At 34.6% G+C, this 72089-nt stretch overlaps 3 protein-coding genes across 5 annotated transcripts; 1 reads left to right on the top strand and 2 right to left on the bottom strand.

Moving 5' to 3' along the window:
* Positions 1-15702: 15702 nt before the first annotated feature.
* LOC115955268 (homeobox-DDT domain protein RLT2-like) lies at positions 15703-36198 on the top strand. 3 transcript variants are annotated; one of them, XM_031073338.1, is made up of 18 exons: positions 15703-16248; positions 16350-16796; positions 17137-17222; positions 21453-21881; positions 21959-22048; positions 22131-22295; positions 22418-22640; positions 23476-23576; positions 24401-24487; positions 24596-24748; positions 24876-25031; positions 27103-27312; positions 27401-28093; positions 28177-28740; positions 29697-30320; positions 30505-30609; positions 33490-33750; positions 35210-36198. In XM_031073338.1, the coding sequence occupies exons 1-18, from the start codon at positions 16131-16133 to the stop codon at positions 36020-36022; spliced, it is 5325 nt and encodes a 1774-aa protein (XP_030929198.1). In that variant the 5' UTR covers positions 15703-16130; the 3' UTR covers positions 36023-36198. The 3 variants fall into 3 exon arrangements, with proteins under 3 accessions (XP_030929198.1, XP_030929197.1, XP_030929199.1); XM_031073337.1 differs by having other exon boundaries at positions 15704-16248; positions 35207-36198; XM_031073339.1 differs by lacking the exons at positions 15703-16248; positions 16350-16796; positions 17137-17222 and adding an exon at positions 19818-20593 and having other exon boundaries at positions 35207-36198.
* Positions 36199-36621: 423 nt separating this feature from the next.
* Positions 36622-39506, bottom strand: LOC115955269 (dnaJ homolog subfamily B member 1-like). The gene is made up of 3 exons (XM_031073341.1): positions 39074-39506; positions 38321-38781; positions 36622-37128 (listed from the first exon to the last, which is right to left on the bottom strand). The coding sequence occupies exons 1-3, from the start codon at positions 39236-39238 to the stop codon at positions 36690-36692; spliced, it is 1065 nt and encodes a 354-aa protein (XP_030929201.1). The 5' UTR covers positions 39239-39506; the 3' UTR covers positions 36622-36689.
* Positions 39507-47448: 7942 nt separating this feature from the next.
* LOC115955267 (signaling peptide TAXIMIN 2-like) lies at positions 47449-48854 on the bottom strand. The gene is made up of 2 exons (XM_031073336.1): positions 48441-48854; positions 47449-47844 (listed from the first exon to the last, which is right to left on the bottom strand). Exons 1-2 carry the CDS (start codon positions 48707-48709, stop codon positions 47721-47723), a joined length of 393 nt encoding a protein of 130 aa, XP_030929196.1. The 5' UTR covers positions 48710-48854; the 3' UTR covers positions 47449-47720.
* Positions 48855-72089: the final 23235 nt, after the last annotated feature.

Below are 72089 nucleotides of genomic sequence, written 5' to 3'. Positions count from 1 at the left end.
CACTATTGTTACAAAACAACGTGATTGGAACTTGATCCATTCTCATAACACCAATATCATAAATGAATTTCTCAAGCCAAATAGTTTCCTTAATTACTTCACAAGCAACAACATATTCAATTTTCAAGGTAGAGTTAACAATACAAGATTGCTTTACACTATTGCAACTAATGGCTCCACCGCCCAAGGCGAAAACATATCCGTGGACTTTTTGAAATCAATATCAGACTGGAAATCAGAATTTATTTAACTAGTAGCCATCAAACCCTGGCTATTGTAGACAAGCATATAATCCTTCATTCTCCTAAGATACTTGAGGATTTTATAGCCTTCTAATGTTTTGATCTTAATTGATATCTGCTGACATGCCAATTGCACAACATGAGAATTCTCACTACAAAATCATATTTAACCATCTTCTTCATCCTTTTTCTTCAATAGTTTTAGGACATTGGTCATTAGAAAAATAAACTCCATACTTGAAAGGGAGTAATCCTTTATTGGAGTTTTGCTTGCTAAACCTGGCTAGAATCTTATCTATATGCAACTTGGGTTAAGTCTAACATCCTATTCTTTCTATCTCGCCAAAGCTTAATCACTAGGATATAGCTTTCTTCACCTAAATCCTTCATATCAAATTAGTTTGACAACCAAATCTTTAACACATGACATTACCCTACATCATTCCCGATGAGTAAAATGTTATCCACATAAAGCACTAGGAAAGTTACCACTTTATCTTGATGTCTCTTGTGCACACGTGATTTATCAAGATTTTGTTCAAAACCAAATGATTTGATTGCTGGATCAAATTTGATGTTTCGTGATCTAGATGCTTGCTTTAGTCCATAAATGGACATATGCAACTTGCATACCATACGCTCTTTGTTTTTTTTTGTTATGATTCCATCTAGTTGTTTCATAAAAATTCTTCCTCTATATAGTCATTAAGAAAAAGCAATCTTGACATTCATTTGCCAAATCTCATAATCAAAACGAGCAACAATGGATAAGAAAATTATGATAGACACAATTATGGCTATTGGTGAAAAAGTCTCCTCATAATCAATCTCTTATTTCTAAGTAAACCTTTTTGCCTCTAGTTTTGCCTTCAAGATTTCAGCCTTTCCATCTACCCTTTTCTTTCTCTTTTAGGCCTATTTGCATCCAAAATGTTTAATTTTATTAGACGCCTCTACAAGTTCCCATAATTTATCAGAATACATAAATTCTAACTTAGCTTTCTATAGTGTAGACACTCAATTTCGCACACATAATTTAATCTTGGGAGAGGGCAAAATGGTCATTTTATGTACCCAAAAAATTATGGTGTCCTTTTAGTCACTAACTCATTCATCAAATATCATAAAAATGATCTTGAGGTTTCAACAATCACAACGATACATTCAGTTTCCTAATCGGACGGTCAAATCAAAAGATATCGCAAGATCAATTTTTAATTGCCTGCATACATTCATTTGGGTGAAACATGTCACGTGTGATTAATTTAAATCAATTTTGATTAGTTGATAGTTAAAATTAATTAAGTGAATTTTTGTGATTGGTTAAATATCTTTCTGAAAGTGTGATTTGTTACATGGGAATAAAATAAGAAAGTTGATAAACATTAGACTTGGATAGATAATCACATTTTTGGAGTAATTATTCTAAAAATAATTATTTTAAATGCCTAATTATCAATGTCGAATGAAGTTTATCATGAAAATAATTTTAGAACACGTCCAAACTCAGAAAAATGCTGAAACGAGTCCAAAACGTGCAGGAAATAAAACTCATCTAAATCCACTTTTTTTAGAGATAAACCCTAACTTATTTTGTGTCCCCTGACTTTTAAGTCAGATCTAACTTATTTTCTAAGAAATTAACATCTCTATAAATAGAGGGAAACACCCATCATTCAATACCTTTAACCCTTTTAACGTTAGAGAGACTTTTAAAGCTCTATTGTTATTTTGATCTTCATTAGACTAGAATTTCTATAGAAAGTTCTCTTCAAACTTTTCTCTATTATTATCGCTTCCTTTTTAGAGATTAGAGAGATCCTTTCTCACCAATTTCTAAAGAGATTCTTATGTAACATGCATGTTTGATTTTGAAATTTCTTGATAATATGTAGATATAAGTCTTTTGCATTATTTTCTTCTTTATATTATGATTCCCATAATTAGAATATGATGTTTTATTGATTCACATGCTTAAATGTGTAGATCTAGGGTTGTCCATAAATGTTAATCTTAGATTTGTGATTATTTGTAATTAAAGGTTTCAGATTACAAATATTTAATTAAAAACTCACTGTTTTACACATTTAAAATCAAATTTCTATTTTTCTCATTAAAAACTCATTGTTTTATACATTAAAAACCATATCTGTATTTTCTCATTATTTTTTACATTAAAAACTAGATCTAAAGCTTTCATTAAAAACTCATTGTTTTTCACATTAAAAACTAGATCTGTACTTTGTCATCAATTTTTTTTTTTTTCCGTAATAAATTCCAGATTTGATTATTTTTCACTCAAAGCATAGTTTTCTTGATAATAAATATCAGATATGAATATTTTTCATTCAAAATATTGTTTTTCACATTAAACATTAGATTTGATTATTTTTGTAAAAAAACGTCATTCTTTTGTATTAAAAGATCATATTTGAACTTTTTCATAAAAAAGTCATCTTTTCATTCATAATAAAATAGATCTGATAATTTATATAAAATTTAAATCCTTTGCATGGAGTAAGATGTAGATCTAAGATTTCTAAATAAAATTTAATCATAGATCTAGGGAAACTAACAAATTGCATGTTGCATCGCATAGTTGTCTGTATCATATGTCATTAATTACGGGTATATAAATGGTCATTCATAGTTTAGAAGACCGAACTCTGTTCAGGCAAAGTGGGTGCCTAGCAGGCTAGCACCTTCCCATTTTATAACCTAGCCTCGAACCTAAGATTTTTAGTTCAAGATTAGTGTTTTATTGTTTTCTTTGGTAGATTGTATTTAGGACCAAAACTTTGTATCTTTTTACTTAGATTGTAACTAGGACCAAAGCAATGTAAATTCTCTACTAATTGTAAATTTGATACATTCAATAAAATTCAGATTTAATTCATTTTTCTTATTTTTTGTGAATAAAAATAAGTGGCAACTCCACAATTAAACCTAAAGAGGTACCACATACACTTTTTTAAAAGCCCAACCAAATTCTGGTCTCTCACACATCATTCATTGCCTTTTTCATAAGTATAAAGATCATATTCAGGTCCTTCTAGGATAACTTCTTAAGTTTCTCCCAAAAGTGTGAATCTTACAGGTAGCTTGATAATCTTCCCATAACAACAAGGCTCCGGTGTACTAGTCATCTCATGAATGGTACCATATGGTGTATCTAATACAACCACATTATCCTTAAATTCATCAAATAGTTGTTCAATTATAGGTTATGACATTTCAACTAGCACAACTCTACTTTTAGGTGTAAAATTATTCATATAATCATTCCCCAAGATTTTGGCTTTTGTGCATACAAATAATTTGTTGTTAACAAGATTATAGAATGAATCATGCTTAGTTTCCTACAAATACCCTACAAACAAATATACTTTTGTCTTTGGTTCCAACTTGTCAGACTTTCCTTTCAATGTGTGTGCTAGACAACCTCAAATGTGGAGGTATATCATATGAGACTTATGCCTAAACCACAACTTAATATAAGGCTAATGGTACTAAATTTAGAAGATACATTGCAATTCTTGAGGCATATCCCCATAATGAAATGGGTAGAGTTGAGTAGCTTAACATGGATCTCATCATATCTTAAAGAGTCCTATTTATTCTTTATTTCTTTATGTCACACTATTTTGTTAAGGAGTCCTTGGTGCATTCAATTGGAATATAATTTCATTTGCAAATAGTCTAGTAAAGATATAAACATGGGTTAGTAATCTCATTACCACATGCTAAATTTCTTTGTGATACACTTCTTTGCTTTGTATAGAAGGTGGAGGTAAGTAACGGAAACTTCTCCTTTTGGTGTTTCTTGAGCATCTTTCCACCGAAAGTTACTCCTAAATTTGTCTAAGGTAATGCTTCTTTGATTTGCACATTAGTTTCACAATTCCATTACTTTTCTATTTACTTTATTTTTGTTATTATGTTTTTCTTTTGTTATTATTTTCTATTAATTATTCACATCTTCTTTGTTTAATTGTTGTTATTTTTATTTAATGATATCAATCTAACCATGATGTAGTTGTTTATTTATTTTCAATGTTTCCTTTATTTTTCTCTTTGATTTAAACTTGTGCATATATTTGATTCAATAAAAATGTGATTTTTCAGATTCTGTGCTAAAGGATGCATACACATCATTGAGTATGCGCACACATGATTTCGACCATGCGTACACACTCCAAACCCAGATTTCAACAAAGAGTTATGTTTTGTTTTAATTATTCATTTTCCATATGTTTTGTGATCTATTTGAATCTATTTTAGGTTAATTAATTAATATATTGTTTTTCATGTTTGTTTTAGTCTTTTTGCCATGTTAGGTTTATTTTGTAGTCTTTCCTTACATGTTTGATTTGATGCTATCTTTTCCTCTTTATAATAATCTGTTTGATTTGTTGTAATGTGTTTCCTTATATGTTGTGTTGCAATATTTAACATGTTGATTGTTTTTTTTTTTTTTTTGTAAGTGCATGACGTATGTTTAGGTTTAGGATTATGACTCTTTTAATAACTTCTTTATTTAAACAGGGCCTATCAATACATAATGGAGGCTGGCCCTCAAGTCAGGTGGTCTTAAGTGCCTAACACCTTCCTAAGCTGTACCCAAACTCTAAAACTATAATTTGATATGAAGAATTATGCATGTAATTAAATGGCCAAAAATGCCCAGTTGGGTTCCTGAACCTAAATAAGGTGGAGACTCCTAAATATTCGCCTCTGGTATATTCAGCTAAAGCGTACTCCTCATGTGGGGGATGAACCATGCATGAGTAGTGCTAGATGATGTGCTCACACATATCCCTAAAATGAAATAGTTAGAGTTAAGTAACTTAACATGGATATTACCATATCTTAAAGAGTCATATTCCTTATTTCTGCTACACTATTTTGTCGGAGAGTTCTTGGGGCAGTAAATTGAAATATAATCTCATTTTCAGATAGGCTAGTAAAGACATAAACATAGGCTAGTAAACCTACTTTATATATAATAATGACATGTTATAGAAACATAAACATATGTTCTATTAACAAAAAAAACATAGTTTTTAATTATGCATTTGGATAGGAGGATTTAGGTTATGTGTATTTGAATTTTAGTTCTTAAATCAAAATAACTTATTTGGGTATAAAAATTCTAAGAATACAAGGTTTGCAAACTTGTTTTTTATATTATAAATGCCTAAGTTCTTTTTCTTTATATGAATATTCTAAAATCGTCTAGGTTATTTATATTTATATATTTAGTAGGTACATAATTAATGGCTTTTGATACTTTGGATAAAAATCGTATGATACAGAACTACTAATTTATATCTTTAAACCCAACTAGATCAACATTACACGGCAGAAATATCCTTAACACTGTGAGATTTTGTTTTCTTAATTTGAATCCTTCTATTAATTTGTATTGGTGTAGTTTGGATCATGCGCAATTGCTCTTCTAAAAGTGAATCCTTCCATTAAATTGTAACCAACAATCCTGGATCTTGCATAGTTGACTTTTTTTTTTATTGTAGTTTATAGGTTCTGCTAGTTTCATTCATTTCAATGTCTTTATATATAATAATATGTATGTTGTTTCTTGGTTAAGTAACTTTTTTGTTTCTTCAAAGAAAACAACATGGCAAAGTTGTCTATAATGCAAAAGTATAAGGATCAGATTCAAGTTCTTCTGGGATAACTTCATAAGTTTCTCCTAAAAGTGTAAGGCTTAAGGTTGATTGATAATTCTACCACTATAAAAAGGTTTCAGTGTACTATTCATCTCATTAGCAGTATCTTGCGGTGTATTTGATACAATCGTATCACCCCTAAATTCATCAAATGATTATTTTATTATAGATTATGACATTTTAGCTAACACAATGCTACTTTTAGGTGTAAAATTATTCTAATAATTCTCCAAGAATTTGGAATTTGTGACAACAAACACTTTGTTATCAACATGATTATAAAAATAAACATATGTTGTTTATTAAAAAAAAATGTTCTTTCATACATAAACTTAAATTATAAATGGTGTGTTAGGATAGTATGATTTGGCTTGTGTTGAATTGAATTTTGGTGCTTAAATGTAATAGCTTGTTTAAGTACTTTAAATGTCAAATATTTGAATTTAGGGCAAATAAACCTACAACAACAATGGCAACAATTAATAATAAAACCAAAAAAAAAAAAAAAACTTAAAAGCTCTCAAATTATTACAATACCTTCAATTCTCTAAAATGTTCAAACTATCGCATAACCAAAAAAAATGACCAATATATATTTAGAAAGCTCCAAAATGACCTTAATAACCCTAAACCTCTAAATTACACTCCCCCCCCCCTCCTAAAAAAACCTAAAATGATCAAAATACCTCCACCAAAAATTCAAAATAATTAAAATACTCCTAAAACTTTAGAATGACCAATATACCTCTAAAACCAAAAAAAAAAAAAAATATATATATATATATATATATATATATACCTCTAAAATTGCCCCTTGAAAACTTCAAAATGATTGAAACTATAGTTAGACCTCTAAAATGACCAATATTAAGGTTGTGCAAAAAAGCAAAATGCTTAACTCACCAACCCATTCGACCTGACCCAATTCGTGTGGGTTCATTAAGTGAGGTGGGTCAAATTGGATGGGTTAGACATCTAATGTAGCATGCCAGGTTGAGATATTTCTAACCTAACCCACACACACACACTTTATCATGTTGCAAACTCTACCTCACTTATCCACCCACTCTATTTCTATAATCTCTTTTTCTTCCTTTTTATTTTTTCATTTTTACATTTGATTCCCTAATAAACTCTAGCTGTTGTTGGGTTTGTGCAGTTTCATAATTTATGAATTACTTTAAGGGTCATTTGAGTGGTTTTAGAGATATTTTAGTCATGAGTAAAACTTAGGTATAGTTTTGTTAAATGCAGTAAATTATAATTTTTTATCATTATTTAAAGTTAAACTCATAGATGCATTGAATTTAACAGTCCTTGAAGCATAACCTTATTTGTTTTTTATTAGTCAATGCAATCGTGTGTAATGCTCCAATTGTTTTGAAATAAAATAATTTTTTAGAAAATGTTTTCACATTTTCAAGTGTGTTTTTGCATGTAAAATGTGGTCAAACTTGTAAAATATTTTCCATTGACTGTAAGATCCTTTATAAAAGTTGTAAAACATTTTACCTTAATAAATTTGGTAAAATATTTTACAAAAATACATAGTAGCTTCCTCCTCATTCCATTTGCTGGCTAGGTCACTGGTCTAGTGGGTTGGGCGACCAATGCCCATAGTCTAGAGGCAAGAGTTGCCTCTCTAGTGAATGGTGTTGGTAGTCTTGTCACCATAGTGGTTGTTTTAATGACTGGTGCTGGCATTCTAGTGGCTAGAGTTACCGCTCTGTTAGGACATATATAAATCATGTTAGGAACATATGTCAATGTAGAATTGGCTAATCCTTTGACAAAACGCATTTTACTTATAATTTGGTAGATCTAGGATGTGTTTAATACTTCAAGGAACAAGAGTTCAAGTCCAAGTGTTAAAGCCAAGCAAATTTGTCCAAGAATTAAGTGAAGAAGTGTTGGATTTTAAAGCTCGATAGCTAGCTTGACAGATAGTATCTATCGAGGTTTAAAAGGTAGCTTTTGCCCGATGCTCGACAGCTGCTCGATAGATACCATTTCTATCAAGATTTAAGAAGATCAAATTTTCAGTTTTAATTTCACTCCAATCCATGTATACATGTTTAGGCTTTCTTTTCTCACAACCCTAAACATATATAAGGATTATTTTAAGGGCCGTCACAGCTGATGCAAGTGAGTGCAACTTGATGCAAAAGTTTTTCACAAGCATATTGTAACCGAAGAAAATTTGCCCTAGTTCATATTTTTCTTCAAGAAGCTACTGCGTTTGTACGTCATAGGGTTTTGTAATTAAGGAGATTCGTGATCTTCATCGTGTTAATGAACTGAAAAACTTTGCAGCTAACATCCTTCTCAAGTTGGTGGTTAGTCACATACTTAGATCTGTGCATCAATTGGTTAGTCACGTACTAGGAGTTGTGCATTAAAAGGAGAGATTGTCACTACAGAACAAGTCTAATTGGGTAATTGAGGTAAGGGTTCAACTGTAGGTTAATATAAGGTATTGAGATTCCTTTACTTGTAACCGCTTGTTGTGATAATAGTGTATTTTCAAAAGTGGTGACCTTAAAATCACTCGGTGGGATTTTTGCCTTGGAGGTTTTCCCAATTTGTAAACAAATCACCGTGTCAACTTTATTTTCCGTTGTATATTAACTTAGTTGGTGATTTGTTTGTGCTACCACGTGTATTACATGTTAAATTAACTTAATTTAGTTGGCTAATTAATTAGTTAATTTGTCACAAGGGGTCAATACATTCTTGGTCTATCACGCTCTAACAATTGGTGTTGGAGTTCCAGTCACTAGAGCCACTAATTCTTCACCAGAGACATCTTTCCAACGACTGGTGCCGAAAGTTCAATAATTGAAGTCATCATTTTGGCCATCGGTACTATCGGTCAGGTCACTAGTGTAGACATTGAATTTTGTACCCTTTATAACTCGGGTCCCCATTCCCCAATGATGCCCAAATTCCAAATTCCAAGACCCAAGGTTGGCTTATGACCCAATCAGATGTTAAATTGCCTTGAGAGGTGTTAAAATAGAAAATATAACTTTTAACGAGCAAAAATATATTTATGGAAAATAAAAGCCAAAGAAAACCCACGGCACAAACTTGCGTACGTAGGCCACACGCCGCGTATGTAGGCACAAGTTTGTGTACGCAGCTAGGGTTTCAGAGACATAAAAAAAAAAAAAAAAAAAAAAAAAAAAAAAAAAAAAAAAACCTTTTGCATTAAAGACTGAGATTTGGAATGAATCCCATATTGTTTGAGAGCCGTTCCAAACCCCTATTTTTCAACTATATAAAGCCTTATATAGTATATTTTTAAGGGACAGAAAATCCAACGGGAAAACCTAAAATTCACCAAAAATAGTGAATCAAAGAGGGAGTTTTTCACAAAACATCCTTAAGTCAATTTTATTTGATTGTGGCCTTTTTGGCCTTGATCCTTTGAGTTTAAGATTATTAATCACGTTTCTATTGATTTTGTGAATAGATAGGAACGGTCAAAATCAAGCTTGAAAGCTTTTTTTTTTTTTTAGGTATTCTTTTAAACTTTTCTTTTTCCATTTTTACCATTAATCTTTTCTTTAATCTGTTTCTTTGTTTAGTTTATGTTTATATATGTTTGTTTAGGTTAGTTTTTTGCTTTTTTTTGCTTTTTATTTTTATAATGTTTTTGAGCATGTTAGGATGTTAGATTTATCGTTTTGTGCTTTGCTCTGTTTTGCTGTATTGTTAAAGTTTCTGGGTTGGTTTCCATGTACGCATTATCCTTTCTGCGTATGCAAGTTTGTTCATGCATACACATGATCCTACCTAGAAACCCTAACTCTTCTGTTTTGTTCTTTATCTCGTATAATGTGCTTTTGTTTTAGATTCTTTTTCACATATTTATGGCCTTGAGTCTCTGTTTCACATGTTTGTTGTTTGTTTACCTTTTACATATTGGTTGTTTGTTTACATGTTTAAATTAGGGTTTTCTCTTCCTTTCTTGTCTTAATGCCATGTACATTCATTCACATGCCCATTCATTGATGCCATAGGTGCTGTGATGCAAGGAGGTAAGTTATGCATTCATATGTGCATGCATGTTTGTTTGATAACATGTTTTGATAATGAGCATGAATATGTTTGGTGATCTTTATGTTCCCAATGTGATCCTTTGATGTTTACATGTTGCTGCCTTGAATGAGATATGTAATACAATGCTAGATGAATGTTAGGTGGGTGTTGTATGCTTCTAACATGTTAGATTAGGGTTTTCTCTTTCTTTCTTTCTTGTCTAATTACCTTGAGCACGCATTCACATTTTCATGCATTGATGCGGTAAGGTAAGTGAATGTAAGTCATGTATTCATAAGAACATGCATATTGTTTGACAACATGGTTTGATGATGAGTATGAATATGTTTGGTTGGATAATATGTTCTTGATACTCCAATATAATCTTTTAATGTTGCCATGTTTATGTTGTTGCCTTAACATGATGTATGAATGCTTACAAGCCTTGGATGTGATATGATGACATGATGAATGCTAGGTTGATGAGATGCCATGATAGATGTACACTAGGGTTTATGATGAGATGCCATGATAGATGTATGCTAGGGTTTGTGATGAGATGTCATGATAGATTTATGCTAGGTTTTGAGATGAGATGATTACCATGATAGATGTATGTTAGGTTTGCTTGATGAGCATGATTAGATGTATGGTTAAGGTTTGGGATAAATGATGTCATGTTGTATGCTTAGATGTATGCTAGTGTGTGTGTGAGAGTTAGAATACAAGTATTGAACATGCTTTTAATAAGATTAAGATATTAGACACAATGAGAGGAGGCCAACCTTAAGGTTGGGCGGCTTTGGGTGCCTAACACCTTTCCAAAACCGTACTTAAACTCCGAACCCATACTCTAGTAGTAAGATCAATGGTCCTTCCTCGAAAGGACGCTATATTCATGGTTCTTAGACCATATAATTAGGTGGCGATTCTGACACTTTCCGTTGTGTCCACAACTAGAGACACTGTTGTCTGGTTAACGGAACTCCGGCAGTAACGGCTCCGGTGATTGAATCACCGGTTTTGGTAGTTTGCTTGAAAATTTGTATTTGTCATACCAAATACTTGAAAATATATTACGTTTGAAAATATTTCACTTCAAAATAAATGGAGAGTTAAATTCAATTGGGAACTAATGTATTACACCTAAGGTATTATACCTAAATTTTTCCATTTAGTAATATTGGATGTTATAGGGATATTTTGATCATTTTGGATGTTTTAAGGTATTAAAGGTATTTTGGTTATAAAAAAAATTCTAGAGATATTTTTGTCATTTAGGATTTTTTTTTTTTTTTTTTTTTAGATTTTTAACATTTAAAAAGGTTTTGAGAGTATTTGATTATTTTTGAGGTTCCAAAGTTATTTGGAAAATTTATAGTTTTTGAGGGTATTTTAGTTGTTTCAAAGATTGAAAAGTATTTTTTGTCATTTTGGACATTTTTGGGGTGTAATTTTGTCAATATAGAAGGTTCCAGTGTGTTTTGACAATTTTAAAGGTTTATGAGATTTTTTTGAAGGTTTTAAGAGTATTTTGGTCAATTTGAAAGAAAGAGGATATCAAATCCAAATTTATAGGTTATCAAAGCATCGAAACAATAGATTTAAAAACATTTACAACTTCAATTCCTCTTAGGTCTAATATGGATCAAAACTAAAGAATTATGAAATATATAGATCTGAAATGAAGGCATTCCAAACAATTAACAAAAATCAAATTCTATGTTCCAGAATCCAAACACAACTTACATTTCCATAGGGGAATAGTTATAATAAACAATTTTTTTTTCCTTAAAAAAATAATAAATAAAGAATCATAAGATATTAAGAGTATGTTTATGAGGAGGATTTTTGTGTTTGTTTTCAAAACAATATGAAAATAATTTTAAAAAAATTGAATTTGAAACTAGTTTTTAGATAATAATTTTTACGTTGTACGTGTTAAGCTCTCACTTTTGAGATTTTTTTTTTTTTTTTTAATTTACAAAAAGTAACATGTAAAGTTTGTAAATTACTTTTTTTTTTTTAAATGATAAGGGAATAGAGTTTATGTACCTTTTTTTTTTAAATGATAACTTCAAAATTTAAAGTGTGAGAATTTGTTTGTAATAAAGATAAGCTCCTTAATTTAATATATAAAAGAGTTTGGACAAATATTTGGGGTCCACTGTTTTCAATTTATTTACAATTATGCCATTAAAAATATTTTATGTATCTTGAAAATATCCTCTCATCCATTTTCAAAATTCTGTTATTAACAAGGAAAATATAATATAATTTTTTGAAAATTGTATTTAGAGAAATATTAACCAAACAATAGATTCAAGAACAAAAAACAATATTTAAATCCTCTTACCAAAAAAGCCATAAATAACTCAACTAAATAGATGAATTAGTGTAACATTCTAAAATAAGTTAGAAATAAAAATAAAAAAATCCATAAAAAATTGAACAAAGTTTCTCTCCAAACTAGTTTGGAGAGAAACTTTTCAAAATTTTCATATATCTCTTTTTTTTGTGTGAATTTTGAAAATCTAATTGTTGAATTTCATGTTCCTTATATTTTTAACATTCATATCAAATTTCATTTAAATTAGATGTTTGTTGATGCTCATTTTGGAAAAGCCTAATAGCAAGAAGAAACCTAACAATACGGGCAAAAAAGAGTTAGTAAATTAAGAGAAAAACCATTAAGACCGAATGGCAGGAATGATGGATCATAAGCCCATAAAATGATAAATGGGCCTTGAAGGAAGCAAGCGGGCCTAAAGGAGCCCAGAGAAAGTAATGGTAAACTCATGGGCAATAGAAAAGTAAGAATGGGCCAAAATAGGTCTGAAGTAATGAAGTAAGTGAGTAATGGGTTGATGGAAAGCCCATGAACCCCAAGTGTAAAGGATATGGTAATTGGGACAGAGAAACCCAAAAGAGTTAGCAAAAGCCCATGAGAATGTATAATTGAAATGGGTCAAGGATGTCCAAAGAAAGAAAATGGGCCAAGGATGCTTAAGGAGGAAGAAATGGGCTGAGGAAGCCTATAAGCAATGGAATGGGTCGAGGAAACCCAAGTAGCATGAATGCAGACCCAATAACAATGCTGGGTCACTGTAATCAAGTGAAAGAAAAGCATGCAACAGGCCCAAAAAAGGCCCAACAAGCATGGGTCAAATAATACCACAGCAGGAATAATAGAGTCGCATGGCAGGAATGTTAGCAATTTTATGGAAGGAGCAAATAGTGGGCTAAAGAGAGAAAAACCCACAATCAAGTAAGGCCCAGCCCTTAAAGGAAGCAAGCCATAAAGAATGGAAGATCATAAAGCAATTCACGCCATAAGAGGTTAAGGATGAGTGGTAAAATGCACAGATGAGCCTCTAGACCATGGCAAATGGATGAGCAACATACAAGCTTTGGATATATACGGAAGTGGAGTACGCGCAAGGCCCAGACACCACCAACTTGTATTCAGCCAATACAAGAGTGGTGGGTCATGGGTTAGGGGTAAGTGAGGATATGGTCTGACGGTGGGGAGAAGGGGGAGCCTATTTTGGGGTTCTCGCTTAAACTCTTTTGAGGGAAATGTCTTGCTATGATGACATACCACCCAAAAGAGGGAAGTGTGAGTTGGAACCATTAGGTGCATGTCATGAGGGATAGTGAGAGAGGATGCCCACCTTGTTCCAGATGAGAATGTCACGATGAATCGGCAAACATAATAGTTTTCTTTGTTTGGTAATGGGGAGTGACACGGCCAGCACAAGTAAATGATGGTGGCTGGGCAACTGACACACCAGTGGATGGTCTGGAAGGACACCCACACTCAGACAAAAGTGGTTAAAGGATGAAATGGTAAAAAACCAGCCACGACAGGCAGTATATAAGGAGCCTTCGTCGTGCACAGTAGGATAATCAATAGAGCAACAATCATAACAAGAGATTCACAACATTACAACAACAACAGTCACCACTATAACACATGAGTAAGAACTAGAAAGAAAAGAGTGGAAAAGTAGAGTAACAAAACGAAGAAAAAAGAAAGAGAAAGTCAGGAAGAAAAACAGAGAGAGAATGGAATGGCAAGCATGCACTAATAGACTAACCCCTTCTCTCCCTCTAAAAGCCTACCCTCTGTTAAGGATTAAGAATTTTCTGGAGCATAAGCCATTTAGGCCTGTCCTTTCAAATTCAGTAATTTCTATAGCAGGATCTTCCTATGAGGTTATTCACATTGAGGGAGTGGTTCCCTCCTTGATCTTAGTTCCGTAATGCAACCGAGCACGGCATATTAACCATTCCTTCTTTGTTTTATTGATTAAGTGCTAGTATTATTTCTCTTTTACTTTTGCCATTTCATTTATAATGTATTTCTTGGTGTTGTGCCGTCATTTTTTTTTTTTTTTTTTGATTGAGAATCCTTTACTTATTTTGTCTAATAGCAAGTATATTTCCTTTATTGTTGTCATATTTGCATGTCATAACTATTTTGTAATAGTCTCATCTGCCATGGGCATATGACCAAAAATTCAACAAAGGGGCTTTAGTTTGCGCACAAGTTGGTTTGAGGTGAATTGCAATTGGACTAGTCCTGACTCTCTTACCTAGAACCTTTGAGCCATAGTGTGGCAAGAGACAACCCGACCCACAATCTCTGAAAGGCCCACCACAATGTTATTTACTGGTTGATCAATAAATTTATTTTTTATACACAATTTTAGATAACAAAAATTTGAAACTTTAACATTTGTTTGATGACATAGCATTTGAATTTTACTCTTTTTGAAATTTTGCAAGTATAAAGGATATAATAAGAATATGCAATCTAGTGGTTAGATTTTAAAAATTTACACTCAATATAAAAATATATGAAGAGTTTTCACTAAATTTGTTTGAAGAAAAATGTTGTAAAAAAAAAAAAAAAAAAGGAGAAAAAAAAAAAAAAGGAAGTTTCAATTTATTTTAGTAAAATCGTTTTAATTTTCAAATCAAGCTTCAAGTGCAGCACGTGTAAAAGATGAGTGATGGAGTGAGAATAACTGTTCTGTACAGTACTGTAACTCTGTAAAAAAAAGACAATGGCACTCCCCAAAAAACACGTGTACATACACGCGCCATAATGCTGTTGGGAATCCACTTTCTCAAACGACTTTACATGATTTCAATCGTACCAAAAATTAAACACACGCCGCGAAAGAACCGCATAGATTTTGAGCTCAGAAAGCGATGGGACTACGAGTATATATATATATATATATATATATATAAAAACCCAAAACCCAAGAAGATCCACACCAAACCAAAGCCCAGCAACACCCAAAAACAAAAACAAAAAACCCAAAAAACAAAAAAAGAAAAAAAAAAAGAAAAACTCATCACACAAAACCACAAAACCTCATTCGTGAATCAATCAACACACTCCCAAAAATTTCAAAAGGCATCTGACAAAATACCAACCCCTTTTAAAATCTCAATTTATTATTCTCTTTCTTTTAAAAAAAAAAATTATTACTCACAAAAAAGAAAAAACAAAAACCCAAAAAAGAAAAAAGCAAAAATATGGATGGGATTAGAGAGAGAAAGACTGTTCGTTCGTTTGTTCGTAGTAGTTGTAGTGGTAATTGTTGTTGTTCATTTAATCAAAATCCCCAATCCTTTTTTCTTTTCGTCTTTTTATTATTATTATTATTATTTTCTTCTTTCAACTTTTTTTCTCAATCCTCTAATAAATTTTCTGCTTCTTCTTCTATTACTGCTACTATTATATTTATTATTAGTGGTAGTAGTATTATTATTTTTTGTTATTCCCCAAATCTCACCGCACATCTCAATCACGCTCTTCGATTCTTGATGATCTTAATCTCTAGAGAGAGAAATTGTGCCTCTTCACGGTTTTTAGAGAGAGAAACTAAAGAACTCGTTGAATTTATATTCGCTTTTCCCGTCAAACCCCAGAACTTGCAGCAGTACCTTGTTTTAGAGAGAGAAAACTCTGTTTCTAGAGCGAGAAACTGGAATTTTTTTTTCCTTTTTCTTTCAGCTCGGAGTTGAAGAGATATTTTGTATGTGTTTTTATGGAAATTATATAATTTCTTAGTTTTTGAGCTTCGGCGAGGTTCGATTTCTAGGGTTTTTTTGGTGGTGAGCTTGATCTTCGGCAATGGAGGTTGCTACTGGTTCTGAAGGAGAGAAGAAGAAGCCACTTGAGGTTGAGAACAAGACGAAGCGGAAAATGAAGACCGCTTCGCAGTTGGAGATTCTGGAAAAAACCTATGCTGGTTTGTTTGTTTGTTTTCCTGAGCTTATTTTAGCTGGTGATTGTTTTTTTTTTTTTTTTTTGAATTTTTGTTAATTTGAGTGGAATTTGGGCTTGATTCAGTGGAGGCGTACCCGTCGGAGGCATTGCGAGCTGAGCTTTCGGCGAAATTAGGGCTCTCTGATCGGCAATTGCAGATGTGGTTCTGTCATAGGAGGTTGAAAGACCGGAAAGGTCCATCGTCAGGGAAGCGGCAGCCGAAGGATTCTCCGGCCAGAGAGGAAATGGCGGTGGCAGAGGTGGGGAATGAGCTCGGTTCGGGTTCGGGCTCAGCATCAAGTCTGTTAGCAGAGTCACGACGAGTTGTTGGGCGGCCCGGGGTTGCGGTTGCGAGGATGGGAGGTGATGTGGCAGTAATGAGTAGGTACTACGAGCCGCAGCAGACGATAGCTGAGCTTCGGGCTATTGCTTTTGTGGAGGCACAGTTGGGGGAGCCACTGAGGGAGGATGGGCCCATTCTCGGGATGGAGTTTGATTCCTTGCCGCCTGATGCATTTGGAGCTCCGATAGGTAAAGTTTGTTAATTTGTTCGTGTTTTTTTTGGTTTATTGTTTTGTGATTGCACCTTTAATTGCCAGCATTGTTGGAAGAGCATGATAATGGTATTCATTTTTTGATTGGAGAAAAAATATGGTGTATTTTGCTTATTAGTAGTTTGTTGAACTAAGTTGATAATTAATTAAAAATTTTTCTGACAATGCAACATTGATGGGATTAGTCAGTTCTAGGTGGTGGGATTAGCTTTAGTTACTGGAGTAGCAATTCAACTTGCTTCAGTTTATACAGCTTTTAAGTACTAAAGGTACTTCTAAAGTTGTTGAACTCTTATAGCCTTTTGATGTCATGTTAGGAGCGGTGACAGTGGGGCAGCAGAAGCAGTCTGGGAGGCCATTTGAGCCAAAGTTATATGAGCGACACGATGCTAAACCGATCAAGGTTAGAAATTAGTCTTCATAATATGGCATGGCTATGGTTGATGCATTTGATGTTTACATCCTTGTCTACTTCTCTTTAGTGACTAATTGTTGGGTGTCCCAATGCAGTCTTGATGAATTATACAACTCATAAATCTTCTGATGTCGGACACTTCTTTTTTGATGATTTAGAATAGTTGTATTAAGTAAAAATTATGAGTCATTCATAGAAAAAATTACATCAGTCGTTCATCCGATATATGTATATATCCATAGACATACACGAGCGATGATAGTGGTTCAAGTATACTGGTAATTTACTCAATTGCTCCCATGAAAGATTCAACAATACAATGAATCTAAAATATCAGAAGCATTTGAGGATCTACATTCTCTTCTAGTGACATCAAGTAAATAAAGGACTGAAAAATGCAGATTTTATTCTCTCCATACAAGGCTTTTGCCCCAAAAAATTTCTCTTATTTCTGTCCTTCCAAATTTTCCATAGAATACACAAAAAACTTACTAAAAATAAAATGAAAATGCTAAAAGCAAAGCTACATTCCATACCCTAGTCTGGAATGAAGTTGGTTTTCTCCTCCAACATCAAAGTGAAGCAAACTGAACACCATTCTTGGCATCACCCATCTCACTCCAAAACCAAAGAAAAATAGTTCACAACTCCATAGAAATCAAAAATTGAATAAACAAATGCTCCACATTCTCACCATTGTGATTGCATATGCAACACTAGTCTACAGTCACTATTTTTGTTGTGATGGCAGCTGAAGTTTGAATTTATTAGATGCAGGTAATTTTTTATTTTATTTTTGGGTTGGGGGTGGGGGGGTGGTTTGGTGTGGGTTTTTTTGGGTTGGGTTGACTTTCTCTTTGAAGATGTGGTGTTGGGTGGGTTACAACGATGATGGTTTGTAAGGAATGGGTTACAGTGGTTTTGGCAATTTTTTTTGCACAGCCTTTTGTTTTATTTCAGTTCATGTTTTGTTTGTTTTTGTTCTAATTTTTTTTTTCATGGTTCTATCTTAATCAGCGGCGAAGCTTCAAAGTAACCGGATTTTAGTTTGATACGAAATTTGATGTAGGACAAACCAGAATGATGCAATAATAAAACTGAACAAGAAAATAAAGGATAGATGACCAGGGAGTGATGTGGACCAAGGGGAACAAAGCCAAGTCAGATTTAGAATTCTTGGGTCTGGTCTAGTGGTGCCTGGATTGGTTGGATTTTGAGGAAGTATTGATTAGGTTTTGGTGGGAAAAGGCTGGAAATATATATATATATATATATATATATATATTTTGATAAGTAGAAATAAGTATATTAAAAAAACTGCTTTATGCAAACTAGCACAAATCAAAACAGAAATTACAAAAAAGAAAAGAAAAGCAGAACCAGAAAGGAAAAACTAATTACAAAGACAAAGAGAGCTAAGGAACAAAGAGAGAGAATCACTAGCTAGACCAATCAAAAAGGGAACCAGTGAAAAGAGCAAGTAGCTGGTCACTCATTGGATCTAAGTCCTCAAAGGTCCGCTGATTACATTTCCTCCAAATACACCACATCAAAAACAACAGAACTAAATTCCAAATGCTAGATGAGTTCTTCCCCAACCAATTCCACCAACCAAAGAGGAAATCTGCCACCGATCGTGAGGGAACCACCGAATCCTAAAAGTTCTAAAGATAAAGCTCCACAACCGGTGAGCCTTGGCAGGAAATAATATGGAATAATATGGAAGGTCCAACCAAGTCATTTAAATATATATGATAGGTAATAGAACTTTTATTAATAAAATGGCACAATCTAGTGTGGAGAAGAGCATAAGTTCCTTTGTATACTTCTGGCATCCTAGGGTTACAACCTTTTGTCCAATAAAAAAAGTTGTACACCTTTTGCCCTTTTTAGTATTATTACTTATCAAAAAAAGGAAGTGCACAAGAAAGTCTGTTAAAAAATTACAAATCAACACACAACCCTTCCGAGCATGCTTCTTGGTTCTTCCCCATAGAAACAACCACTTTTTATGGAAATTTATTGTAAGAATTTAAGCAATCAAGAAAAAAAAAAAGAAGTGGATGAAAAATCACTATGACAAGCACACATCCAATCATACAGTTTAATCGACTTAAAGTTGCAAATATGTTGCATGTACTTTTAGAAATGTCCAATTTACATCCAATTCTTTTATTTATTTATATTTTAAATAGAAAATATACAGATTTCTAGAGTTACTCAATCTTACATGGCCTTTTATTGTTAAACTTCAAACAATCAGCCTCCCTTGATCTTGTTAGTCAAATTGATTCTAAAAGTGGAGGTTCTCACTAACTTTTCTAAGTTGATGTCCTCATGCACACATTTATATACATATACATATTTAGTCAAGAGCACTAGCATCAATTGTGCCAATCCAAATGCCATTTTAACACACCAAAACCTACTTTATTTATTTTAACACACCATTTTACAATACACCCTACATCACATCTTCTATTTTAAAATTCAATACCTTAATATAGTGTTACCAAATTATTAAAATATTATAAACATCCATTTTAGATTCATTCACCTCTCTCTCTCTATGAAGCTCTCTCTCTTCCTACCCCAATTCAACCTTTTCTTCTTCTCAAAACCCAAATCAAACTGACTCAGCACCACCGCCCACAACCTAATCGACTTTGCACCATCAAGCATTGCCCACAACCCAATCAACAGAGCACCATTGCCCATCAACCCAATTTCACCGCCCATAACCCACAACCCAACACCACCTCTCTCTCTCTCTCTCTCTCTCTCTATGAAGCTCTCTCTCTTCCTACCCCAATTCAACTTTTTCTTCTTCTCAAAACCCAAATCAAACTGACTCAGCACCACCGCCCACAATCTAATCGACTTTGCACCATCAAGCACCACCCACAACGCTATCAACCAAGCACCACTGCCCATCAACCCAGTTTCACCGCCCATAACCCACAACCCAACACCACCACTCTCTCTCTCTCCCATCGACCCAACAACCACTGGCAGTGCAAAAACCAACAACCTCCAATCTTAACTCCACCGAATGCAACCCACAACAACCACCATAACCCAAAACCAAAATGCCCTAATCCATAAACCCATTGAAAAATATTATTCTTATTACCTATTAACAAAAAAAAAAAAAAAAAACCCATTGAAAAATTACACAGACCCACCACCGTGAGTGACAAGATAGAGAGAGAATTTGGCTGAGAAAGCTAGAAAAGAGGGAGAAAGAGAAAGCGGTGTTGTTTTGTTGAGGGAATTTTTGAGAGGAAATTGGTTGAGAGAGAGCAATCCTTCTGTTGAAGAGAGACAGAGAAGAGGAAGAGCAGAGAATGAGAGGGAAGGTAAGATATTTTATTATAGAAAGAGAGAGAAAGTTAAATAAAATAATGCCCAAAAACTATAGCACATTTTTCCGTACCATGCTATTTGTAGAACTTCACTGTGGCACTGTGCTATTTTTTTTGGCATTTGGCACATCTCATGAAGCAAGGATTTTAGTGTTTGGTGTGCCAAATGCTAAAAATTTAGCATTTGGCACACCTGATGCCAATACTCTAAGCTATCATATTCTATTCTTATAAAAATAATTGGGTTTTGTCTCCCTCCCCCCCCCCCCCCCCCTTTATTGATCTCTCTCTCTCTCTCTCTCTCTCACACACACACACACATGCACACACGCACACACATTTAATGCACCTTGAAAAATCTTTCTTGGTACTATAGTTTCCCCTCCTAAAAAAACTGCAATTGATTCCTAGTTCCTCCACTGTGCTATTATATTTCCAATCTCTCTTATTGCATAATATATACTGTCATTAAATAATGATTTCTATGTGGCTTTTGTGAAGTTCCATGTGAAGTCTCAAAGTGTTGGTGTTGTGGTTCTGGCTGCATTGACTGCATCTTTTTGTTGTGGGGTCTTCTGCTTCCTTTTTTATTTACTCATTGTTTTCAATCCCTTTTCTATTTTTATTCATTTTGATCTGTCCTTAGTTTGCATATCTGAGGTTCTATCTTTCTTTGCCTAAAAAATACTTTCCAGCTCTACCATTGTTTTGCCTTGGCATGAGTCCTTTCAAAAGATTTTCCCCCCTCGGTGGATCATCCTTTTTGTTTGTTTATTTACTATATCTTTTTTACCAAAAAAGAAGAAGAAAGAAAATAAGGAAAGATTGATTTGTTTACTCGGTTCATCCTCAGGGTGCTGGCAGAGCTCTCCATGAATACCAATTTCTTCCGGAGCAACCAACTGTTAGAACTGATGCATATGAGAGAGTTGCTCCATCTTACCACTATGGTTCACCCGCAGATGGTCCAAATGCCAGAACTTCGTCAGTAATTTCTGGGCGCTCTTTCATGCATGGGAATGAACAAGTACCTTCTGGATATGGTTTTCAAGGTCAGGTGCCTGGTTTAAATCTTTTGCCTAACCAAGGCAGGCAGGGTCACCTCTTGCCCTCTGTTTCGGGAGAGTATGACACTGTTCCACGAAAGAATGCCTTTCCAAACATTGCCATGGATGCTCATTTTGCTGCTCACCCCATTACTCAATTGGAAAATCCTTTTCTGCCGTCTGACAGGAGGGTCGCCCATGATGAGGATGTTCCACGGATGGAGAGAAAACGCAAGGTATCTCACTGCACTATGAGGCATTTCATTTTTTCTAACTATTGATCAGCAGTTAACGCATGCTTTTTCTCTTGCAGAGTGAGGAAGCGAGAATAGCACGGGAAGTTGAAGCCCATGAGAAGAGGATTCGGAAAGAGCTTGAAAAACAAGATATTTTGAGGCGCAAGGTGCAGCTTTTTCTATTTATGTACTTTTTGGCAAACCTATTTTTTTGTTAACTAATAATATGTATTTATTTATTGCATCAAGAGGGAAGAGCAAATAAGGAAAGAGATGGAAAGGCATGATCGTGAAAGGCGGAAGGAAGAAGAAAGGCTATTGCGAGAAAAACAGCGAGAGGAGGAGAGATACCAAAGGGAACAAAGGCGTGAACTAGAGCGGAGGGAGAAGTTCTTGCAGAAGGAGTCACTAAGAGTAAGTTTGGGATTCTGACGTTTTAGCTGCTTCCTTACTATTTGATGTGATCGTAATTAATTATTCTGTTTTGTAACAGATTGGAAAAAAGAAGTTGTTAATGTGTTTGTTCATGTACTTAGGCTGAGAAGTTAAGACAAAAAGAGGAACTACGCAGAGAAAAGGAGGCAGCAAGGCTCAAAGCTGCTAATGAGAGAGCTATTGCTCGTAGAATTGCTAAAGAATCAATGGAACTAATTGAGGATGAACGCTTGGAACTCATGGAAATAGCCACATCCAGCAAGGGGTTGCCTTCAATTGTCTCTCTTGACTATGATACTTTGCAAAATCTCGAGTTATATCGAGGTGGGTTATGTTTTCCTGTTAAATTCTTTTGAGGACCATGATATTTTTATGGGATAAATCTGCAGAGCTGGACATTAAATTATACCACCGACTTAGCAAGAATTGTTTGAAGTTGAAATTTAAAACGTTATTACAGTTTACCAACACTGTAAAGTTTATAGATAATGTCCACGTGAAACATTTCATTTCTATTTTTATTTAGTTTGGGTTTTTTCCAGTAGGCCCAGTACATTTTCTTACAATTTTTCATGACCAAAAATTTGACTTGTACCATTTCTCCATTTGATAGAAATTACAATTTAATAAGAATGTTGGCATGTTGCTAATATTTTTGGACCAGATGGGTCTTCTTCCTTAAAAAGGGATGAAGAGTGAAGTCATGGGTTCAAATATCATGGTTTTAAAAACTGGAATGGTCAAAGAGCCAGAAAAGGATCTGGTTCCCTTTTCACAGTTTGAACCACCAGTTTTGGCCATTTTTACTGGACCGTTTAGGGTCCAGTTCCCAGTTGAACTAGCTGGTTCGATCTGGTTTTTAAAACCAAGCAAATATCGTAGGCGTCTTTTATTTACCTGTAGAAAAAAATTGGTCAGACCATAAAAGATTAATATAGTCAGAATAATAGTTGTACCATTGTATCTGATCATTTTGTCAACTTTCTTAGCTTGTAAATTTGTTTGTTTTGCATGCAGCACTGTACTGGCAAATTCTGTTATGCTATGAAGTTGCTTAACTTCAATATTGATGACCTGGATCTTGTATTTTTGGCTTAATACGTATAATTGAATTGTGATCTTTCAAGCTTCTAACATTGTCTATCATTCTATCTCTTAGATATGCTGGCTGTTTTCCCACCCAAATCTGTGTGTTTGAAAAGGCCTTTCACTATTCAACCTTGGACTGATTCAGAGGAAAACGTAGGGAATCTTCTTATGGTGAGTCTGAACTGTGTTTTTCTTATGTTTCTTCTACTCTGCTTTTCCTATTAAGATGAAATCTGGTGAGACTCAAATGCTTTGGGAGAAAGTGTCTGAATTAAAAGGCTACATATTTTCTCTTTACACCCTTGTGGAAGCAGGGACTTGACTTGATTGTAGGTGCTTGTTATCTCCTTATTTATTTAGTTTTTAAATTGCCATCATGCTATTCCCATAATCAAGGAAAAATAAATGTAAAATAAAGTTGAAGGAGAAATGTATGACCTGTACCCTTCTGAAAGCCCATTATGTTTTGTCAAGTCATGATCAATTTCAGAATTAACAGTTACCTTTTGATTCTCCATGGTTATAACTTATATGTCTTGCCATATGCATCTTAACTGAATATCTTGTCACTGGCATAGTAGTTTGCAAATGTTCAAGGATAAAACCAAACCTCCTTTGTTACGTAATTGAACTTTGAGTTATAGTTTTTTAATAATGTTCTTTTATTTATATTGCCCCTTATGCTTTACTTGAATAGCATATTTATATCATGTCAATGCATACAGTGGACATATCTGATCAAATTTCTTCTTACAAAAAAAGAGTACAGTGGAATATCTAGGGGTGAATTCTTGTGCTAAAATCCTAAATTTTAGTGGTTTGTTAGTCTAGTCTCTATATCCATGGTCATACAATTTTTGAGGACTGCTTGGGATTACACCTATGGACTCAATCCTCTCCTCATTCTTAGGGGAAAAAAAATCCATTGTTATACATTATTTATTTATTTTTATCTTCTATTCAAAAGTGTTGGGAACTGTGATGTATGCTTTTAGGTTTGGAGGTTCTTAATTACTTTTGCGGATGTTCTGGGACTCTGGCCATTTACTCTGGATGAGTTCATCCAAGCTTTCCATGACTATGTAAGATCGCTATCTCTTTCTCTCTGTTGAAATTTTGTTCAGGATAGGATTCTACCTGGTTTTGTTCTTAGTGGCAATCAAAGCATTCTCTGTTCTCTGGCATCCTAGGATCCAAGGTTGTTAGGTGAGATAAATATTGCTCTTCTGAGGTCCATCATAAAAGATATTGAAGATGTTGCTAGAACACCCTCTACTGGGCTGGGAACAAATCAATATAGTGCTGCTAACCCCGGAGGTGGGCATCCACAGATTGTTGAAGGGGTAAGCAATTGGGCAGTGGCTTCAAGTGATGCAATTTTGTTTTTGCCTTATAGTCTCTCTCTTAGTTTTCCATCAATTTTTCCCCTTCCTAATAGTGTTTGCCCCCCGTTTTGGGATTCTGTATCAGGCATATGCTTGGGGTTTTGATATACGTAACTGGCAAGGCCATTTAAATCCTTTGACATGGCCAGAAATTTTGCGGGAATTTGCTCTATCAGCAGGTTTTGGGCCACAATTGAAGAGAAAGAATATTGAACAGACCTATCTTCGTGATGACAATGAGGTGACATCTTATTCTTTTCAGCAATTGTTTCAATGTAAAATCTGGCTATTTTTTGTTATATTGTTTGTTCCAGCATTATTGATTAACTGTTCAATGCTTGTGTTACAATAGCTTGATCTTTATTCTAATAAGGTTGTCTGAGTTTGACAAAGATAAATTTATGTTATAGATAATTTAACCTGAGCTCTTTTGAATATGGTTACTTTTATTCATCCTAAAAAAATTCTGTGAGAATGCCATGCAGAAATTTGTGAATGGTCCAATTTTGCTATGATTTACTAGGAGATCAGCTTGTTTAGATCATACCCAGAAAAGACTTGATTCTCTTTGTCCAGTCTTTAATAGAGAAGGTTGCATTTAACATCAAACCCTGTTGGGGTTTGTTATGAGTTGGTAGAAAGTTTGCTTGATGATTAATTTAATTAGCCTCTTTAATTTTGATCATTTGTTTATTCTTTATTTATTTATTATTATTATTGTTGAATATCAAATATACATTACAATCAAGATTTATGCTACATATTTATGGGGATTAGGTCCATAGATTGGGCTGTTAATCTGAGGTATTAGCCAAGAACCTAGGTGAACTTAGGATGGTCTTGCCTTCTAGACTCTTGGGGATTGAGGTGCCAATAGAGTCACTGTTGATTGAATTAATGATGAGTGCATTTTATTGTAAGGTTGAACCAAATTATATTACCCTTGAGATATCATGAGGTAGAATAACTTGTATGCATCCATAAACATGCATGTATGGATCTGCTTTTGTGTCTAACAATCATTACCATCATATTCTTGAAGAAAGGTTGTATCCTTGTGTTTGGCGTGTATCAAAGTTTTAATTGTGATGGCAGTAAGGTAATCAAATAATGAAACTCAATCTTGAAGTTTGAAATTCTCACCCATAACAAATCAATTCTTGTCATGGAGTATTGAGAAGCAGTTGGTATGCTTCACAAATATGAGAATCACGAATTGAGGTTGGGATATGTTTTAGATAAATATCAGGAATTATCAAAGGAGGATTGATATGGCTCCTTATTAGTAGACCTCATACAAGTATGCTTTTATGTATCATTGTTTCTTTTTGGACTGGAGTGGTTCTTAATCTTTTTACATGTTTTTTTAAGATATGCATGATCTTTGTAATTTAAGAGCTTGATGTTCTACCACCCGTGTACAACTCTGGTGCACTTGGGATATTAGATTAATACAATTTCGTTAATTATAAGAAAAAAAAAATATTATTGTTTCATCTATCATTATGTGTAATTGTCCTGGTAGTGGTTGGGAATGGGGATGTTTGATTTTGTCAGGTTTGGAAAAAGGTTATTGTGTGTATTCTTAAATCTATTCAGCTTGTTGTAAATAACAGAGGGTACTGTGAAGATGTATGTGAATTTTCACTAAAGAGTGAGTAACAATTGTGGATCTTTGCTACAATGATAGCTGAAATTCAACTTTTGTGACTGCTTCTATGTTCGGAATCTTCTTGCCTAACTCTTATTGTACATGGACTGCTTATATTTTTATTGCTTTGTCTTAGGAAGTTCTTTTAGGCATTTATTCTGCTCTCTCTTGACCAATCTCTATTTGGTCGAACTTAAGCCTTGACTGATGGTAATACTATTTATTGACTTTTGTTGTTATTGTAACATCTGGATGCCGCATTTGAAAGTATTTTAAAGCCTTCTTTTTCCTGATTCATGTAAAATGCCAACCACTTGTTACATGGACATTATATTCTCACAAAGACATGTTTTTGGAATTTTGAGAAGATCAGGGACACTATGTCATTAACTATTAGATGTTATGAGAAATACAAGTTTACAGGCCTATAATTCTAGACACGTCTTTTCATCCTTAAAAAAAAGAAAAAAAGAAATACTTGCATGCATATATCAGCTTGGTTTTGAGTTTTTTATTTTTATTTTTCTTTGGCAGAAGTGAATAAAAAATAATGCTATTCTAGAATTAGCCTAATATGTTTGTTTAACTGTCTTTGAATTCTTCAAAATAAACAAAAACTACCTTTGCAGTTTTACAGTTCTTTTTCCCTGGTGCTATGCAGGGTAATGATGGTGAAGATGTAATATCTAATTTGCGCAATGGTGCAGCCGTTGAAAATGCTGTTGCTATAATGCAAGAAAGGGGTTTTTCTAATCCACGTAGATCTAGGCATCGTTTGACACCTGGAACTGTCAAATTTGCAGCATTTCATGTTCTCTCCCTCGAGGGAAGTAAGGGCCTTAATATATTAGAAGTTGCAGAAAAGATTCAGGTAACTTTAGGTTAGTTATCATGTGAGGTCTCTTTTTATGTGTATTTAACTATTTAAAAAAAAATTAATTAGTCTATTTTGCCCATAGAAATCTGGACTTCGGGATCTCACAACAAGCAAGACACCTGAAGCTTCTATTGCTGCTGCCTTATCTAGGGATTCAAAACTTTTTGAGAGGACAGCTCCTTCAACGTATTGTGTACGTTCTGCCTATAGGAAGGACCCCGCTGATGCTGAGGCAATACTTTCTATGGCCAGGGAAAGAATCCGGATATTTAAAAGTGGTATTGTGGATGGAGAAGATGCGGATGATGCTGAAAGAGATGGAGATTCTGAAAGTGATGGAGGTGAGGATCCTGAGGTTGATGATTTAGGTACTGAGACAAATTCAAATAAAGAGGATCTGAATTCCAAAGAGACAACCGAGTTCAGTGCTACTCCATTGGGAAATGGCAAGGGGAGTGATGATGTTTTGGAAACTCCACAAGTCAGTCTTGGCAATATAGATGAGGGTTTGTTTTCAATGCAGTCAGGAGGAAATGGGGATAAAGATTCTGGTTTGTTTGTTGCCCAGTCTGTTGATGTCTCTGGAATTGGTAATAATATGGTTGTTGGTAATCAAGAAGATGCAGATATTGATGAAAGCAATCCTGGTGAATCGTGGGTTCAGGGACTTATGGAAGGAGAGTATTCTGATCTTAGTGTTGAGGAGCGCCTGAGTGCGCTTGTTGCTTTAATTGGCATTGCAATTGAAGGAAACTCTATCCATGTTGTTCTTGAGGTACCTTTCCTTTTCTTGTGTGTTTTAAAAATTTGCTGGGCTGTGTTTCATTGCCTGCAATCTGAAATGAGAATATTTTTCAGGAACGTTTAGAAGCAGCAAATGCTCTGAAGAAGCAAATGTGGGCCGAGGCACAACTTGATAAACGCCGTATGAAAGAAGAGTTTGTGTTGAGGACAAATTATTCATCATTTGCAGGAAACAAGGCTGAACCTAATCTTCTTACAAATTCCTTGGCAGAGGATCGGCAAAGTCCACTTTGCACCATTAATGACAAAAACAAGGAGACGTCTGTGGCCCCTGCTGTTGAGCAAGAACAGTTAAATAATATACAGAATGACCAAAATTATCTTAACAGTTTGCCCTCTGAAGAGAACCTGCAAATCCATGATTACCCTGCTGGCCCAGATAATCTTCCATGTCAGCAACCAGGATATGTTGCTGAAAGGTCACGCTCACAGCTAAAATCTTACATTGGTCACAAGGCGGAAGAGATGTATGTATATCGATCACTGCCTCTTGGTCAGGATCGCAGACGTAATCGATACTGGCGGTTTATTACATCTGCTTCTCGAAATGATCCAGGCTGTGGCAGGATCTTTGTTGAGTTGCATGATGGTCATTGGAGGCTTATTGATTCTGAAGAGGTACTTTACTCTTTGATGAGCCATTACATGCTTTAGCAGTCTATATTGACGATCAAACTATAATGTGCATCTATTTTATATGAATTTTCTGTACTTAAAACTGTGTGTAGCAGCTGTTTTGAATTCTCCTTTCCCTAGAGCATTAGGTGGAAGCACAGGCAAGAGATATATGCTACTCAGGCATTTCTGCTATGTGCAGTATTTGTCTTGTTCTTTAGTGCTACTTATCCTGAAAGTCTGAGACATTGACTAGCTGAATTTTTCAAAGATTGCCTATGTCTATGTGAAATATCACTAATTCCAGAAGTTTAAGCTGTTAGGAAAGTGTGAATTTGATTATTTAACCATTATTCTAACACTCTGATGCAGGGAAGTGATGGGCTGTTTGTGTATGGTTTAGAAACAATGAAAGGGCTGAGTTACTTAGAACACATTGATAGGTGGATAAGTACCTCTGCAAGAACACTTAGTTCCAAATAGCACACAAAGGCTAACAATTCATTGTATTACCAAAACTGATTTACAAAGAGCTTACATTCTACTACTTATACTAGTTGTTTGGCATTGGCAGCCTCTAGATGGTTGACAGGTGTCTAAATCCTATTGGCTAATGCTTAAGAAATCATCTAATTAACTAACTAATTAATTAGTTATAAGAGGATTAGGATATAGCTACTTGAAATTGCCCTGCATCATGCTCCCCATTACATGTGAGCCAAAACTCCTAATAAGTGGGGTCCAACATGTGGAACTTTTAACTTTTAAATGAAAGGTAGAGTGGAAATTGGGTTCAAGCTCAGGACCACCTGCTCTAATGCCATGTTAAATTACCACTAATTTCAATAGCTTAAGCTGCTAAAAAGGCGTGAATTTAATCACTTAATTATTATTCTAATGGTAAACATACTCCATATTGCACATGTTGGTTCTCATCATTGTCTATCATCTTCATGCAGGGTTTTGATGCTTTGTTGTCATCTTTAGATGTACGTGGGGTAAGAGAATCTCATTTGCACACGATGTTGCAGAAGATTGAGATGTCCTTCAAGGAATCTGTTCAGATGAACATGCGTTCTGCTATGGGGAGACATGGTGGAGACTCTGTCAAAACAGAAGCCATTGAAATGGTTCCTGGCCCTGATTTCAGCGTAGGCACTGATAGCCCTAGAAGTACTGTGTGTGCTGATTCTGATACGTCAGAGACCTCAACATCTTTTACGATTGAGCTTGGAAACAATGAATGTGAAAAAAATGATGCCTTGAAGAGATATCAGGATTTTGAAAAATGGATGTGGAAAGATTGTGTTAATTCATCAGTAATATTTGCAATGAAGTATGGGAAGAAAAGGGATCTACAATTGCTGAGTACTTGTGATTACTGCCATGATGTCTATTCTTTTGAAGACAACCACTGTCCTTCCTGCCATAAGACATACAGTTCATCTCGGAACTTAAATTTTTCTGAACATGTGTCTCAATGTGAAGAAAAACCAAAGTTTGACACTCAAAATACTTGGCATGGTTCACTCTTAGCTCCTCTCCGGATAAGGTTGCTTAAAGTGCAATTAGCTTTGATTGAGGTAATGCCTTCAATTTATATGCTTGGATATGTTTTCGAAGTTATAAATTTTGTAATGAAAACATTATAATATGAATAGCAGCTTGACAATCTCTGATGATTCATTATTACTTTCTTTGTGTTGGGGTGAGAGGGTGGGTTTAAATGTTTATGCAGCTAATACTGTCTTTGTTCTGGCTTGGTAGGTTTCTATTCCACTGGAAGCTCTTCAACCTCTATGGACCAACAGTTATCGAAAATCATGGGGAATGAAATTGCACTCCTCATCATCAGCTGAAGATCTTCTTCAGGTTATAAGCTAGCCTTGCTTGAAGGGATGTGCATCAGAACTTTCAAACATCATTCTCATTATATTTGCTTGTGATTTTGAATGTCTACATTTTCTTGTCCAGAAATGGATGATGAGGCTTAGTGATACTCTGCATAATGATATGCACCTTTCATTGATAGATGGATAATAAACATTTGAGTCCCAAAATTTTGGGATTGGCTATAGTCAACAAACTAATTGGGGTTGATCACATGATTTTTTAAAATTTTTTCATTCTATCCTATCCAAAATCATACACTCTGTTCACCTGCTTTATCTACTCACCCTTTTTTATTACTTCTATCAATGTTATTTTTGGTCTTTCTCTACCTCTATGTTCCCCTGACTTGAATTAAATCACTTTTTTCTCATTGGTGCATTGATTGCTCACCTTTGCACATAAACAAACCATCTAAAAAAAACTTTTCCTCATATTTTCATCCAAATGAGCTATCCTTATCTTTAGACAATTTTCTTCATTTTGCATCATATCTTTCTTTGTATTTCTACATATTCATTATAACTACATTCGTTTTATGAACGTGTTACTTATTAATAAATAATAATCTAACAAAAATTATCATACAACATAACTGATCTATAGCAATCTTACAAAACCTTTCCTTTAACTTAATAGGTATTCTACAAGCACATGATACATTCAATGCACTTTTCTACTTCATCAACCCTACTCTTAACCTTTGATTCACATCCTTTTCAATCTCTACATCCTTTTGAGTTATTGATCACAGCCTTTTCAATCTCTATGTCCTTATGAGTTATTGATCACATCCTTTTCAATCTCTACATCCCTGAGTTATTGATCTAAGATATTGAAAGAACATACTCTTTTTTTTTTTTTTTGATAAGTACAAAACTTTATTAAAAAAGATATCCACTTTATGTTCAAAATGATAAACACAAAGTAATTAAAAAATTCAAACAGTTACAAAAGAGGTCCTAATGAATTTTGGAAATAAAAAATGGAATGAGAAGATATATAACCTCATGTCCTAGCTCAATCAAATGTACTCTTTTGGTATCTCTTGACCAGAAAGTTTTATAATCCACCAAGGGTGCCTCAACGGTAAGGGAGAGTGTCTAGACTAATTGTAAACCCAGAAATCTTTGGTTTGATTCCTAGCTAAGGCATTTTGCACTCTATATACTTTGTTTTAGTCCTTAACCAAAAAAAAAAAAAAACATTTCTCCAAATGTCCAACTTGGCGTTGACTCTACCGCTTGTTTCATCCACTTATATTAATATCATTTGCATGAACTTTAAGTATACACCAAGGGACTTCATCTTGAATCGACCTATTATGTCATCCATAACCAATGCAAAGAGATATGACCTTAAAGCTAATCCCTGATATAAACATATTTTCATAGAAAACTCATTCGTAATGCCTTCGCTTGTTCTCATAGAAATTAAAATTTCATTAAACATATCCTCAGACACCTTAGTATACTTAATAGGAACCCTTTTACTTTCAAATTTCACCACATAATCTGTCTAGATACTCATCATACACATTCTCTAGGCCAATAAAAAACATACAAACGTATCCTCAATCAAACCTTAGTATACTTAATAGGAACTCTTTTACTTTCAAAAATTGACTACATAATCTCTCTAGATACTTATCATACGCATTATCTAGGCCAATAAAAACTATATAAACACATCCTCAATCGCCTTAGTATACTTAATCAGAACTCTTTTACTTTCAAAATTCACCACATAATCTCTCTAGATGCTCTCATACACATTCTCTAGGCTAATGAAAACCCTATAAGGATCTTTACATGCTAAGTAAGAAAATGGCTTCCATGGTAGATCACCCTAGCATAGCACCAAATTGATTTATGATAGCTTTGTTTTGGTTTCTTAACCAATGTTCAATCACCCTTTCCCTAAGTTTCATAGTGTGACTCATAAGCTTTAATTCCACGGCAATTTGTACAGTTTTAAATAGGTCTGATTGGTAATGCGGTTTTAAAACGCACTATTTCATAGATTGCTTTTTAAAAACTTTACTTTTTTCTAGGTGTTGTCTTTTCAAACGACTTCATTTTCAAAAATTTGAAAAAATAACTTATACCAAATGGGCACAAAAATCTCCTTTGTTCTTTTACATCAGTAATAAATTGCTTTTGTTTACATACCAAGCATTTTGTTTACACAACATCTTATTAAAAATGCTTGTTAACCATCCTACACCTATCCAATACTTCCAAACTTTAATTGGGATTTCATTGGGTGCCAATGTAGTGTGTCGCATACCAAGAATGATGTAGCTAATCATTATTCACTTCTCATTACATTTGGGGTTCAATGCAGTGTGTTACTAGTACAAGATGCCATTTTGTTTCTCTCGCCTTCTACTTGCTTTGAAGTTGCCTCCCTCATGATTCTATGGGTCCGTTTAGATACAACTTATTTTTGCTAAAACTGAAAACTGAAAATACTGTAGTAAAATAATTTTTAAATGTGTGAATAGTGCTGTGGGACCGTGAACAGTGCACTTGTCGCCTGCACAGTGAATCCATGTGATTTTACTGTTCATACGCGCTAGGAAAAAAAAAAGCTGAAAACGTGAACGTGGATCCAAACACTCACTATGCATGATTTTTTAGTTATTTTATCTGGTTGAAGATAAACCAATTTGGATCCTGTGCTCATACTATTCTCATATTGTACTGCACTTGTTAATCATAACATCTACGTCTATGATATAACTGGCATGGTTTCTCTTATTTTCTTTCTCTGTTTTCTTTCATTTGTTTATTGAACTCTTTTAATTTTTCTTTTGGAGAAGCTATCAAGTCATAGAATGTGTTTTGTGTTCTTTTGTAGGCTTTGACATTGTTGGAAAGTGCCATAAAGAGGGACTATTTATCATCGAACTTTGAGAGCACCACTGAGCTGCTGGGATCCTCTAACCCTTCAGGAAGTGGTACGGATTATTCTTTTGGTCCTGAAACAGTTCTCATACTTCCATGGATACCACATACAACAGCGGCTGTGGCTCTGAGGCTCATGGAATTTGATGCGTCCATCTCCTATATGCTGAAGCAGAAAGTGGACTCTCAGAAGGATAAGGGACCTTGGGTTATTGTGAGTAGTATTTTTCTTATTACTGTTGAAATTATCTCAATCGGAGAAAATAAATAAATATTAAATAAAAAAGGGTTAAATGCCTTCATCAGTAGCGTTCACTTTGGACTAGGCTTGGTATAAGCAATAATTTTTATAGGCCCTAGAGGCTTTTGTCTCCCCTGCTTCAAGATTTATGGGTAAGGCATAGAGTAGGCGAGTTATGGAGGAAGAAAAGAAATAATCCTTAATTTCTAGTGTCTCATGTTAAAGATTTGCAAGGAAGAAAGGGTGAACATGTTGATTATATAATACAACTTGTTCTTTCAACTTGTAGTTCAAGCTAAATACAAAGTCAGCCTCAACATGAACTTAAGCGGTTTAAATTAGAATAATTTTGGGTGAAAAGGAAATAGCATGGATTTTATGTCTAAGGATGTATCTAGACTGTGTTTGTATTTATACATATGTTTGCTCATTCATTCTGCAGACACTTCTTCCTATTCCATCATTGCTTGAATCTCCTTTAACAGAAGACATAGAAGTTTGAGAAGGAATAACAATTAACTAGTTCACTCACCGTTTCAATACATACATATACATATGTTACGTGCTATGGTGTTACAGATGATAAATGGTGGATTTAGGGTAATAAATAATAATATTTTAAATTTTTATGTGGGCAATAAATAAAGTTTGATGGAGACTTCCCTGCATTGATTGCTGTTTTTTTTAACTCCCTCTTTCTTTATGACCCCCCAACCCCATGTGGGGGCAGGATGAAAATCTCCAGTCTTTTCTGTTAACATTTACTTATAGCACCTTTTGAATGGTGTTACAGATGATAAATGGTGGATTTAGGGTAATAAATAATAATATTTTAAATTTTTATGTGGGCAATAAATAAAGTTTGATGGAGACTTCCCTGCATTGATTGCTGTTTTTTTTAACTCCCTCTTTCTTTATGACCCCCCAACCCCATGTGGGGGCAGGATGAAAATCTCCAGGAACATTTACTTATAGGAACAGAAAAAAGTAGGAAATGAACTTTGAGTTTGTTGTTGAAAAAGGAGGTTCTGACTTATAGTGCCACAAAGCATGTTGAGTTGTGAGGCGTATGGTTCTAGTTGCCTTACAATTTGAGACATCTGTTGCCTTTCAATTTGAGACATCATCCCAGGGACATGATTCTATGGGCCATGCCTCAAAGGTGCAATCTTGGCACACTTTCCAAATCTGTCTTGGTCCTGACACCGTTTGTGCCCTTTTTGCCCTTACAATGGAAGTACCTAGACTTGGCTTTCAGGTTGGAGCTTTCGGGCTGTATTCCCAGGCCAAGCAGGTTTCAGATTTGCAGGGCAACAAATGGCCCATAGTTCTGCGTCCCCAACACTGACTGCTCTTTTTGATTAAATTTGTGTGTTGATTGAATAATATACTGTTTAACCAATACAATCCTGACATTTTCCTTTCTCAGAAGCTTCCATCAAAATATGCCACTGTCAAGAATTCAAAAGATGATGATACAGGTCATATACCTTATCAGGCTGAACATCTTAAAGAAGAGAAATGGGTTGATTCAGGTAGTGGACTTGCTAGCTCTGGTCGTGGACGAGGGGGCCGTGGAAGAGGCCGTGGTCGTATTCGTGGCAGAAGCTCACAAGGAAGGGTCATTAGTTCCAGAGCTGAATCTGGTAAGAGAACTTCCTCCACAAAGAGTGACAGATTGGGGCAGGCATTGGGATGGAGAGGACGACCACGTGGACGAGGAGGGCGTAGACGAGGTCGTCGGAGCATTAGAAGCAGGCAGAGACCTGCAAAGGTGGTTGTGGTTGGTGGAGACAGAGATAACTCCAAAGATATCATCCTTGATAAATCGCCAAGTGGCTTGGAGTGGAATGGAGATGAAAGCATGCGGCTGCCAGGGGAGGATGCTGGGAGTACTAGCAGTTCAGAAAGATCAGATTATGATTATGAAAATGGTCAGGCAACTGGAGATGAATATGATGATATGGTGGTGGATGACTTTGCTGCGGGATATCCTGGCAGGTCTGATGACTTGCTACAGGGGACCTATTATAACGTAGATGTAGAGGAAGAAGATGAAGAAGAAGAAGAAGATGAAGATGATGTTGATGACAATGAAGGAGATGCAGAAGATGAGCAAGGGGATCTTGATATTGATGAATATATAAATGGGGACTCGGATGAGGAGGGAAACGGGGGTGGGGACAGAGAGCAGAACCTTGATCAAGATCAAGGTACATATACATCCTCGGACTACAGCGAGTAATGCAATCTGTGACATTGTTATTGTATGAGAGATGTTACATCATTGTATTGCACTCTTTGTTTTCCTCGATGCATCCGAACCATCCTTGTAAGCCAATAGTATTTATAAAGGTTACTGTAACCGTGCAAAGCATGTTAACTGATATTAAATGTGAATGAATATCCCATTTTGTTCAATTGGCCTCATCTCGAATAGCAAAACTATCACTTGTTAGTAATAGTCCTTGTATCGCTTCACATAATACTTTGTAGAAGTTGAGTTGCCTGAGCAGTTATGCTTTAATGGTAGTGTTTACTATATATGGCATTGAACTTTTATTCTTTTATTCCGAACCTTTTCTGGACCGCCTTATTGATTCGTGCTAATCAAACAAGAATAGTCATGAATGTGAATCTGTTCTATTAGATTACAGATGTGATTCTCAGAAAAGAGAAAGGATGGCACTAACCTTTATTATTGATAGCATCAATTCGTTAAATCTCAACTCTAAAACAAGAATAGTCATCAAAGATTCAAAACTTATGTAGTACAATTACAAATGTATAAAAAAAAAAAAAAACCAACCGAAAAGTTCTGAAAACCCCATTCCCATTCTGGGATTGTAAATCATAGAGACCCCAGATATATATATTCACATAAGTGCTACATTTCTCCGAGTATTACATGCTCATGGACCCAAAAGTTTCTTGATTCCAGCCTTCTGCTCTGAAGTAAGCCTTGTAGGGAACTTGATGTTGAATTTGATACGTAAGTTGCCTTTTTTTGTTGGGTCCTTTTGGATTGGCATTCCTTCCCTTGGAACAACCTCCTCATAGTTTGGATTAATCACATTATTGATTGGGATATTTAAAGTTCTGCCATCCAGAGTAGTCAGGTGGACAGTGTAGCCCGTCAAGGCATCCGCCAAGGATATTTTCTGGGTGACAATTAAGTCGTTTCCATCTCGAGTGAAAACACTGTGGGGTTTCTCATCAACGATAAATACAAGATCAGCAGGTATAACATTTGGCTGCTCATTCCCTTTCTCTGGGAAGGTTATCTTTGTGCCCTTCTTCCAACCAGGCTTTATGTCGATAGTAAGGATCTCTTCCACTTGAATGGTTTTGCTGCAAAACAGAATGAATGATATCAGAAATTATGCAGGACATTGCAACATTACCAGAATCACAAGGCAATAAGTATCTGAAGATTGTATAACTCCATATATTTTCACCATTCACTAGTATTATTTTGCCTACAGAACATCCCTTGAAAATCATAACTCTTGTACACAAATCCACACTTATAGAACTGAATCTGCTAAACTAGATTGTCAGCAACAGTCATGAAAATGATCAATGTGCAGTGTTCATGATCCTAGAGAATGTCAAGAGGCGAGTTTGAGATAAATTATCTGAATTTAAGAGGAGAACTCAATATCATAATGTAACACCATGCATCTTATTTGCAGCCCGAAAGCAGTTACGTGTTTAGATTACATTACCACAAAAAAGAACAATTCTCAATAATTTCACAAACATTAGCAGCTCAAGTGGCAGTTTTGAGATTAAGGTTTTGTGACGCAAATATCCACTTCATGAAGAAAGCATTACTACAACATCATGCCATTTCCACACCAAGAACAGGAAACCAACTTGTATTTCTACTGCACTTTGAAAAACAAACTTTTGTTTTTTGTCAGTCCAGGTACTAATTGAATATTTTCTTTACTTCTAAGTGAAGTTCTACAATCTGACAAGACAAGACTTATAGGCAAACAATTTATAAACTAAAATAACATAACCTTGCAAGTTTTGAATTCATTTTAGAGCCTGAACCGTTCATCTTATAGATTATTAATGTAACAGAAGAGTAAACATTGTCATAAGACAAACTACATCTACACAAGCAATTTAACAAGGATGTTACTAAATTTTTATCTAGTGTAAAATCCTAGATTTACCCTTCCCCTGGTTTTAGAAGTTCCAAAATTGGGTAATGGTCTTTTTACCGTCCTAATGGACTATTGCCTAATTACAGATACAACAACTAGTTCTTAATATGAACAAATTTAGATAACCACCAATTGCGCAAATCCACTTTTGAAATTCAAAGAAGTGATCTCTCTAATGGCAGAATAAGTCATATGCTAATCTGTAACCAACAAATTCTGATGAAACCAGCAAAAAACTAATAAAACTAGAGCAACACAATCATTACTTTGATCAAACAGTAGCACTCACCAATCAAATTCACAAACTTAAGTGAAGGAACCAAAATTTGACAAATGAAAATAAGCATTGAAGCAAAGCTACCTACCCACTAATGTCAGCAATTTCTCTAGAGATCTTCATCTTCTTGGAAGCTCCCTTGTATAACTCTTCAAGGCTGCAAGGCAACCTGCTCTCTATTGGAGGAGCTTTCCTAGGAGCACCTTGGTGCATAAACCCTCCTCCTCCTCCTCCTTCTCCAAAAGATGCAAACCCATCATCACCAAAAAACCCACTTGAGAACCTTGACCCTCTCATGCCTCCACCACCACCACCACCTCCCATCCCTCCCATGCCTCCAAACGGGCCGGAGAACCCGAAAAACTCGGCAAAAATGTCGTCTGCGTTTCGAGGATTAAATCGAAACGTTGTCGGTCCATTACCTGTGGAAAAGAAGGAAGCTCCACCAGGTCCACCGGGTCCACCAGCATCAGGCGGTGGCACTTGACCCTTTAGGCCTTCTTCTCCGTATTGATCATACACTGCTCTCTTCTGGGGATCACTCAGAACCTGCAAGAATTCCCATCAACAAGTTAATTAATTAAATAAAACCCATAAATTTTTTAATCGATTCTGATAATGGGTGATCATAAAAAGCAAAACTTGAGGGAAAAAATCAAGTTAAAAGAAGAAAATTGCACAGAGAAGCAGAGATTTCCACAACAACAATACCTTAAATATACAAACATGAAAAGCAAAGCTAAAACCATGAAATTCCAGGAAACTCAACAGGATGAACAATCTTAAATTGAAACCACATAGAAGATTTCACATAAGAATAGAAGGAGAAGCATAAACATACCTCGTAGGCTTCAGATATTTGTTTGAACTTGGCTTCAGCTTCTTTCTTGTTGTTGGGGTTCTTATCAGGGTGCCATTTCATTGCGAGCTTCCTATAAGCCTTCTTCAAGTCATCATCTTTGGCACTCCTATCAACCTGAAGTATCTTGTAATAGTCCACTCCCATCTTTAATTTCTTCTTCTTCTTCTTCTTGATTCTAAGCTCAAAAGGCCAAAGCTTTTAATTGCTTTCGGTTTTGTGTAGTGGTTGTTGATGTTTACTAGTTGATGAATTTGATGAAGGAATCAATCAGTGATAGTGCATTATTGGTGTTGTGTCATGCGTGAATGGTTGAGTAGGAATTGTTACTAGAAATAATAGGGATAGTTTGATGGTTTGAGAATTGTGTAGAAAGTTCCAGAAATTACTATACAGTTCTTTTTGAGTCGGCTGGTATTACAGGTTGGTTTTGATTCATTTTGTCACAGCCAATGGATTCATTCAACTTGGTTGGCCCCACCACTCCACCTGGCAAATTATAAACGACCCATCGTTCAAACTTCAAATCTAAGCGATTCTGCAATGGAAAAATGCTCCGCATTCTGTAGTTTATAATGAAAGGATCCATTGTTCGTAGTACCCTCATCGATTTTGCAATAAGAAATATCATGGTTAACTTTCTGTACCTCATGATGAAAATGATCCATCATTCAAACCTCATCAATTCTTCAATAAAAATGCTTAGTTATTAGAAGAAATTAAGAGAATTTTTAAATTTAATTTTTTTATAAGAAGTTGTATTATTTATCATAGATATTTTAATCATCTAATCAAAATTAGGTCTTACACGAGATGATTCCATCACATAACTTAAGACAACTTTTTAAAACTACTTATATAATATTCAATATTTTCCGTAATATTTGAGACTTTTAATTGATTCAATATTAATAGATGTTAAGAGTGTTATGTCTTAGTAGTATCGTTCAATCCTTTCATATATGAGAATTTGAATTCAAATATTTGCATCCCCCAATTATTATAAGGAAGAAAAAAAAAAAAAAAAAACAAAAGATATAAGGCACGAATTTCAATAAAAAAATTATTCCATAAATTACATGGGTTCACAATTAATTATTTAATTTATACATAAATTTAAGTTGTATCCTAGTTATTAAGGACAAAACTTAGGTGCCAACAAGGGCTTGGTTCAGCTGGTAAGATTCGTTCGCTCCGCCTAACCAGCCCAAGTTTGATTCCTGTTGCCAGCGGGCTCTTGTTGGTAGGTTGCTGTGTGAGGGATTTAAGGGGAACACAGGTTCGAGCCTTGGCGGGTACCTCGGTGGTCCTTGTGGGTCTTGTCCCTCATATGATCTATACTAACCTGGGTGGCATAATACAACCATAAAGGCCCCCATTTCCGTTTAGCAAAAAAAAAAGGGACAAAACTTAGGTACAATACTTTAGGTATTATTCCTTAGATTCTTTATTTACGATTGAGTTATGTGGTTATTTAACAAAAAAATACATTTTCATCTCATGAGAAAAAATCCACATGACAAAATTTTAAGAGGGGAATCTAAGGAACAACACCTAAGTACTATACATAAATTTTGTCCTTTTATCAATATCCTTTTAAAGTTTTTAGAAGAAAACTAATACTATATAACCATTATTATTATTATTATTATTATTATAAATATGTAAATGATTGACGTGGGAGTGAAGTGGCAAATTATGTGACAGCCATATAGGCGACATGTGTCATCTATGTTATATGTTTAGATGTCTTTATTATTTCTAATCAAAGTAATCTCTAGAGTCTTTTTATTTTATTTTTTATTTTTTATATATAAGATAGAAATTCTACTCTAGCCTAATCTAAGTATATATGTGTGTGAAACTCCCTCCTGAAGACTTGAACCCCAGCCTTTGTCTCCCACACCTCACAAAACACTTATACTTGTGGAGTGACTATCACACTAAAGGTGCGTGGTAGTATTTCTAGAGTCTTGTTGGTAGTTGTTTCAAGTTTCAGCCATTATAGTCTAGCAACCAAAGGAAACAAATCATTTATATTGTTTCTAGTTTTCATGAGTCAAAGGCTTGAAAATGTAAAGATTTAAATGTTGTTTTTATTCTCCTATGCTGAGAGAGTTGTTGTAAGCAATATATATAGCTGGTTGGCTTGGCTAACATAAATGAATCAAATTAGAAAGAGTGATAATTATTCAAAAAAAAATACTTGTTTTATATTTTGTATCTCTTTGGATGTATTAAATTTAGTGGTAAGAGTATTCAACCATGCATCTTTGGTAATTTCCTTTAGGTGGTGAGCTTCTTATACATGTGTGTGAGAGTTTTATTTTTATTTTTTCTTCCACCCCTTTTCCGGTATCAATGATGCTTAAAATTTAGGGACATATTGAAAGTAAATTATCAAAATTTTACATTCTCTCTTATCCACATTTCTTTTTTTGGTAAATGAGGCTTGGAAATAAAAACTACTGAACAACAAGTTTGTTACAACAAACAAAGCCAGCTTTCTCTCTAGCCAGCAGATCAACCACCACATCCGGTAGGTTATACAAAAATTGGAAATCAGAAATAAGCTCTGCTCCCATTCGAGCTAATCGGTCAGCACAGGTATTAACTTCCCTAAACACATGCGCCGCTGAGTAATTAGGGAAAGTCTTTATTAGGTTCCTGCAATCAGTTAAGAGAGGTTCAAGCATTAGATTGACAATTGAAGGACTTGAAACAAGATGAACAATAAACTCAGCATCCATTTCAATACAAATATTCTCAATTCCCAACTGCTTGGCCATGGTGAGCCCATCCTTTAGAGCTCATAGTTCTGCTATAGTACTTGTAATGTTCCCGAGCTTTTTGGCAAACCCAGCTATCCAATCTCCACTGCTGCACCTCAAGATACCACCCCCGCTTGCCTTGATCGGGTCCCCAAACACAAACCCATATGTATTGAGTTTCACCCATCCCCTAGGAGGTTTGATTCATCTCACTTGGACTTGAACTCTACTTGGTTTGTTTAGGCCATTGGGGACTATGGCATAAAACTCCACTCCCTTTTTCAGACTTCAACTCTCCCAGTTTGGAAGATTGCCTTGTTCCTATGCAGCCATATAGTCCAGATCGCTTGAGGAAATAAGATTTTCCATGGCATACGGGGTCTTGGGAACATGATAGAAGTTCCACAATTCTTTTCCGGCCAAGCTTCTAGATTCAAACCAAAGAAATCTTGATTAGCTTCCTTGATTCCCAAGTCCCTCCACACGGATTTAGCCACCTTGCAATTTCTAAGGGTGTGAAGAATAGATTTAGGACCCTCACCGCACACGGGGTCTTGCAATCTCTTATCCACTTTTCAAAGCGACTCTAATTATTTAGTCCAAGTTGATTTTTCCAAAAACAGAAGGCAAAAGAATTTATTTTGACATATGTTAAAAAAAAATATATATAAGATGTAAAAAATAGCAAAATTTGAGGAAAAAAAATCTCTTAAATGCGTTGTTGTATTCCGGGAAGAAATATAGAAAAAAATAAGTAAAACATATTATATGTATTTTCATTTTTGCGAATTATGCCCAAATGCCTTGTCAAAAGGCTGCGGTCGTTTTGATCGTGTATTTAGCATATCCACAAGTACTAAACTTTTTCACTGTTTTGATAGATCCACAAGTGCTAGATTCTTCTTGGCAGTATACCTATTTTTAGTTATGACGTGATGACGTCTCTATTTATGCTATTTACGTGGCAGTCAGCGGCTACAAAAATTCTTTTTAGGGTGGTTATTAAAAACATTTAAATTAAAAAAAAATTAATAATAATAAAATTTGAATATATTAACATCACAAAATAAAAACATACACAAATGTATAAAGTTTTAAAATTTTATTTCACAAGTTTCATACTTTGAAATCATTGTATGATATGATAGGTTTACTATTAATTTATTAATTACATCTTTTTCAATGTATAAAACTAAACAATTATTAAATTACTGATCTCTCATTCAATTACTAACATATTGCCTAAATAAGTACTAATATTAACAAAATGTATTATCTTTTTGAAAAAATATATCATATAAATCCAACAAATTCGACAAAAAACTAAAGTAAGTACTAATAGACTAACTATTTAAAAAGTGTGCATTTTTTATATATAAAAAAACAGCGATTTTAAAATATGTCATTTGAAAACACAATTTAAGAAACCACAATTAAACATTTGGTTTGAGATTTTAGGCTAATTTGTTTGTTTGGGCAATTTTTGAGAAGTGCTATGTCCACAAAATTTTTGTAACACTTTCACAACAAAACCTAAGTGATAAGTTTTTACTGGTTCTAATTTGAACTTACTATTGAAATTATTTTTTTGTTTACCAGTAACAACTTGCTATTTAGGATTTGTTACAAAAGTATTGTGAAAATATTGTAAACATTGCATTTCTTGCAATTTTTTTGTTCAACATTTAATGGACCAAAATTTTGGAGAGGTTGAATTTTATTTTTAGTGGGCTCAATTGTTATTAAGGGTATTCAAGTCTTTTTTTAGGGTGGTCAAATTTTTTTTTTCTAGGGTGGTCAAACAACTCATATTAATTTAAAACTCAAATTTTTTTTAAGGTATATTAAAAAAAAAAAAAAAAAATTCAAGGACCACCCTTATTAGTACCTAGCACGGCCCTTGGTGGCAGTTAATCAGGCTTACAATAAAGAATGTCATTCAGCATTAAAATATTGGACTACTTATTAGAAATTTTTAGAGTACCGCAATGTGGTGTCCCACTCTCTCATGTTCACTAGGGGTGTCCACTTGTCAAGTTTGTACCTAACTCATAATTGACCCAATCGAATTGGGTGAAGAATCCGCACGCTGATCGGTAAGGGATATAAGTTGGATGAATTGGGCAAGTTTTGGGTGGTGGTCGGTTTTGAGTGAAACCGAAAACAATGAAAAAAGGAGCAATGATGGAGATCTCGTCAGATTTGATGGATCTCCATTGGATCTAGTTGTGTTGGTTGTCGATCTCCGCCATATCTCATTGGAAACGTTGGAAATCGCAGGATTTTATGGTATTTATGGTCGGGTCGGGTTGCTTGAGTTTTGGAGGTGGAGACTTGCACTCAAGCTTCTGCTAATTGCTAGAGTTATTGGATTAGGTGGCAAACGATTTTGGTTCGGTCGGGTTGGTGGGTGGGTTGGGGTTCACAGTGAACTTTCTAATTATATTTATAGTGGAGTATACCACGAATATATGCTCATTTTTAAGTTATATATACCTATTATTTGTACCTTCTAAATTTGGATCTATTACAATTTCTTTTATAGATATGATAAAATTTAAACCTATGACTTTAATTCCATAGGTGTCACTTGATTGAGTTACAAGGATTTTGACGGATCAATTACCATTTTCGTATTTAATATTTTAGTTTTGTCAATTTCATCTTCTAAGGTCATGATATATTTTCTTCATTGTTGTTGAGGGGTGGGCAAAGATTCAAAAGAATCGACCTACCTGCTCAACTAAGTTCAATTTGATGCATCAATGGTGGTTTTAATCAAACAAGAAGTTCTAAAAACTCAATCATTAGGGTCTTGGGTTTTATAAAGAAATCCCTTAAGAATTTTCCCCAGTTTTGTAAAGAAATCCCTTGAGAATACATATATTAATTTTTTCTTTTACCGCTTAACCCCTCTCTCTCTCTCTCTCATTTAAATAATACATATATTTTTGTTTTTACCATATAGTAAAGTGCCATTATGTTTTAAAATTTTTTGACTTTTGACACCATTGATGTAGTGGGTTTTTAAGGTTTTAGGTACTAAAATACAATTTTAGCTACTTTAGCACATTTGATGTGAATGCTCTAAGAGCATCCGCAGCCGGAAATTCCATCCTATCCTATTTTACCATCCCAAAAAGTAATTTTATCAATTATACCATACAATTTTATAACATACCCAACATCCCTACTTTTATTTTCCTATTCTATTCTTTAAAATAATATATCTACCCAATAAAATAACATTCCCCAAATCCGTATCTATTCTCTCTCATCTCTCTCCTCTCTCTGATTTTTAACTCTCTTCCACTGAAACCACCACCGCCAACTTTTTATTTTCCTATTTTACCATAATATTTCTCTTTTTCTCTTCCTTTTCCTCTCTTCTCCCTCAACTTCAAGCACTAGCCTCAACCTCTAGCAAACCCATACCCAGCAAAATCACAACAAAAAATCACCCAAATCAAACAAGCACGAGAAATCCACCTGCCACCGCAGCAAAATCATAACAAATCTAAACATGTCGCAACCCAGAAGAACAAATCTAAAAATCACAACAAATCACAAAAAATCACAGCAAAATCCACCTCTTCCTTAAGCCGTCGGTCACAAAAAAAAAAAAAAAAAACACACACACACACACACACAGAGAACCCAGATCGCAACCCAGAAGAACCAGATCGCAACCCACTTCGGCGGCGCTTTTTGACACCAGACTCTCTACTTCGGCGGCGCAACCCACTTCAGCGGCGCTTTTTGACCCGGATCGAGTCGGAGCTCTCCAACATCTGACACCAGACTCTCTACTTCGGCGGCGCAACCCACTTCAGCGGCGCTTTTTGACCCGGATCGAGTCGGAGCTCTCCAACATCTGCGACGAAATCCTCAAGCTCCTTGACACCAGACTCATTCCTTCTGCCGCCACCGGTGACTCCAAGGAGACGAAATATCAGCAAGAATTTCACCATGAAAACCATTAAAGGGCAGTGACAAAATCCTAAGCTCAGTAAGCTGAGCAATCACAAGCAACAGCTTCCCAACCAATTTTCCACTACTAGTCCAACAGTCCCTCCTAGTCGCAAACCCATAAAGCGGAAATTGAGCAAAGTTGGAACAAGAATTACCTTTGTGCTCATTCCCAGTAATGTTCAGTGAAACTTACACGGGAATTATATTCACAGGAGAGACCAAACCACGAGCAGTAATCATCAGTCCTAAGTAGAGAGCAAAGCTGATGGGTCAGAGACCGAGTCCTTCAACTGGAGGAGCACAAAGAGAGAGAGATGAGAGAAGTCAGAGATACAGAGGGAGACGAAATACTCAGAGATGCTACAGTGACACAGAGGAGAGAGAAAAATAAAAGGATTAAAATATATTATTTTGGTTTGGCATAACGCTACAGTGCCATCTTATATGTAAGATGGCACTGTAGTGCCATGCCAAAAAATTTTGGCATTTCTCAGTTTTAACCTTCCAGTTGCTAGCATGTTTTTGGGTCTAAATGCTAAATTTACCTTACATTTGACATTTAGAATGCCCAATGCTAATTGGTTAGTCTGACAACAACTAGCATTTTCTAGCTTTGGTAACCATCTCCTTCAAGAAGACGGACTACCAGGGGGAATCCAAGGGCTACTAGTATTGGCAAAGCCCCCTCCTTTTCTACCCAAAACTCTACTTTCATACAGCTTGAAAGCAAGGCTTGTGTTGCAATCATTGAAAGAAATTTTCAAGGTGAGCCCAAATTGGGTAGCCCTTGGGCTTGCAGACGGGAGGGGTTTTCCCCCCTAAATTGTAAGAGATCCTTTCGTCATTGGGCGGTTGGGCCTTCCTAAGATGGTTTTAAATGCCCTTAAAGAGGAATAAGGCCCCCTTGTGTGTAAGTTTTGTTTTCTTCTGTAGCATTTTTGCCCAGGAAAAAAACAAGAACAAGCAAACAAGTTGCGTAGGACAAGAAGTGTTGTTTACCAACCAAAAAAAAAAAAAAAAAGTTGAAGTGTTCTTACCTGGTTAGGATTATATAGCTAAAGATGAAAGAATAGATGTAGAAATTGAGTCCAGAAAGGACTAGAGTAAACTTGGATGAAAGTAAGAGATGGCTAGTACTGGACCAAGGCTCACATAAGAAAAGACTAGGAGAAAGCTCTCAGGTACCCAATCCGAGAGTGAAAAGTCACTTATAGCAATTAAAATTGATTAGATCTTGTCTTTATAATACTCCGGACCTAGTGCATTTTTGTTGTTGTTGGTAATTCAATAGTTACAATGAGGAAAGAAATTTGAATTACGAGTATCATGAAACTATTAGGGATGTTAATCAATTAAGTCTTAAGACTCCACACTTCAGACCTAGTAAGTAGTTGCACGATTAAGGTCAATGCTTGACCCCTTCTAAAAATTTCTTTTGGGCCAAGCAGAAATTTTAAACCCAACCCCAAACTCAAGTATAAACAAATCAATAAATCCGTCCCCGATTACTCGATTAGTGGCACACTTGGATTCATTTAACCATTGTCAACTTGTCATTATTGAAGGAATTATGAAGTCAATAGTTTACAGTATTTATTAGAACAAGAGGAAAAATCAAGGAGAAGAAGTCCAATATACTCCATCAAATAACTTTTTTTTTTCTTCTTTACAAAAATTTCCTGCTTAGCAACCCAAAAAAAAAAAAAAAAAATACAACTAATCACACGGCATCTGAAATTTGACCAAATATCAGGGAATAACAAATATTGTATCGCCTAAAACACCCCCTCCACCAAAACAGACACACAAATACTAATCCAGCAATGAATGTCTGAGTACCCATTTAAGAAAAAAAAAAAAAAAAAAACAGAATGAATGAATTAGTGCTAACAAGGAATCTTTTCAATGAACCATCTAAGTAGTTTCACAGGAAGCTTCACAATACCCATCGCCATATTCGCAAGTCCAGCAAAACATATGCAACACGGGCACAAACAACTCAGCACAGTCCTGTCATTCAATTAATTTCATGGAGAAAAAAAAAAATAATCAACACACACACATATATAGAGGACATCTAACAATGACCACAAAATCCATAAAAACAATGATCACAACAATAACAATAATTCTTGAAAAGAGTATGTTTTTATAATCTTGATTGACCTTGATTCATTACCAATATCAATGTAAAAGGTGTTATCAGAAAAAAAAAATATAAATATATATATATATATATATATATGTATATATCAATATAAAAGGCCTTTTTTAAGATAAATTTTCACAATGTTATCTATGTAAATAAACAAAAATGCATACATTTAAGCACATTACAATTACATGGAAATTGTAACACTCAAAGAAAGGTATATATATAGGGCAATGTAAGAATTCAGATGATGGGACAGTTTCTTCTATGGTTTAGGCTTAATTAAGGAATCAAGATCGCAAAGAAATTGTAATGAATGGGAAGAAAAAAAAAATGGAGAAACATACCAAAAGCATATATATATATATATATATATATATTTTTTTTTTAAAAAAAAAAAAAAAAAAAACAAAAAAAGGAGAAGAAGAAGAAGAAAGAGAGAAAGAAAACTAACCCAATAACCCAGATAACCGCACCCACAAGAGATAACACCAATGCCACCAATGCAAAAGGCAATCCCAGCAAGAAACCCAATGGCCTGCAATCTCCCATTCTCTCAAAATCAAAAGTCTCTTTGTTTCTCTGTAGACTTTCTTTTTGCTTTGGTGTTTTGGGGTTTTGAATTCGAAGAGGAGGAGAAGTGGATTTTATCAAATAAATACATACAGGTTTCAAAATAAAGACTTCGACAGCGACGCATACGCGGTCTATAACTACCGGCATTTTCAAGTTGTTGAATTGGCGGAAATACCCTTGTGAAAGATTCCAATTGTCATTTGGTATAGAGAGACATTGCTGGGTACTTTAGGGAAATTGGCCTCTCCGAAGCTTCGCCAGGGTTTCTTTTGGGTCACAAAATCCGAATGAAACTGCGTGCGAAGACTTGTCACTTGTACATGTTTTTCATTTTCTACACGATTTATATCCCCCTTTCCCAGCCGTCTAAAATAAGGTACCTGTCAAAATTGAAGAATTCAATTCTGAGTTAATAAGTGGCAAGGAAAATGGTACTACATTGTTGACTTTCTCTGTAATAAAGGGTCGTCCTTTCCTTCCTCTTTATTTATTTATTTACTAGTATTATTTTCGTGTGGATGATGGATGTAAACTCAAAAGTTTAGAAATTTTAAAATAATTAAAACTAAAATATTGAATATATATATATATATAGTAATAATAAATGGGCAAAATTTAAGTAAAGTATTTAGGTGTTATTCTTTAGATTTTCCTCTTAAAATTCTGTCATATGGCTTTTTTTTAATGAAACGTAAGTGTATTTTTTAGTTAAGTAATTATATGACTGAATTTTAAAAGGGAAATTTAGGGAACAACACATAGTTTTGTCCATAATAAATTATAAAATAAGTAAATAATTTTAACTAAAAAAAATTTATTTTAAGTTCTAATTGTTTAGAGTTTAGACTTTATAAGTGTTTATCTATTTTTATATTTTAAAATTCTCTTTGTGCTTTGTGTTAATTTCTTAATATGAGATATGAAATGAGCTTAATCATTTCTACTTGGGTTATGTTTAATCTATGCCCTAGCCAATACAAACAATAATAAACAAAATAGTTCTTCAATACCGATTTTTTCCTAGTGATAGTCTAATTGAAAAAATCAACACATTCACAAATAAACAATAACCAAAACTGAAAATCAAAACATACACAAAAGAGTTCAAAAATTGAGAACATAAAAAAAAAAAAAAAAAATCAACAAAAACTTACATAAGAGAACCAATAACTTAAATGGGTGTCCATTGTTTTGCTTTTTTATAGTAAACTTCCTTTGACATAATGTCCTGCATGCAAATTTAGAAGTAAAGAACAAATAAATAATAACCAAAACTGAAAAATCAAAACATACACAAAAGAGTATTGAAAATATTAAAAAAAAATCAATAAAAACTTACATAAGAGAACCAAGAACTTAAATGGGTATCCATTATTTTGCTTCTTTATAGTAAACTTTCTTTCGTATAATATCTTGCATGCAAATTCAAAAGCAAAGAACAATAAATAAGATGAATTTATTAAATTAAAATATAAGTGTAAGCTCTATTTTCACGAAAAAAAAAAAAAAACAAAAACAACAACAACAACAACAATGTAGGTGTATTGTGTGAGATTTAGTTATGGGGATGACTTCTTGGTTAATAGGAATTTGTGTCGAAAAGCCATGAGTGACTATAAGTTCTAAAAATTTTTCTAAAACTTTATCTAAATTAAATTATTGTTAAATCTTATCCCTTAAGGCCTGTTTGGGATCCACTTATTTTGCTGAAACTGAAAACTTTTTGTTGAAGGTACTGTAGATAAAGGTAAAAGTTAGGTGAAATAGTACAGTGAGACTCATGAATAGTATCAAAAACTGCAATAAGACCTGTAAGGACTCAATTTGTAACAACCCCAAATTGATTTATTGGGCTCGAGCATTAAAGGCCCAAACAATAAATTTGTAAAGAGTGGGCTGAAAGACTAGGCCTTAGTCATCGGACAGTGGTTGGTCGTGGTATTCATGGTGGACGCACAGAGGTGAACCATGTTTGTCCAAGAAGTCTTTCTCCTCGGCACGGCTTGGGAGGCTCTAGTTCTTGGTCTTTTTTCCCAGCCCTTTTTCTGGATTACTCCCCTCTCCTTTTTATACTAGCCTTTATCCTTTATCCAACATCCACGTGTAGGTTCAGCTTTTTAGGGCTGATACTTGTCCTATTAGCCCATACCCAAAGTGGTTGGGAGTGGTTGTAAAAATTGAAAAGTATTGCTCTATCAGGCACAGAGTACTTAATTGCAGTAATGATAGTCTTTCCCTTGTCCTTTATTGCCACACTGTTCAGGGGTCCTTTCCCCATCAATGCGGAGGTGTTCAGCTTTTCCATGCACCGTTTCTATACCGTACTCGCCCTTTCTTTTAGGAGTGCTTTGGGATGCTGATGACAGAATCGTCATCGACTATATCTCTAGGTCATTTGGACTTTCGTTGTATGTCCTCGGCAATGTCCCTCCTCGGCTCGGGCCTTGGGCCCTAACGTAAAGTATGCCAGGGTCATAAGTTCTCTGGCCCCACAAGACCCATGAATAGTAGTAAAAATAAAATGAATAGTAAAATAAGTTAGCTTTTTAAGCCCGAGCCAAACGCACACTTAGTCAAGAGATTTGTAGCTTAATATCCTAATAAAATATTAATTTAATAAGATGTAATTAACTTGAGCAAAAAAAAAAAAAAAAGTAGGAGTTGTGTGGGATTTAAGTTTAGAAATTTTTTATAATAGACTTTTAGTTTGAAAAGAATTTAAATTTGTGGGGTCCAATAATTTGTGGCCCTGGCCCATTTTTACATTGGGGCCCAAGGCCTGAGTCGAGGAAGGTTATAGCCGATGATAGGTAATGAAAGTCCAAATAGTTCTGAGACACAGCGACCATGGAAGGGCAAAAACGGTATAAGAACAGTTTGGGAAAAAATCTAAAATATCTAGGTCAATAGATAAGGGTACGCTGGATAGTATAGCGACCAAGGACAAAGGGAAAGCCGCCCTTACTGCCATTTAATACTCTGCATTCTTCAGTTTTTTCAACCACCCCCACCCACTCTGGGTATGGGCTGATGGGACAAGTATCAGTCTTGGAAAATCAAACCCACACGTGGACGTTGGATAAGGGATACAGGCTAGTATAAAAGGAAAAGTAAGCACTCTGGGGAAAAGGGTTGGGAAAAATGGCCAAAAACCAGAGCCTCCCAACCCGCCTCTGGATAAAAACTCCTAGAACGAACACAAATTAACTATGTATGAATACCGCGAAAAAACCACCGTCTGGTGTCTAAGGCCTAGCCTTTCAAACCCACGCTCTACAAATGATATTGTTTGGGCCTTTATTACGTGCGAACCCAATATTATTATGGATCGTCACCAATCGTGTCCTTACAATTGGCGTCGTCTGTGGGAAAGGTTTGTGTGTCGGCACAGGCGGTGGGTTGAGACAATCACTCACATCATTTCAAACAGCCGGGTGTAGTGTTTTAGCATAGAGTCCCACAAGGGGCTACGTTTCTTCACTAGGGGCTGCGCTTCGTAGCGTCAGCAGCACGGTGGTTCTAGGGGCTTGGCCGAGGAGCTAATTCCCCTTAAACCAAGGTCCCATGCCATAACCGAGGGGTTAATTCCCCCAACTACTTATTAAAATCAAGTTTTGGACAGAACCAAGGTATTACATGGTCCTCAGACTCAAATCTATGGGGAAACCAACTACTTATCAAAATCAAGTTTTGGACAGAACCAAGGTATTGCATGGTCCTCGGACTCAAACCTATGGAGAAACCAACTACTTAAAAATCAAGTTTTGGACAGAACCAAGGTATTGCATGGTCCTCGGACTCAAACCTATGGGGAAACCAACTACTTATCAAAATCAAGTTTTGGACAGAACCAAGGTATTGCATGGTCCTCGGACTCAAACCTATGGAGAAACCAACTACTTAAAAATCAAGTTTTGGACAGAACCAAGGTATTGTATGGTCCTCGGACTTAGACCTTTGGGAAAGTCAGCTATTCAAGAAGAATTCTAAGTCACCCAGTCCTCGGACCAAATACCAGAAAAGGTTAAGGCTAGGAAAGTTATTAGGAAGGTGGCGAAATGCCTTATTATTCAACGACCTGCAGGGGCTGTTCATTTTTTGTTATATATCCTCGGATGATTGTTTCCTGCACCACACCGAGCATTCAGCTGTCATCTCGGTTATTTTGGGGTATGTATCATTTTCTCAGATCGGCATTATTGTGCCAAGCAACTCTATTAAGTCCATAATAATATCTTTTTCTTAGCAAGGGTTTCGACCCTAAGTATCATTTGTTCAAGTTGGCATTATTGTGCCGAACAGCTCTTATAAGTTCATAATAACGTCTTTTTTCTTGGTAAGGGATTTCGGCCCTAAGTATTGTTTTCTCAGGTCGGCGTCATTATGCCAGACAGCTCTAATAAGCTCATCATAAATATCTTTTTTTGTTTTTCTTAGTAAGGATTTCCGCACAAGGTATCATTTGTTCAAATCGGCATTATTATGCCGGATAGTTTCAATAAGCACAGAGCAAGGTCTTTTTATTAGCTGGGATCTCGGCCCTAAGTATCGTTCAAAATATAAAAATAAAAAAGAAGTCATAGGATAGTACGTCTATTCACGGCATAACTATTTCAAAAAGAAGAGATAGAATGTACGAAGTAAAGCAATGATGACTTTTATTAATATAAAGAGGTGTTACAGCGTATAATGAAGGGCTTAAACAAGCCTATATAGTAAACGAGTTACAAAAACAATATTTAAAAAAAAAAAAAAACAGAGCCAGAAATCTTTTTAAGCTCTGCTCCAAAGTCTTTTCAAATTCTGCCCCAGTAGCACCCATATTGAGAGAAGGACCTTCCTAGGTGGAAGAGGAGAAGAAGAGGAAGAAGGAAAAGCACCAGGATGGATCTGGTGATGGGAAAGAAAAAGAAGGGGAGGCAAAAGAAGACACCAGTGAAGGAAGAGAGGAAGAAGCAGGGATACTTAGTCCCTGCGTCGGCCCTGACTCCTAACGCGCTGGTGCCATATTAGCTATGCTCATAAGAGAGCGGCTGGTACTAATAATGGGTGACCCCAGCTCAATCGTACCAAAATTTTGGCACGATGAGCCCCTGCTTCGGATTTTGGTTGAAAGGAGGATGAGAAGTATCTTTAGTCTCTGCCATCCCTGCCCTGACCTAGTCATTTTGAGTTTCACAAGAACGTAGCATTTCTAGGAAAGGTATAGTCTCTTCATTTCCGCTCCTATCGTGGACGAATCACAATTCAAAGTGTAAGCGAGCGGATAAGGGAAACTCTGGGAGAGGTAAGGGGTTTTCAGACTTTAAAAGGATTGAAAGGTCTCTGTGTAAGGAAGATAACCTCTTGCTTTTCTTCTTATATGAAGGGCAAAACGGGAGACATTTAATCCGTCCAAATTTCCAAGAAAATCGGTAAATGAGAATATACCCATTCCACTTCCCCACGCCGTCAATAACCGTTGAATTTAAATGGTCTCGTAAAAGGAAATCATTAAAGGCGCGTTTCGGATAATGAAGCGGCAGGAACGCATCATGAATGAGTTCAAAGGAATGTTTCGTAGTTCGGTATGTTTCCTAGATAGATGAAGAGACACCCACATTGATGAGGGGCAGATCTAAGCGGACCACAATAAAAGCATGGTATTACCAAAACCCTCCTCTCCGACCAAGAGGTCGGACAGCAGGATTTCGAGGGGCTATTGTGGGGTCCAATAATTTGTGGCCCTGACCCATTTTTACATTGGGGCCCAAGGCCCAAGCCGAGGAAGGTTATAGCCGAGGATAGGTAATGAAAGTCCAAATAGTTCTGAGATACAGCCGAGGACGATTTTGTCCTCGGCATATCCGAGGTCTCCCCGGAAGGAAGGGCAAAAATGGTATAGGAACAGTTTGGGAAAAAATCTAAAATATCTAGGTCAATAGATAAGGGTACGCTGGATAGTATAGCGACAAAGGACAAAGGGAAACCCGCCCTTACTGCCATTTAATACTCTGCACCTGACAGAATCATACTCTTCAGCTTATTCAACCACCCCCACCCACTCTGGGTATGGGCTGATGGGACAAGTATCAGTCCTAGAAAATCAAATCCACACGTGGACGTTGGATAAGGGATACAGGCTAGTATAAAAGGAAAAGTAAGCACTCTGGGGAAAAGGGCTGGGAAAAATGGCTAAAAATCAGAGCCTCCCAGCTCGCCTCCTAGATAAAAACTACTAGAGCGAACACGAATTAACTATGTATGAACACCGCGAAAAAACCACCGTCTAATGTTCAAGGCCTAGCCTTTCAAACCCACGCTCTACAAATGATATTGTTTGGGCCTTTATTACGTGCGAACCCAATATTATTATGGGTCGTCACCAATCATGTCCTTACAAAATTATTGTTAAATCATGCAACTTGAGGAAAAATACAAACACAAAAACATGGGTTGTGTAGAATTTAAGTTTAGAAATTTTTAACAATAGACTTTTAGTTTGAATAGAATTTAAATTTCTTTTAAATTATTGTTAAATCTTATCCCTTAGTCAAAATCTAGGTTTATTTTTTTATTTTTTTATTTTTTTTAATTTTTTTTAAGAAAGAAAATATAGGTTGTTGTGTGTGGAATTTAAGTTTAGAAAATTTTTATAATAAACTGTGGGGACCGGCCCAAAATAACAGGCTGGTTGGGCCCTAGGCCTGTCCGAGGACTCAGTCCGTCCGAGGAGTCAGCGTGGCCCAAGCAATCCTTATTTAGGCCCATTGGGGTAAAGAGAACATGTCCGAGGAGTAATTTCTCCTCGGATACTGTCAAACCCAGAGTAAAAGTACATCCAAGCCACTATAGTCCATATTCCAAATACATAAAAAGGAAGGAAACTCGAAATATCTCAGAAAAGGCTGCCACCACCACATTAAATACCTTACAACTGCTCTCCTGGCCGCATTAATAAGGAGAAGACCCCTGAACAGTATTACCTTGGCTACCGCAACTCATAGAGAATTGAGGAGGGTGTCTGATGGGACGGGTGCTTAAGTGGGGGTTTGGATGATCAACAAGTGTAAAGCCCAGATGATTGGAAATGACCTATATAATATGTAAAGGTCCCCCAAGAGAGGGGACGGAGAAAAAGGAGGAGAGAGTACGGTAGAGAAGTCTTACTGCATTAATTTGTGTCCATTAATCAAGTTTCGAGACTTATTATTTGTAAGGGACCTCTCTTCACGAGAGCATTTTTGTTCTTATTTTTGTATTCCCTTATCCCATGCGACAAACCAATTAAACTAACTGATACAGAGTTCTTTAGCCCATACTTTACAAAAAAATTCATTGTGTGAGACTTTTTGGGCCAAGACTTGACCGACAAGGATTGGGCCACTAAAATTGTGCCCCTACATAAGCTTTTAGTTTGAATAGAATTTAAATTTTTTAAAATTTAAATGATAAATTTTTACCTAAATAAAATAGTTGTTAAATATTATCCCTTAATTGAGGAAATATATTCTAACAAAAAAATATAATTAATTTACTAATTAGTGATAGTAGCCACTTGGCGCAACCATAGCTTCTAAGCCCAACTTTTATTATATAGTATATGATATATGATTTATGATTTAATAATAATAATAATATTATTATTATTATTATTATTATTATTATTATTTTGAGATTTTCATGGTAATTTTTCTCTCTAAGAGGTAGCTTAATGTAAAATTTCTTATTGTTGAATAAAAAATTTATATAAAATTTTTATCTATCCAAAAAATTAATTGGTGTCTTAGCCTATTGATAAAAAACAATCATCATAGATCATTAGCCTCATTACACACACTTTGTGCATGTGATGAGATTTATTTTTTTATTTTTTTTCTTTTTAGATTTACATGTTTTCCTACAAATACTAAGCATTGACTCATGACCTTGTTTTTCACAGGAATTTTGATCCTACTTTATATCTCCTATTTCTACATCCTTGCATGGATAAACCAAATGCAATAGAATAAAGTGAAGAATTACACTTTTTAACTTGAAATTCTATAGTTTACCGTTACAAAATTACAAAACAATGCAAAAAAGTGAAAAAAAAAAAAAAATCTATTCACATGTAACTCACTCATATGGTGCCATTTCTTGAATCTTTTTAATTGTCTAACTTCGATCTCATTTGATCCTTAGTTCCTTACTTTTGCCCCCATTAAAGCAAATATACAATAATTGCAATTGCTCCAATAACCCTAAAAATAGTTATTATATAATAAAAAAAGAAACAACACTAAGAGTGTGTTTGGTCGAGTGAATTTTAGGAAGGATGGAAAAAAGAAGAAAAAAAAAAAGAGAAAAGAAAATGAGGAGAGAAATTTTTTTGGAAAGTGTTTGGTTGAGAGGGGGAGAGAGGATCGAAAATGATGGTGGGGCCTAGATGTTTTCTCCTTGGCTCACAAAAAAGTTTTCTCTCCAAAATAAGAAGAAAACTGAGTGGGGGGAGTTTGATAGATAAATGATGAAAATGCCCATGTGCACTTGCACATGAGCTTGTCTAGTACATTGTCCTTTTTTTTCCTTCTTCTAGTCTAGTCTACACGTTGCCTCTTCCTTCTTCTTCTTCTTCCCCCTTTTTTTTTTTTTTATTATATATTTGGGTGATTTTTTTTTTTTTTTTTTTTTGTGTCACTCTTTTTGTTTTAATTAGGCATCATTTTTTAACAATGGTATATGAGTAAATTTATACAAACACATTTTTTTTGTCCCTTCACTTTTCCATTCCCAACCAAACAAAAACAAAAAGGAGGGAAATTAAAATCTTTTCTATCCTCCCACTTTTCTACCCTCCCACTATTTTTTATTTTCTCACTTTTTCCACCCATCTAACCAAACTGACCCTAATGTAACATTTGGTATGGGGTAATGTTTTGGGATTTCTAGAAATGTTTAAAGATTCTCACGTCTAGTTGCAAATCACACTAGGGAATCATATGCTAGGGGAATTTGGATTCCCCCTTTAACCCCCTTTCAGTAGGAATACAGATTCTCTTTAAAACTGGTGGGTATCTAGATTCTCAAGCTTAAAGGAAATTTTATTTTTTATAAATTGAATCTGGATTCCCCCTTTAACCCCCTTGCAGTAGGAATACAGATTCTCTTTAAAACTGGTGGGTATTTAGATTCTCAAGCTTAAAGGAAATTTTATTTTTTATAAATTGAGAATTTTAACCCATTATCCTTATCATTTAAGCAACTGAGATAAAAAAAAAAAAAAAAAAAAATCATCAACAGCTTTTCATTTGTCTTTATCTCTTCTCGCCAAAACAACATAAACAGGATAGACAACTTTGTTGATATATTCATTAACAAAGTCCTATTTAGATTTCATGTGTGAAATAAAAAAAAAAAAAAAGTTTGAAGGGGACCCTCCATTGTTACCAGTTATTCACTTTTATTGTTGTGTGTGTTGCTCAACAAATTATTAATAGATCTATTTTCATGGAAATTTGTTAATGTATCTATTCGTATCTCAAATCTTGGTTTTGTTTAGTTGCTAGAAATATAGACCTGGATTAGTGGCTTCATCTAGTTTTTTGTTTTTTGTTTTTTATTTTTAGATTAATGGCTTTGTTTCTACAATTTTGATAATTTTTATCCTATTTGGTGCTTTTGATGTTTCTTATACAATGATACAGAATGTGTAGATTTTTAATTTTTAACAACCCATCATATTTGTATATGCGTTTTTGGATTTGTCATAATTTATAGTTTATATTTTGTTTTTCATTATTTACTTAGAGGAAGATTTAAACAAAAAAACAAAAAACAAACAAACAAACTTATATTGGATTTACAAATCTAAGGATAGAATGAGAAAAATAAATAATTCAGTTAAGATTTCTAAGAATAAACCAAATATTATAATCTTACATTCCTAGGAATCTTATTAGATTCTCAATTAAACCAAACATAAAAATAGTTGCATTCCTAGGCATCTAGATTGTAAGGCATCACATTCCCAGTAATCTGAATGTCAAGAGTAATGTGGATTCCCTCATACAAAACGCCACCTAAGAGAATTGGCTTGTAGGAAAAGGCTATTCTTTTCCTTTGAGAGAGAAAAAGAAAGGTTTCTATTTTTTAAAGATTAAACAGGAGGAATAGAGATATTTATTTGTGTTTGATTTGTTCACAAGGAATAAGGAGAGGTGGAAGTGTGAGACTAACATGAAAGAGAAGGGAAAATTGCTTTCTTTTTTTTTCTTTTTTTCTTTTTTTTAATTTAGCTAAAAGTTAGGAGTTTTTAGCTAAAGAGCTAAAAACCAATTGATATCTTGGTTCGATGATAAAGAGTTATTATCAAAAGTGGAAGTCATAAATTGAAACTTAAAAAAAAAAAAAAAAAAGGAATTTTACATGTCTAACCCTATTATTTAAGCTTACTATACAAGTGAATTTGAGAGTATTTTATACATTTAAAATGAGGATCCAAACATGGGAAACTCATTATATGGTAGTATAGGTAGTAACATAGAAGCACCATAAATTTTTTATCAAAAAAAAAGCACCGTAAATTTGAGATATTATCGTATCTTTTAAAACAAAAAAACATTATCATGGGATGATGGGAAACATGATTTCCAAATTGTGTAATGTGAGAATTTTTAAAATGAACTAAATTATTTACTAGTGTAAAGTTATGAACCTTTACAGGCTAAATTTATTCTAATTTTTCTTTCCTACTTTTTCAGGATGAAGTTTGCGGTCTAGCCCATTTCAAATTTTAAACAGGCCCTCCTTGATTTTTGTATAGTCAACTGGACTATACCCGAGCAAGCCATGGGCTTGGGTTCATGTGAATTCCAGGCCCATTAAGTCAAAAGTCCAATTGCAGTACAAAACCACAAAGTATTAAACATCACACCGAATCATAGATACCCTCAAACGCTTTAGAGGTTCAAAATACCCTCAAACTCTCATATTTTGAAAGTTTAAATAATAAGATTAGACATATGAAATTTCTAATTAAAAACTCCTAAATTTTAGCTAAATTAAAAAAAAAAAAAAAATGCAGTTTTTGCAATCCACATTTTACACTTCAGATAGTAATAAATACAGTTTCACATCCATGTTTTCCTATTATCCAACATGCCTTTGATAACTTTTTTTTTTTTTTTTTTTTTTTTTTTTTGTATTTAAAAAAAAAAACTGCCAAAACATTATCTAACAAAGCCAAGCCACCATTTACTACAATAAAAGATGTATATTAGAAATCTCTTAAATTAAAAACTTAGAATATTCTTTTAGTTTCTTGTTCATTCTTTTATCATATTTTTATACCATCTTTTTCTGCACTTTCTATTTCATATATTGAATTCTTCTCAATAGTTAGGCGTTTTTCTGTAAAAATTGGTAAGTTTATAAAAAAAATTTATATACTACTTTCTCAATTGAATTATATTGTGTATCATACTTTCTTAAATACATATATTGTGAACTGGAAAATCTGTGACATTCTGTGATGATTGAACTATATTACAAAAAAATCGGTTATGAATGGAAAATTATGACACTAAACCAAAAAAAAAAAGGTTTTATTGCACTCACAGTGTAATCCTATCTATATTGTTGGAACTGTTGGTAAGTGGATATTTTAATAGATAAGTTTGAGTTGTATATTGTAACCGCTTGATAGTCGGCTCCAAAGTTGATTTTGGATAAGAATGAGAATTTTTTATATTATATATATATATAACTTCATGGAATGCGATAAAGGGGTGTGTGCGGGTTGGATTGGGTGGATGGAAGAAAATATTTTTAACCAACCCACTAACGGCGGGTTAGGAAAATTCCAATCTGTCACCGACCCACCAATCTGTAAATTTGGTGGATTAGTTGAAAATTTTAATGGTTTCAACATGGCAGATTGAGTGGGTTGACAAATGCAATTAACTAAATGAAATTATTTCAATTAAATTGGATAATAGTTTCCTTCCTCAAATAAAAAAGGAAAGAAAAATATTACAATTTTTATTAAAAATAATCACAAACACTACATTATTTTTATTAGAATGACTGAAATTTTATCACACTAATATTTTTTTATTAAAAACTATCACAAATATTACATTATTTTTATTAGAATGACTGAAATTTTATCACACTAAAAATAAAACATCTCAAAATCATAAACATGTACATAGAGTAAGAATAATAATAATATCTTAGAGAGCATGGTTGGAGTTTATTAGGGAAGAGAAATGTGAAAATGAAAAAATAAATAGAAAGAGAAAGACATGAGAGAAATAAAGTGGGTGTATATGTAAGGCAGAATTTTGCAACGTGTATATATATATATATATTGGCGGGCGGGTCGAGTTGTGGCTGGTTAGAAATATCTCAACTCGTTATTTAACCCGACCCGCTAAATTATCTATCTAACCCACCCAACCTGAGTACTGACCCCATCTCACTTAATAGACCCACATGGATTGGGTTGGGTCAATTTGGGTTGGACATGTTGGCGGGTCAAATGATTTTTTTTCCACAGTCCCAGAGATAAGGATGAGTATTTATTTAAATTTTTTTTTAAATTCAATTTGAGATCAAATATAATACACACTTATTTGAATTTTGAACAAAATAGAAGATTCTAATATATTTATTTGAACAAATTTGGCTACAAACTTGGGTATAAAAAATTGTTACAACTTCACCAATATCTTTTTATTGGAAATTAATTTTGACAAATCCACTGTTAGATAACGTTTTCTTCTTATAACCTACACGAGTACAAATTTTCCAAAAGATCAAAGATCAATAGCTATATTATCAGTCAAATGTTTAAATTTTAAGTTTTTGTAGTTTAAATTATCCATAAAAAATAAGTTTATTGATCAAATAGTAAATAACATCCAATTGACACAAAATTTAACATGTGTATTAAGAGTAAAAAAAACATGCAATCCAACGGTTAGATTTTCAAAATATGTAGCTGTATTAATTTTTTTTAGTGGGAGTTATAACTATTAACTACGACCAAGTTTGTAGTTAAATTTTGTTATATTTATTTAGAAGAAATGATATATCCACAACATTTTTACAATAAATTCTAAGTGACAGGTTGTTACTGATTGTTATTGTTGGGACAAAAAAGTAATCTTAGTGTTAGGTTCAAATTTGAACCAATAACAACTAATAACCTATAATTTGTTGTGAAAATATTGTAAAAATGTTGTGAAAGTAGTATCTCTCTTTACTTAGTATGTGAAAAAATACGGCTCATATAAAAAAATATGTTTAATTTTGATATGAATCCAATCAACCTTATCGGTTTGCCAAGTCTAACTTAATTAGAGCCACTGCCCCGGTTACCTAGCAACAGCTAGCTAGCCAATTTTCTTACTTTTCCCTGACCTAGAATGTAAGTAGTTAATTACTCTCAAATTGGTGCTCCTCAAGTTACTAATTAACAAGCAGTAAAATGTAACAATCCCTCTTACCCTAATGGAGCCACTGTACTTACCTTTATCTTACCGGTAGAAATTTAAAAAAGAAGAAGAAAGGGATGGAAACACAAGCACTTACTGTACTAAATAGAACTTTGCTTGTAACTTACAAGACACGAGCAAACAAAACAAAACAAACCTCTCTCTCTCAACATGCATGCATTCATATGCAAACAGGACACTTCCCACCACAAATTCAATCATAAAATACTTCCACCAAAGACAAAAAGTTCTTCTCCACACATATCTGCAACTGCATTTCGACCTTGTTCTTAAAATATCATTTCCAGTTACAGACAAGCCCCGTGTTCTATTATTATTTAGTCATGTCGTTGATTCGACTTATTGTAAAAGTCGAAATCTACTAGTCATGTAAAAATGAATTTTGTTGTTACCTCTTCAATCCATTCACGAATTCTGTCCTCGAAAACCTGATCATATAGACATATATAATCTCTAGTTCCAATCCTCTTGATGTAATACAACTCGGTTTATAGTTTTACTTCCACAGAGATTTTGCTACATCCTATATAGCTCATTTTTGCATGAGATTCACATCAAAATGGGACATACAATATGTTACATTATTGGAAGAAGCCAATGCTTCAGTGGATATAGACATTTCACTTAGATTATTTGAGAGTATTATTGCAGTACTGTAGCTCAAGTCAATGGATATGTCGTGCTTGCAGGACTGTACACGTCAAGAAAACACTAACAAGAGTAACAAGCCCCACATATCCAATCCAAAATGGTGGAGAGACTATTCAATTGCGGTCCACGCTCCATATATAACATTTTCAATCGGAATATCAGACACCCCCTTTCCCTTTCTATTTTTCCAATTACAACTTGATGTCATGCTGAAATTTGGTCATTCAAAATTCGGAAATAATAAATTTAATTATTAGATAATGAAATTATAAAAAGTTAACGGGAGCCTTTAAGACATTTGTTAAGGAACAATTTTCCAAAAGTTTTAATATTACTTTTATATAAAATATAAAAAAACAGTTTAAAAAATCAAGTTTTTTTTTCTTATAATTTTTTTTTGAAAATACTTCCTAAACTAATGCTTTTAAAATATTGTTAACATTTCTCAATTATGATAAGGAAAACTACATGCTTGTATTTATAAATCATTAGTACGTACTGAAAATAAAGTTTAATATACCCACGGGATAGAAACTGATCAGTAGAGAAGATTTACCCAATTAGGCATGCAATGAATTATTGAAGAGGTGGTTCTTTGTCAAGGCTAGGTTTTTGGATTGTTTTAGGGGTGGGCACGCTCTTGGAAAGGACCCATTGATAGAGAAGTCATATTCCTATTTAATACATAATCGCCAACAACAACAATTATTGCTACTATGAGGACCCCATTTATTACATGTGTGTCAATGTCTACCAGGACCCTTTATAAAGACATCTACGTCGACCCTTTTAGTAGTACTAACAAGATTGTCAATTTGTAAAATGTTCCTTTTATTATGGCTCCTTGATCCATATGGCCTAGAATGAATGACCCGCAATTTACGTAGAAGTTAGCCTACAGATATTCTATAAGTCCATCAGAGTTGCGCACCCTCCGTACCAGCTGGTCACGGCTACTGGCTAGATTCAAGGATAGTGATTTTGCCCCACCCCGTCTTGCATGAGTTTTTCCCACCTTATAGAGGCGTTAGAATAGGGATAGAGCTAGATTTTCGTCCCGCCCCTTGGTTAGGATAGGGACAGGATGGGTTTAGGATTTCCTACCCCACATATATATACAAAAATACCCCTAATGTAATTAATATTTTACCAAATATTCTAGGTAGGTTTTTACGGATTCAAATCCTCTAAATTTTCTAAGGCACTCTACCAAATAAATTTCTTTAAATTTTAACCATTCTTTAATGATTTAATAGTTTAGCTTTTGCCATTTCAGCATTCCACTAACAATAATTTTTTTTTTTTGAGAAAAAAAATAATCTTAATTGTTTTGTTTGCAACAATATTTTATTATTTTAAGAATATTGTTAGTGGAATACTGACATGACAAAATCTTGACCATTAAATAATTAAAGAGTGTTAGGATTTAAGGAAATCTATTGGTAGAGTACCCTAGGAAATCTAGAGGATCTGAATCCTTTACTGTAATGGGTTTAGTTCTAAGTTGGTGAAGATTTCTCAAGACAGTTGATCTCGAGACTTGGCTTAGACAGTAAGTTTAAAAATAACTTTCAAAAATGTATTTTCAACGTTGCTAAAAACACCATCCAAACAGTTTTCGACAGCCCTCCCAAAGGACCCAAACCTTGAAAATAGTATTTTATTTTTATTGACAATCAGAAACTATGGAAAATAGTAAAGGAGACCTATAATTATGCAAGATTGATCAAATACTCAAAATTGATCATGCGTACTACTTTGATTGACAAAAAAGGAATAAAGGTGGTAGTTGATCGTTGAAACATTCCCTTTCCTGCTTGTATTTTTATTTATTATTCTTAAAAATTTCTTTGTTCCTTATAATTTCAAATATACATTAGAACTTGTATATGTCTAGAATACGAGAAAACCATATTCAAATAATCTTAGTTAATATCGCAACCCTACACAAAGGCATGAATATGGTTATGAAGGGATTGGTTTGTGACTTCTTTTCTTTAAGCGATCACCTTCTCCCATGATAAGATTACTTCAAGAGAATTTCTACCTCTAAGAGAGAAAATACTAGAGAGAAACATGTACAAGGGCAACAACTATGAGAAAAACAGAGATTTGGGAGAAAAACTGAATGTATTCATTGATTAAATTAGCACAAGGCTTATATACAAAGATCGGGCTTAACCCAGAAAAGCAAAAGAGCAAAAACTACCTAACTAACAAACTAACAGAATCTTAACAAACTCTCTCACGTGTGAATCATCTAACAACCTCATGGACGTGTGAATTATTTAGAACAAAAATTAAAGCAAGTTAAACTACATGCCGTTTCCTATAAGTGCTAATACAACAGTACTTCTAAGCTACAATCATTTCTGGTCTAGTTCTTTGATCTTCAACTTCAGGTGCATCCATGACAGCTTGCTCACTCTATTCTTACTGCTCAGCTTTGTGTTGATGCACATTGCTTTGATACTCCCCCTTAAGATGGACTAATGGTTGATAAATGTTGATCAATCCCATCTTGGACAAAAGCTCTGAAAATTGCTTATGACTTAAAGCTTTGGTAAGCAAATCAACTAACTATGATTGAGTCCTAACATGAATGAGTTTAATGACTTTGTCTAGCACCTTATCCCTCACAACATGACAATCTATTTCTAGATGCTTCGTTCTTTCATGGAAAACAGAATTAGAACCTATGTGAAGAGCTTCTTGGCTGTCACGGAATAATAATGCTTCTCTATTATGTCCAACCTGAAGATCCTTCAACAGGTAAAGAATCCAAACAATTTCACAATTTGAAATAGCCATAGCCCTATATTCAGCTTTAGCTGAGGATCTGGAAACAGTGGATTGTTTCTTTGATTTCCATGAAACTAGTGAATCCCGAATGAAAATGCAGTAACCAGTGACTAACCTCCAAGTATCTGGACATGATGCCCAGTCTAAATCCGTGAAGCCTTTCACATGAAGTTCTGAATTTGCAGAAAAGAAAACACCTTTACCAAGTTAATTCTTTAAGTATTGTAGAACTTTAAGTGTAGCCTTAAGATGTGGTTTTCTTGGTTTAGCCATAAATTGGCTCAACTTATGCACTGCATAACTGATATCAGGTCTAGTGATAGTCAAGTACAACAATCTTCCTACCGACCTCTTGTACTTTCCTAGATCATCAAGCAACAAACCCTCATACTTACTAAGCTTTAAATTCTGTTCCATAGAAACCTTGATAGGCTTGCAACCAAGAAGTCCTACATCCTCCAAAATCTCAAGGGCATACTTCTTTTGACATAAGGAAATCTGTCCTAGCAACTTCCAACCCAAGAAAGTACCTTAGCTCACCTAAATCCTTCAATTTGAACCTCTAATCTAACAACACCTTAAACTGATCAACTTGTTGTTTATCATTGCTTGCTATAAGAACATCATCAACATATACTAATAAAACAATGAAAGAAGCTCCTTGATGTTTGGTAAAAAGGGAATAGTCTGTCTTTGATTGAGTAAATCCAAGCTGAATCAATGTAGCTAAAAATTTGGAGAACCATTGTCTTGAAGCGTGCTTAAGACCATAGAGAGACTTATTAAGCTTGCAAACAAGCTGCTCCCTATGCTCCCCCTTGTTGTGAAAGCCTGGTGGAAGAACCATGTAGACATCTTCATGCAAATCACTATGAAGAAATGCATTATTTACATCTAATTGGCTGAGAAACCAACCTTTCACAGCAGCCACTACAAGCACACACTTCACAGAAACCATTTTGGCAACAGGATTGAAGGTTTCAATTTAATCCAGACCCTTCTTTTGAGTGAACCCCTTAGCAACCAATCTGGCCTTATACCTTTCAATAGACCTATCTGCCTTGTACTTAATTTTATAAACCCACTTACACCCTATAGGATGCTTATTAGGTGGGAGAGAGGTAATAGTCCCATTGTTATTGGCTTCCAAGGCTGCAATCTTAGCATCCATGGCCTTTTGCCATTTAGGGTCAAAGACTGCCTTTGAAAAATGTGTTAGTTATGTGGTAGTGCAAATAGAACAGCAAAAAGACTTGTAAGTAAGAGACAAGTTGGCATATGAAAGATAAGAAGAAAGAGGATGAGAAGTACTTGAATGGGGCTGATCAGAAATGGATGCAGATGACACTTGATTACAATGATAAGCCTTAAGATAAGAAAGTAGCTTGGAAATCCTAGTGGACCTCCTAGGAACATCAGACACAATAGGAGGATCAGAAACATCATGATCAAGAGCATCAGGAAGATCCTGAACATCTTCATCAAAATCATGATGAAACTAAACAATAGAATCAGCAAAAACTGAAGATGAAGGTGTAGGATCAAGAAAAACATATGAAAAAGGAGGAATGTTAGGCAAGGGAATCAAATCAATAGCAGTAGCATTTGAAGGGAAAAACTTTTTCATGAAACACCACATCCCTAGATATAAAGAAGGAATGTGATTGAAGATCAAACAGTTTATACCCTTTAATGCTAAAAGGATAACCTAAGAAAATTGATTTCCTAGCTCTTGGGGAAAACTGTGTTTGTTAGGACTAACGTTAGTGGCAAAGCAAAGACAACCAAAGGTTTTAAGATGAGAATAAGAGAGAACCTGGTTAAAAAGTACCTCATAAGGGGATTTGTTCTGCAGAAAAGGTGTAGGAAGCCTATTAATCAAATATACAGCTGTGAGAACACAATCACCTCAAAAAACAAGAGGAAGACTAAACTGAATTTGCAATGCTCTAGCAGCGGCTAGGATATGCTGATGCTTCCTCTGCACAACTGAATTTTGTTGTGGAGTGTAAACACAGCTTAGTTGATGAATTATTCCCTTAGAATTATAAAAATCAATCATATTGAATTCCAAAGCATTGTCAGTTCTAATGGACCTAATTTTAATTCTAAACTGTGTGAAACATTGTGTAAAAAGAGATAATCAAGGGCCTTACTTCTGATTTAGCCTTTAACAGAAAAACCTAAGTAGCCTTTGATGTATCATCAACTATGGTAAGAAAATACTTATGCCCATCAGTAGTAGGGACAGAAAATGGTCCCCAAACATCCATATGAACAAGATCAAAAGGATTGGCAGCTCTTTTATTATCAAAAGGAAATGTTTGCCTTTTTTGTTTGGCCAAAGGACAGATATTATAATCTTTAGTATAACAGTGTTGAAGAAAAGGAAGAACATGACTTAAGGAATGAATTTTCATATTAGATGGATATCCTAGTCTAGAATTCCATAATGAATACAAATTGGCATATGAATCAGAAGAAGAAAAAGCAGTAAATGAGTTGAATTTGTGCATGAGAAGGAAATCATCAAGAGACTTAGTCGCTTTAGAGAGACTTGATCCTTGTAACAAGTACAACCCATCATGCATTTGACCCATTCCAATCATGCTCCAACAGGTAAGGTCTTGTATAAAGCAATAAGTGGAAAGAAAAACAAGGCAAAGAGACTAAGAATGAGTTAAGGCACTGACAGAAAGTAAGTTGAATGAAAAAGAAGGTACACAAAGGACATTAGGGGGGGTAATATGAGATGAAAGCTTTATGGTACCAACATGAGTCACAATAGCAGATTCCCCATTGGGCAATTCAACCACAGTGTGTGAGATTTCACTAAAGGAAGTCAATAAGTGCATGAAACATGCTATATGATTAGTAGCACTAGTTTCTATAACCCAAATTTCAACACCAAAAGCCCTTCTGTTCACAATTTTAGCAGAAAACACAGAGTGCTTTAAGTGAGAAACATTACCTGCAACAGCATTGGATGGTAAATCAACAATACTGACCATATGAGGTTCTTGACTAGTTGAAGCCTGCTAAACTCCAATTGAAGAAGAACTAATCAAGGACAAGAGTTGTTGGTACTGATCAGGTGTAAAGGCAAGTGCTTGAGCAGCAATACAGTTGTGGTATGGATTTGGAGCAAAGTAATGACCTTGAGACTGGTCTGCAACAAATGAGACTTGATGAGCCATTACATTCTTGTTCTTAAACTTGTAACCTGGTGGGAAACCATGCAGCTTATAACATTTGTCCACAGTATGGCCCAACTTTCCACAATGAGTACATAAAGGTCTTTCTTTCCCTTACAATTGTTTCCTGAACTCTTGGTAGCCAACATAGTAGACTCAACTCAAACTGAATTAGTGACATACCTTTGCATTTCTTCTTGAATGAACAAAGAATGAGCCTTATTGACAGAAGGCAATGGATCCATTAGTAGTATTTGTGTTCTCACTTGAGAAAAGGAAACATTCACTTCCATAAGGAACTTCATTGTAGACTCTTTAGCTTGAAGATTTTTCAACCTTTGGTTAATGTTGCACACACATTTTCCACAAGTGCATTAAGGAAATGGACTAAGATTCTGAAGCTAATCCCACAAGACCTTGAGCTGAGTGAAGTAATCAGTGAGTGATTGTTCTCCCTGATGAAACTCAGCAATTTGCTTCTGAATATTGAAGACCTTAGTCCCATTCCCTTGGCTAAATATGTCCATGAGATCAGTCCAAATCTCAAGTGTTGTATCTCTGTATATGATACTGGCTTGGAGTTTTGGTGAAACAGAATTGATGATCCAAGTACCAACCATGTTGTCAGCACAAATCCATGCTTGAGTAGCTGTTGGTGAATCCACCAATGGAGAAGAAATGGTTAAAGGACCATCTATAAAACTAAGCTTATTTTTGGCAATCAAGGATTTTCTCACTGATCTCGCCCAAGCAGGATAATTTTCTCCCCCAATCAATGGTTGGGAGGTGAGAACAACTCCCGAATTCTCTCCAGGATGTAAAAACAGAGGATCATTCAGATTGCATGAATCTTGCGAAGAAGATGAAGATTCAGTGGTGGAAGCATTAGCTATTGTTGTGTCAGCCATTGAAGAAACTTGAAAAAGCTTGAAGAAAGCAACAATGGTGGATGAGGAAGTGAAAAATTCCCAAATCTGATCTGATAAACCCTAGAAATGGAAGCGTCTAGAAGTTTGCTCTAATACCATATGAGAAAAATAGAGATTTGGAAGAAAAACTGAATGAATTCATTGATTAAATTAGCACAAGGCTTATATACAAAGATCAGGCTTAACCCAGAAAAGCAAAAGAGCAAAAACTACCTAACTAACAAACTAACAGAATTTTAACAAAGTCTCTCACATGTGAATCATCTAACAACCTCATGCACGTGTGAATTATTTAGAACAAAAATTAAAGCAAGCTAAACTACATGCCGTTCCCTATAAGTGCTAATACAACAGTACTTCTAAGCTACAATCGTTGTTGGTCTAGTTCTTTGATCTTCAACTTCAGGTGCATCCATGACAGCTTGCTCACTCTGTTCTGACTGGTCAGCTCTGTGTTGATGCATATTGCTTTGATAACAACTCTCATTATTCTTCTATATAATCTCAAATGAGAGTTACATGGTTGTATTATAAAACTCATATTCTAATCCTATTGGCCACAAATGGCTCACTTCTATTGATTTACTAATTCAACATGTGCTCCCATGAATCAACCCAAGTGATTAATGTGTTAAATGTGCTTGTAATCTAACTAATTCAGTCCAACCAAATCCACTTGTAACTTATTTCTAACTAACCCTAACGTGTTCCAAGTTTGTAATTTGATCCAACCAAGCTCTTAGGTGACTAGTCAAGTTTGATTCACGTGTATGGGAGTGTAGAGGAGTTGCCACGTACAAAAGTTTGGAAGCCATTGGACAAAGGAGTTCCAATTTTTACTCTAAATTGGGGAGTGCTGATCGACAATTTCTTTATTTTTCCCAATTTTATTTTCCTTTGAGCAAATTCAGAGTTTCTAACATGATCCTAACATTGCGTACATGTGTGTATTGATGGATGTGAGAATTTTTAAGAAACTCATTAACTTTTGTACAATAGAAAATGACAATGAAAGTTATCATAACAATGTTCAAACATTTACTAATATAAAAAATTCTTGATTATATAAAAAAATAGGTATCAACCCCTCCCCCCCCCCCCGCCCCCCCCCCCCTAAATGCAGTTGTGTAGAGAGTTTTACTCACAATACTTATTACCATTGTTGTTTTGGCCGAAAAATATTTTAAAAATTAAAATTGATAAAATTTTATTTAAGATTAATTATGTCATAACTCATAAGAAGATTAAAATGGATTAGTTATTGTCAATTCAAAATTCAAAAGGCAATGTTAATAAAATCTATATAATAAAATTTACTCTGAGGTTTGGATTAATGCTAATTAAATTAAAAATATTTTAAAACTGAGCAATTTGATCCCTAAATAATAAACATCATTAGACCTATTAGTTATTTTTCATTTCTTTCTTAGGGACCAAATTTGTTAATTTTAAAATATATTGAACCTGTTTGACATTAGCTCAAACCTCATGGTAGATTAAAAGAATTTGCTCAATATAAAAACTTAATTAATTATCTTGTATCTAAAAAAAAATTAAAGAAAAAATATAATTTGCACAAATATGAAATCTAATGTTTATAAAAAATTTATATAAGAAAAAAACCTAAAAGTTAGTTGTAGCTACCGGTACAAATTATAAGGTCAATGGGGTCGTACCAGTTTCTGATGTAGTGACCTTTTTGTGAGTGGACTGGCAGATGATGAGAAACTGAGAATAGCTCAAGTAAAGCAAGACCCGGAATAGGACCAGCTCCCCACATTATGGTTGTTAGCAAACATTATTGATCCTCAAATGATGGCCTGTCATTTCTCAAATTTCTCGACACCAATGGAATAACAGTCTCATTCTATTTTATTAAAGTTCTCAATGTATCCAGTTTGAGATAAAGAACCCGTACTGTACAGACAACCAAAAAAGAAGAAGAAGAAAAGAACCTTACATTTATATATACTACCTTATAGGACAAAATGGCCTTATGCCATTTTCACCCAAATTATATAGCCTTATGCCCCCCTTTCTAAACTAATTAGGGAAATACTCCTCTTTTGTAACTCGATTTTCTCAAAATCGAGTTTAAAAAAAAAAAAAAAACTCTAAAGTCCTATAGTGACGTTTTTAAGGACCTATAGTAGCGTTTTGTAACTCGATTTTCATGAAATCGAGTTACAAAATGCTACTATAGGTTCTTAAAAACATCACTATAGGGCTAAACTCGATTTTGAGAAAGTCAAGTTTCAAAAGAAGAGCATTTCCCTAATTAGTTTGGGAATGGGGCATAAGGCTATATAATTTGGGTGAAAAGGGCATAAGGCAATTTTGTCCCCACCTTATATTAGAAACCACAAAGTTTGTAATTCTAATCTGCAACGTGGATGTGAAAGCAATTGTGTTTATTCTTATGTATTAGTATCACAATGATGCGGAAAACACGAAAATAATTTTGTTTGAA

Source organism: Quercus lobata, chromosome 8, assembly GCF_001633185.2.
Source record: "Quercus lobata isolate SW786 chromosome 8, ValleyOak3.0 Primary Assembly, whole genome shotgun sequence".
Lineage (NCBI taxonomy): Eukaryota > Viridiplantae > Streptophyta > Magnoliopsida > Fagales > Fagaceae > Quercus > Quercus lobata.
Note: the sequence above shows the minus strand (reverse complement) of the source record. Positions and strands in the feature narration are given on the sequence as shown.

Bases quoted from the DNA above. Each gene is read 5' to 3' on its own strand.
- LOC115955268 (XM_031073337.1), top strand. From the start codon at position 16,131: ATGGAGGTTGCTACTGGTTCTGAAGGAGAGAAGAAGAAGCCACTTGAG. The intron at 24,749-24,875 runs GTAAGCAATTGG...ATTCTGTATCAG, and splicing joins ATCCACAGATTGTTGAAGGG to GCATATGCTTGGGGTTTTGA. The intron at 25,032-27,102 runs GTGACATCTTAT...GGTGCTATGCAG, and splicing joins ATCTTCGTGATGACAATGAG to GGTAATGATGGTGAAGATGT.
- LOC115955269 (XM_031073341.1), bottom strand. From the start codon at position 39,238: ATGGGAGTGGACTATTACAAGATACTTCAGGTTGATAGGAGTGCCAAA. The intron at 38,782-39,073 runs GTATGTTTATGC...GAATTCTTGCAG, and splicing joins AAATATCTGAAGCCTACGAG to GTTCTGAGTGATCCCCAGAA. The intron at 37,129-38,320 runs GTAGGTAGCTTT...TCTGTTTTGCAG, and splicing joins GAAATTGCTGACATTAGTGG to CAAAACCATTCAAGTGGAAG.
- LOC115955267 (XM_031073336.1), bottom strand. From the start codon at position 48,709: ATGCCGGTAGTTATAGACCGCGTATGCGTCGCTGTCGAAGTCTTTATT. The intron at 47,845-48,440 runs GTTAGTTTTCTT...ATTGAATGACAG, and splicing joins GCGGTTATCTGGGTTATTGG to GACTGTGCTGAGTTGTTTGT.